We start from the raw sequence: 72,089 nt of genomic DNA on the forward strand, positions 1-72,089 counted from the left end.
TGACCATCGGCTAAAAAGCTAATGAAGAGGAACCTATTATGAAGTAGCCATTCCATCTCAGGGTTTATTATAGATAAGGAGGAGAAGGTCAGGCATCCTGTGCCATATACTCTAGGTTTAGGGAAAGCAGATTTCAAAGAGTTCAGAAAATAGATATGTAGAAAAGCATAACCCAAACTTTCCAGGGGAAGTAGATCCAGAAGAGATGGATACTGTCAAAAGTGAAATTCTGATCATAAAACATAAATAATTTCTAAGAAAATGAGGGGCAGAGGCAGCTAGGTGGCACAGTGGATAGAGCACAGGCCCTGGAGTCAGGAGTTCCTGAGTTCAAATCTGGCTTCAGACACTTAATAATTACCTAGTTGTGTGGCCTTAGGCAAGCCACTTAGCCCCATTTGCCTTGCAAAAGACCTAAAAAAAATTAAAGAAAATGGGGCAGCTAGGTAGGTGGTTGCAGTAAATAGAGCAACAGTCCTGGAATCAGGAGGTCCTGAGTTCAAATGTGACCTTAGACATTTAATAATGACTTAGCTATATGACTTTGGATAAGTCACTTAACCCGATGTTCTTGCAAAAAACAAAAATAAAAGAAAATGCGATAGTGTTATCAAGAAGCTGATATGAACTCACAGAATACTCATCAACTTGAACTTTTAAAATATGTGTACAAGATGTGAACAAACGAAGATAACGGAGAATGAATTAAAAAAAATTCTTACAGAACTAAAAACTCAATGTGCTGAGGTTGCTAATGCATGCTAAAATTAAAGAAGGGTATGTTTTTAAAATTATTTTTCCAACTTCAGACTGGTTATGGGAAACTTCTAGACTACAAAATCAAAATGCTAATTATTGAAATTTCTAAAACATTCAGTAAGCATTTAACACTATGTTCCAGGCATTATGCTTAGAACTATAGATACAAAGAAAGGCAAAAATAGTCTCTACCCATAAAGAGGGCAATTCAAATAAGAGAGAAAAAGATAACTAGATACATAGTCTGTCTCTCTCCAAGTTTCTGTGATCTGTTTCTCTATCTGTATGTGTTTCTCTGTCTCTGTCTCTGTCTCTGTCTCTGTCTCCATCACTCTCTGTCTCTCTCCCTGTCTCTCTCTCTCTTTACAAGGAAATTTTCTGGATCAACAACTGTATGGAGGAGAATAATGTATAAGAAGATGGAAAGAGTAAGAAGAGGTCAGTTTATAAAAAGCTTTAAGAGATAAACATTGCAGTTTATATTTAATCCTGAACTTAATAGGAAGCCACTGAAGTCAAATAAAGTAATATAATGAGCCCTTTTCTTTAGAAAAATCACCTTGGAAGCTGGATTGCACTGTGGACAGTGTGATTAGCAATGCCAAAAACTACTGAGAGGTCAAGAAGAATTAAAGTCGGGACAACCAGGTGGTATAGTGGATAGAGGAGGGGCCCTGGAGTCAGGAGGATCTGAGTTCAAATTTGACCTCAAACACTTAATACTTATAGTTGTGGGTTGGGCAGAAAAGATTAAAGTATAGGCAAAGGATATTAAATTTGATGACTTTGAAATCATGGTAACTTTGTAGAGACATTATAGTTCAATAACCAGAATAGAAAGGGTTTAGAGAAAATAAGGGAAGGGATGGGGAGGAAAAATACAAAACAATTGCTTTTAGGGATGGTAGAATCAAATGAGTTTGTTAGTTTGTTTATTTCCTATATTCCTTTTCTCCAGTTCCATGTTTCTTCTGTTTTTCCTGTTAAGAGTTATTTCCAAAACTTCAAAATCTGTTTCCTGGACTCAGCTGACTTACTTTTAAAGGTCACCCCTAAGCACTGGTTTGTCATTATCATATCATTAGTTTCTTTTCTGCTCCACTCAAAGGACAAATTCACATCTCATAAAAAGATCACCTAATATGACTGCATCTTTAACAGTTACTTGAACATTCCATTGTGACCCTCTTTCTGTGATAAGAACCACTCCCCACTCTTTTGCATTACATAAGTTTACCTAAACTGTAAGCTAGGACAAGATTTTTCTTTCAGCAGACACATATAAATAATGCACAGGGGGGAAATCACTGAATAACATGGAAATAAAAAACATCTTTAGTCAGAGTTTTGAGAGAAAAGTTTTATGACACAGAGACAGGTAGAATGGCAAGATTTTGTGGCTCCAGTCTCATCTCTCTCTTTTTACTTTTGGGTTAAGGAGTCTGACTTTGGGTATTCTTCTTTTAAAAAAAAACTATTCCTGAAATTTAAAAAAAAATATTCCTGGTAAGTAGAATTGCAGGCTTGAGCTTTTCATGTCTGGTGATAGCACATTGAACACCCCTTTAATCCTTCAAGAAGTACACCTTGGTAATACATATCATATAATTATAAACTGTGAGACTTGGAAGACATTTTAAACCACTTAATTTTGCTAAAGCTGAGACCACTAGAGATAAAATAGCCTATCTAAAGTCACATGTAGTAAGATATAGAGCCAGAACTTGGAGGCTTCTGTCTCCAAATAAGGTGACATATTTCTAGCTAGCTTTCTCTCTCTTTCTCCCCCCACCTTCCCCTCCTCTCTCTCTTCTCCCCTCCTCTCTCTGTGTATCTCCTTCTGTCTGTCTTTGTCCTTCTGTCTGCCTCTGTCTCTATCTTAATCTCTCTGAGTCTCTTTCTCTATGACTGTCTTTGTCTATATCACTCTGTCCCTCTCCTCCTTTCATACTTGTCTTTCTCCCCACATCTGTACCCCCAAAATTTTTTTATTTCATTTTATTGGACATGTAAATGTCCAGTAAAATGATTGCTTGGACATTGAAGTTCAAAGAAAAGTTTCTATTATTTTTTGTTTATTTCAGTCATATCCAACTCTTCATGAATCCATTTGGAATTTTCATGGCAAAGATGGAGATATTTTTTTAGGTTTTTGCAAGGCAATGGGGTTAAGTGGCTTGCCCAAGGCTACACAGCTAGGTAATTATTAAGTGTCTGAGGCCTGATTTGAACTCAGGCACTCCTGACTCCAGGGCCTGTGCTCTATCCACTGTACCACCTAACTTCCTCGATACTGGAGTTTTTTGACATTTATTTCTCCAGCTCATTTACAGATAAGAACTAAAGCAAACAAAATTAAGTGATTTGCCCAGGTCACACAGTTCCAAAGTGTCTGAGACTAGATTTGAACTCCAGAAGATGAGTCTTTTCTGACTACTGGTCTGGCATTCTAATAAATGTGCCATCTAGCTGTTAAGTTCCCACACATCTCTTTCCAGTTTTCATAACTTACTTAATAGAAAAATGTTATGTCTCATTAAAAGTCTATATACTATAGGTATATAACAGCTAATTCATAGAGAAAAATCAGGAAGCTATATTAATAAGGACTGAACCTCTCTCTGATTTGCTTCTGCCATGAAACTACAAAACAAGAAAGATATTTTTGGTGATGGATAGATAGTTTCCTAGGGATTACCTTCCTTGTACTAGTCATAGGCTAGCAAAGTATAAGAACATATCTAATATTCCAGATAAAATGACTATGTGTCATGGTTTGTACATCCTTTGTGCTTTCAGGCCTTTGCTTAAAAAATGTTCCCTTTTCTTAAAATATACCCGACAGTCCCTAAGCTCCATCTTTCTAGTTTTTAACTCATCTTTCAAGGCTAGAATGAAGTATTTTCTCTTCCATGAAATCTTCCGCATCTGCATTACCAGAAATAATCTCTCTCTTATCTGGAATATTATAGGTCTTCATATCTCTCTTTTCTTGACATGCCTTGTCTACTTTTCTGTATTCTAATTTCTATAAAGGAAGAAACTATGTCATATTCTTCTTTGTATCCCTCACAATGTCTGGCACAGTTCATTGAACTTAGTTCTATTTAGTCCTAGTTTAGGTCCTCATTACCTTTTATTCTGCTTATTCTAATAGTTTCTGACTGTTCACCCTGCTTCTACTTTCTAAGAGCTCCTGCACACCAATGCCAAAATAGCATTCCTAATACAGAAGTTCAATCTTATCCCCTCTTGTTCACTGTTCTCTCTGACTTCAAGGATTTTCTTAGACTGGCTAATGCTGATTAAGAAAATTGGCATGGTCCAAGAACTTTACTTTTTCTAGAAGTCCTAAGTGGTTTAAGAATGACTATATGAGACTCTACCCACTCCAAGTTTAGGTCCTACAACCACCCTGTAAACCATTGCTTCCTATGTCTCTTACAGATTCTGCCTTAGCTCAGAAAACTTCAGGCATTAGTTTAACAGGCTCCATAGCTGCTATCACCATTCACTATTTTCCAGAGAACTTCTCCCTACCTCCCTCCTTATTCCTGTTTTTTTTCTTTCCCAGGTTTCCTGCTTGATGCTGTTATTTCTCATTATTCCACAGTATTCTGGAAAATTTAATTACTTCCTATAATAACAATGTTTACTATGATGATAATAATGACAATATTTCTATAGCATTTTAATGTTTAAGATTTTGCCATCAGTCTAGTTACCCTATGTCCAATTTACTATTGTCTAATTGTTGACATTTTAAAAAAATTAAGAAGTTGTGAACCTCTGAATCAGCAATACCAGTAAAAGTCAGGAGGTCAATAGGAGTTGTGAAGCCAGGTTTTCCTAGACAACAATTTAAGATCAACTCCATCCAGGGCTAAGTCCTGACATTACCAACAATTTTTACTGTTCTAATCACTACACTTGTAATAGGAAACACCAAGCATCACCTGCAGTTCACAATATAGTAAAACATCAATTAACTAAATCCCTCAATTAAATGCATTTCTTTTCTGAACTCTACTTTTAGTAAAAGGAGGCGAAGCAAAATCCAACAAGCCAATACCAGGGATTAAAGAGCCCCAAATAACATCCAGGCTCTGTCTTGGAGTAAATTCAATTTAATCTCCTCTGCCTTCAATGCCTGTGGTGTTGCACAATGAGAATTCATGCTGACCTAGAGGCCCTGCAAAGTCATCAATCATCAAAGGAAAACGAAATTATTTTCAATATACTGTAGTTAGTAAGACCCTGAAGTAGACTAATACATTTTACAAAGATTTTTCAACAACACAGTTTAGGAAAAAAACTAGTTGCCTGCTTAACCTCTCTGTTATCCAGAAAATTAAATTAACTGAAAGGTAACCAATGTTCTGCTGGGATAGATACAACTATCAAAATGATTCTTGATGGAATTTTAAATCAGTCAATCAGCATTCTGTATGGCATTTTAGTAAATACTGAGACATTCTCAAAGATGAACCAACATATTGAGATGCTGATGATAATAATGATGAGAAGTGTGCTGCTCTAGTGCAAAGAATAGCATATTTGGTGTCAGGGGAACTTGGGGTCAAAGCCCAGCTCTGTCATGGGTAAGGTATTGAAACTTTCTTTTTCTTCATAAAATAAAATGAATGACTTTTGAGATCTCTTCCACTTATGTTTATGAGCTTCTGCTAATGATTTACATTTACATAGCACTTCATGGTTTCAAAGAATTTTTTCTTTAACCTTCCATTTTTATTCTGTGATCCTCAGTATTACCCTAGAAGGTAGAGAGTGTAGGTCCACCATTACTCTCCATACTTCACAGGTAAGGAAATAGTAGTTCAAGCAAAATGAACTGACTTAGTCATACAGCTTATACAGTTATCCTTTCCACATGTCTGTTTTGATATATAGCATAAGAAATTAAATGGAAATTTGGGGGGGGGGTTGCAGAAGTTGCAGATGACATGCAAAGGCCAGCAAACAACACACAAAAAGTTTAGAAATTCAGAAATGCATAAATTATATGCATAGCAATGTATAATATCAATTATATATCTGTATATATATGTATATTTTAATATCATGCTAATTCAGACTTTTCTGATATGAAGGGAAGAGCTTATTTGGGGGATTTTCCAGATGGCAAGCTAGTATGTGGTAGGACTGGATAACTGTGGAAGTGATAACTGCACATGGTAATATTGAAGGATCTTGATTCTAAAGTCTAGGCTCTTCAAACTGTTCAATTTATCTTCACTGACAATTTAGCACCAGAGTACCAAACCACTATTGTAAGGTCCAGAAGTGGCTAAAGCAGAGAGAGGGAATAAAATTATATAGAAAGGATAATTTTGATCCTCAATAGATCCATGCTAGAAGAACATAATTAATCACTACCTAATGTCCCACCCTTGGATTTATATGCCCTGATTTAGAAACACTTGCCCTCATTTGGCTCCATTTTGATCAGGAGCACAAAAAGGTCACAACTAAATTGGTTATTTACAATTTATCCTGAATATAGTTTGCTTGTATATAGATGTTTGCATGTTGTCTCCATTAGATTATGGACTTGTTGAGAGGAGACACTGTCTTTTACTTTTCTTTATATCTTTGCCAGTGCTTATCACAGAGCCTAGACCATAGTGGAAACTTAATAAAAGCTTATTGAATCAAGGAGATAACATAAACATATAATACCTTATACAAAGAATAAAAAAGTAGAATTCTATGATGAATTGCACAAGATCCTCATTCTTTCTACCATCTCTGTGTCTTCATAAAATTTGGAGACATTTTTAATCACAAATATTCAAATAGACTATTTGTACCCAATTCATGGTAGATTCTTCTGAAGACAAGTTAGACTGATTAGTCTGTTGTCAGATGCACTGTACCTTGATCCCAACATCATGATATCATTGGTACTCTTCTAGTATGAAGGATGAACAACCACTCCTACATAATTAGTACTCCTACTCTCCTTTTTGTCTTTAAAATATCTTGTTTCCTTCAAGTCTCAGTTCAAATACTACCTAAATGAAATTTTTAAGTAGTGATTGAGTTGAGTCTTGAAGGAAACAAGCTTGATTCTCTCAGTTTTTAATGACCCTCCTCCCAAAATGATCATTATTTTTTTAGATTTTTTTCAAGGCAATGGGGTTAAGTGGCTTGCCCAAGGCCACACAGCTAGGTAATTATTAAGTGTCTAAGGTCGGATTTGAACCCAGGTACTCATGACTCCAAGGCCAGTGCTCTATTCACTGTGCCACCTAGCCGCCCCAAAAATGATAATTTTTAACATTCACATGTACATATTTAATATAGATAAGCACATGTATCAATGAACACACATCTATATACATTTAGGTCAGCTAGATGGCATAGTGGAAAGAGCACTAGCCTTGGAGTCAAGAGGATGGGAGTTTGAATCCAGCCTCAGACTCTTGACTCTTACTACTGTGTGACCTTGGGTAAGTCACTTAGCCCTAATTGTCTTGCATCCAGGGCCATCTCCAGTCATCTTGATTCATATCTGGTTACTGGACCTAGATGACTCTGGAGGAGAAAATAAGGTTGGTGACTAAGTATAGTATCCTGCTCACTCAAATTCAATTCATGTGCTTGTCATGGCATCACCTTCCTGATGTTATTGTCATCTTCAAAAATAAAGTACAGACATTATCAGCATTATTATTATACACATTTATGTACATGTTATGTCTCCTAACAAAATGTGAGCCCGTGGAGGACAGGGATTACTTCAGTTTTTGTCTTTGTATTCCCAGGGTCTACTGTTGTGCCTACATTACCACTTAATAAATTTTTATCAATTGATTGTTTTCCAATCTATAAAAGCATATGCCTTTTTGTTTACCTGGGTTTTTGAGAAATCCATCTGTTTGGTTTTAGCATCTACTAACTTAATTGAATACTTGGATTAATATGAAATAAGTCATAGGAAAACTAAATTATGTATTTGAAAAAATGTGATGAGAAAGATAAAGCACATTTTAAAATATGCCAAATACTTAATTTTGAATTATTTTTAAGTGCTACAAAAATAAACAACTTTTGCCTTCCCACACCAAAGGAATTATATATGTGAACAATTTTCTCCAGAAGCTGGTTATCTCTTAGGAGGTGTATTTCTTTTTTTTACCAAAAAAAAATTACAAATTTACTGCAACTATTTTTGTAAAAAGAGGTGGCTGTCAATTGCATCTTACCTTACAGATTTTTTTTAAAGCTAACATGGGGCAATTAGGTGGCACAATAGACAGAACACTGACCCTGGCATCAGGACCGAGTTCAAATTTAGACTCAGACACTTGACAGCTGTGTGATCCTGAACAAGTCACATAACCCCAATTACCTTGCAAAAAAAACACAAAATTTTTTTTTCAAAAGGTCACACAATTTGCCTCCTCAAAAATAAAGGATATATTTTTCTTAAATATTGATATCTTTTGTTTTTTATCACCCTAATTGCCCTACATAGCACATCTGATCTCCATCAAGACATATTTGTTTTAAGAAATGGGGAAAAAAAATCAAAAAGTTCAATTTTTTTGGATATGACATATCCAACACAGGAATCAAATCTGTCTATTTATGTAGCATTTCACATCCATAGTCTCCCATCACTTTAGAGAGGGGAAGGAGACATATTCACATACCTGTTCTTCAATGCCAGGCTTGATCATTATATAACATTCAGCTTTTAATTTGGTAGTGACTTCTTTACATTTACATTGTTGTAGCCACTGTGTGTTCCACTTCCCTGGTTCTCCTTAGTACACTCTGCATCAGTCTATATGTCTTCCATTCTTCGTCACCATTTCTTACAATCTGGTAATATGGTATAAAACTTATATATTATCATATATTTAGCTATTGCTTGATATATAGATTTCTAAATTTTCCAGGATTTTGCTCTTACAAAAATGCTGTTATAAATATTTTGCTAAATATTTGGACTTTCTGTTCTCTCTTCTACTTCAGTATATTTGCTGAGGCATGGGATCTCTGGGTCAAAGGATATGAACATTTTAATTATATTCTTAATTGTGAATTGTTCAAAAATGGTTGTATTTAAGTATAATTGCATCAATAATATATTAGTACACCTGACTTTTGACAAACCTATTCAATATCAATTAATCCTATCTTTCATCATCTCTCCCAATTTACTGGGTATGGAATGAAACCTCACAATTATTATGATAGTATTAGTCATTTGGTTCATTCTTTCATTTGATTGTTAATAGTTTATAATTCTTATGCTGAAAATTGTTTTTGCATATCCTCTGTCTTCTTATCACAATAAATTCCTTATCACAAATAGGTATATATTTGTTTATGTAATATATACAAGTTGTATAGCATCTTTTCCTGATATGTATTTATACATATATGTGTGTGTATGTGTATATGTTCTAGTTTCCAAGGTTCCTTAGAGCCTTTATCAGAGGTACATAGGAAATTATAGACATAAACAGAGGAAAAATGAATGAAAATTAATTAAACGGCATTTATTATATATATGTGTGTGTGTGTGTATATATATATATATATATGTACTGTGTGTAGTTGTTTAGTTGTCATGTCTAAGTCTTTTTGACCCTTTTCTTAAAAAGGAAAACCCTAAAAAGAGAACCCTAGTTCTCTTGTCAAAGATACTAGAGTGGCGTGCCATTTCCTTCTCTAGCTTATTTTACAGATGAGGAAACTGAGTCAGAGTTCATCTATCCACTACACCACCTAACTGCTCTACTATATCTCACTTTGAATCAAGTTTTATACTGAGTCAAGAAGAAGAAAAGAGAAAAATTTAGTCCTGCTTTCAAGGAGCTACCATTCTGATTAAAGAGAGAACTCTGAGACTTATACAAGCTTACTTGTAAAGCATATTGAAAGATGCTCAGATTCAGATGTTTTATTAGCAAATCAACTGGTAGTACCAAAGCTTCAGGAGGATATAATGGTAAAGAATATGAAAATGTCCAGAGGACTAAGAGCAAAACAGAAGGTGAAGCCCAGTTCTCTTTCACAAATTGTAGTTGGTAATTCCCAGATCACCCAATAAATGTGATCTCCCCTACTGATCATTCATCCCATTCCTCTGCCCCATAAAGTCTTAGGGTGAAGAAAGGAATGGACTAAAAAAGCAATCAATTGGGATGGAGCACTGAACCTAGAATCAGAAATCTCTGAGTTCAAAGAAAGCCTCTGCTCCTTCTCCTATCACCCTGGACAAGTCACTTACTCTTTGCCTCAGTTTCCTCAACTGTAGAATGGAAATTGTAATGATTACCAACCTCACAGGGCTATTGTGAGAATCAAATGAATAATTTTTTGTAAAGTGCCTATTATAAAGTAGGAGTTTAACAAATACTGACTTCATACCTTCATTGTTGTCAAGTTTTTCCTACTCAGCAACCTTAGACAAGGATATAAGACAGACAATGAATGGGAAAATAACTACTTTTTGAGAAAAATTTGTACTATGAGAAAGTATTTTACAAACAGATGTTTGGAAGTGTTTCCCATCATTATGTGATTTTGCTACTGAAAATGATCTAAGTTATATCATCCATAAAAACTCTCACATCTATGCAAATTAAAAACTTTGAAATAAAATTTTCTAAACAGTTCTTAAATTTTTCCAAATAAAAATTTTCAGTGGGTTTTGAATATCTTTTAAAAAATACAGAAATCAACACTTTTAGATTCATTTGCAAGAGTAACTTAAGGACAAGAGAAAAGATTAATATTCACAAATGAATAATAACACATTTATTAAATATTTACCATGTTCCAGGCATAAGTTTTAGATATACAAATACAAGTAAACAAGACATGTCCTTCCCTCAAAGAGACTATATTTTAATGAATGAAGATAACACAAAAAGGTAATAGAGAAGTAAGGATTGGGGGTTTAGAAATGATTTTAAAATGACCAGGAAGTGACTCTGAAGTATGGTTCTCAACAAAGTAAAGTAATCCAAGGGGAAAGAGCAAGCAGTACTAATGGGAAAAGATTAATAAGAACACCTCAAATGACAGCTTCACAATCTGAAAGCAGAAAATTTTCTAGGAAAATTTCAGTGAAAACTATTACCTAATTGTTCAGTGGTATTGAAAATTGACTATCATGAATAGACAAATACAGTCAATCAAACACTTCCTCTGTTGGAGCTACATATTGTTATGAGGTATCTTGATTATTATGGCAACCACTGAAACCATGATAAACTGCACTTAGAATGCCTGCCTGAATATAATTTGTAATTAAGTATATTTAACTATATAGATATATATTTAGATGCTCAATTCTAATTTATTAAAAATATTTTTATTGAAAGGGTTAAAGATATTTAGGGGTGACCACTTTAAGTAATAGAAAGTCACTGAAGATTTTTGAACATAGATATAACAGAAGATAAGTGGTATCCTCAGAATAATGACTTGGTTCTTATGTAAATAAGAACCAATAGGGAAGTCTCAAAGTGGAGGAACTCATATGCAGGTTATTAAAATAGTCCAAGTGAGAATTAATGAACTAGGAAAAATAACTAGAAGGGAACATACATGAGAAGTGTTGTGTAAGTAAAATCAATGATTTGGAAATTGCCTGGAGTGAGAGGGAAAAAAATCAAGGATAACTCCAAAGATAAACTCCAAGTTTTCAAACCTAGGTATCTGAGAGGATGGTGGTATCCTCATCAGAAATCAAGTTTGGAGAAATGGGTAATTTGTAAGTAAACTCAATGAGCAATGGTTTGACTATATTGAGGTCAAGAGACTAATGAGACATCCAACTAGAGTTAGTCAATTGTGTATATAGGACCTGATTTCAGGAAACAGCTTAATAATGGAAATATAGATTTGGAAGTCATGTAATATAAAAATGATCACTGAAGTCATTAGAGTTCATAAGCTCACAAACGAGAGTAGAAAGAAGAGAAGGGGACACAGGATGAAGGGAAGAAAGTTACCCATGTTTTCCTTCAATTGGGGAAAGCTCCTAAAGTTTCTCTCCTGCAAATAACAGTAATTTTGGTTTTAGATATTTACTTTGCATCATATTTTAAAAAAGTAGCCCTTCAAAGTTATTCTTTTGAGGAGGTTTTTTTTTTAGCATAAATGAGTTTATTACTTCATCTAAGATTTTTTTTTTGGTTTAAGCAATTCTTATTAAAATATGATCATGCCCTAATGGATGACTCTATAAAATTATTATTCATGTTTTTTTTTTCAAAGACCAATGGCATCATGAGGTGATGTCTTGACTTGGTCCTGAATTAAATTTAAGTGAGGCAGAGTTGTGTAAAAGTCATCAACCTTATTCTCTCTTTCAGAGTCATCAAAGTCTAGTGGTAGGACAAAAGGGAAGACAACTGCCAATGGCCTGGGATGCGAAGGGTGTCCTTGGCATCCCTGATATCTGACAAAGCTCTAAGCATCCCACAGCATCTGCTTCAATTGCCTTCTTATATGTTAAAACAAACTGTTTTCACCCACCCACTCTCCTGGGGAAAGTCTTCACATGTTTGGGGACACATTTTCTGAAATCATTGAAGAGTTTGAGGTTCATTAGTTACCCTCAACTTAGTTTAGTCCATTTGCCAAAACTGTTTACAGGTTAGCATACTGTGAAGGCTACAGTTTCTTGGACCCACAAGTGAGATTGGGTGAAAATAGACATCAAAGGTGAATTTTCAAATTTAAGCAAGCTCTAACATCAGATGTGTTAATTCTCCCTGAAAAATTCCATACACCCCTATAGAAAATAGAATTATCATGAAGATGATATATGTACACATAAATGATACTATGAGAATACAAAAGTTTTTGAGGACAATTTTATAGCTTATCACATATTTACAGTCATTCAATTGAGTAAAAGTAGAATATAAGATCCTGTTGAATTTGTTTATTGCTAACAAAAAAGGCATAGATGAAAAAGTAGCTTTAATGTCTTTCTTCTATAGTAATGAAAGAGAATGTCTAGCACAAAAACTATAAAATACAAATAATAGAAGGATTCCCAATAGATGACTAGTTCTCTAGAAATTTTTATTTGCAGATGACCTTCTTTTGATTACAATTCCCAGAATTCAGTGTCTCCTAAATGAGAATTACAGCCACTCACAAGATTTTATCTAACAATCCACTCACACAATAAACATATTTTAAAAAGAAATCAAATTAATAAATATGTTTATTACCATGACTACAATATGTAGTTAAGCAGTTCATCAAGTTAGTTCATCAGTACATACATTTTGGACAAGATTTGTAGATGGAAAATGAATAGGTACCAGAATTAAATAGGAGAAAGATAGTGGGCTATATTGTAGTTGGAAAATGTATGGCACATTTAATGATCCCAAGCCTTTCCTTCACACAGACACACACACACACACACACACACACACACACACACACACACACACATATAAAACCATCTAAATGCCACTATTCTGATAATGTTATCTGGATGTAAACTAGAACACCACAATCTCAGAAGAATCAAATCACAGGTGATCCAAAGTACAATGGAGAAATGTTTTGTGAAAGTAAGTTACCTGCAGCTTACTATGAATGATGATTTATATTTATGCACAAGAGTAATATTAAGGATGGAAGTTTGGGATTGCCCCTCAGATTTCCTTGATGAAGGGAATTCCCAGGTAAGGAAATGCAATACAATGCAAACTAACACTTTCTCTTCCACCTAGAAAAGTTGGAGGTTAAGTGACTCATCCATAGTCACTTATCAAAAATGAATCTTGAATTCAGGTTTTCTTGACTGGTTCTCTATCTGTTATGCCACGCTGCTTCTTGACAATAAGAATATTGTCCAAGGGAATATATAATTAGATATTAGAAATCAAATGATCATGTTAAGAAGAGCAAAAGATAACTGATGGACAGATAGAAAGTCCCTGAAGAAAGCCTCCAGTATCTCAGACTTTCTAAAGAGGCTATATAGAAAGACATAGATAACAGTTGAACAGAATTAGAAGGCATGGATAAGTCGTGATTTGAACTGATGGAGGAAGGAATCACATTTATGAAATCATGGCTTTACCAAAGGATTAATGTGTGATATTCTATATTGAGTTTAGTAAAACTGCCTGAAATACCATGTCTAGAATTTCCCAAAGGAATAAGCTCAGTATCCTATTTAACAAAGTGGATATTTCTCTGCTTGATTAAATATTTAACTCTCTCTGTAGTCCCACTTTTTAAAAAAAATAGTACTCTTTGGAAAAATCAGATTCCGGTTGAGTTTAAAGAGCATGACAGCGATGGCCATTTCTTAAATCATCAAAATACAGTGCATTGATATGTAAAATGCATAGAAGATGATAAGAATAAATTTAAAACAGTTTTTAACACAAAGAAACAGCTTAACTTTGACAAGATATTTTAATTTATTTCTCTATATAACTATTATGGTCTTTTATGTCAAAGACCATGACCTCTGAAACTGGTGCATGCTAATTGTTCTCATTTACATAGTACTTTAAGTTTTACAAAGTATATCCTAAGTATTATTTAAAGGAAAGGGGTAAGGTATGTTAGAAAACTTCAAACAAGAAACTGACAGCTGAGTCCAAGAGTATTTGTGTCATCATTATCTAACTATCCTGATCTATGCTATTTCAATCCCTCCCCTGCTTGTCCCTGTAAGCCTCATTATACAATGTAAGTATTACCCCTATGAGCATTACCCAGGAGACTTATATACAATACCAGAATTATTCCCTAGATGTCCTCTTAAGCTATAGAATGCTACTGAAAGTCAGGAAGAATATGCACAAAAGGAAGAGAATACAGACTTCCAAAGACCACTATAACCTTACCAGTTCAGTTTTGTCAGAAACCCATTCTACCTGCCAGTCACACTTACATTGATTTTTATCTGCTGCCCCATTATGATCAAAACCATAAGCTTCCCCAAAACCAGACTATCTTTAAAAAGGCCATAATTAATTAAAACATTAGCAAAGTGGCTAACCCATTGAAACTTTTCAGAATCACAGCTTATATAAATCTAACCATTAGGCACAGCCAAAATTTTTGCCACCACTTTTTACCTCTTGAAAAATACTCAATATTATCCCTTTTTTTTGTTTAAATGTCCCATAAATTGAAATAAGACTGTGATTAGATGTGGCTAAATTTGATTAGCTTATTTCAGAGTCATGTAGACAAAGAGCACCTTAGACTTTATGATTTTAGGAAAATGAAACAAAAGACTTTAATTATACATAAACTATTTTGGTTACTTCTTTGTATTCTGCTCCAAATCTTAATGATCATTTAATGGCAGTACTAAATGCTAGTTTCCTGTTTTCTGTTCTTTACTGTCTTAACATTATGTTCTGTATTTCCAAAGAGAAAGTTATGAGAAAATTATATAATCCTGTTTTTTTAAGAAACAATTTTAAATAGCATTAAGTCATTTTTTTAGCTAATGTTCATTTTTTTGTATGGACCTGTCATTACATTTTTACTAGGTGCCAGTTAAAATTAGTCTATTTCTGGAGTCTGAACTTGGGTTCAAAGAACTGAAATAATAATATGAATAATAACTCACCTCAGTATTCATAGGTCATTAAAGCTGAAACAAGACATCAAAGCTCATCATTTCAAATCCCCTTATTTTAAAAATGAGCCAAAAGCAGGGGCAGAGAAATAAACTGACTTATAGTCATGCAGTTAATAATAATTATAATAATACTACTTTATGAACTCTAGTCCCAAAGTCCATTGGTATGAAATTTCCTCTTTATTGGTGGAAAATGATGTCCTGTCCTGCAGGAGGAGCAGAGTGGAGTTATTGAGATTTGGGGAGAGGAGAGTTTTTCACTTTTTGTCAGATTTTCCAGGTGCTTAGGACTCTGCAATTGTTTCAGTTGCTTCTGACTTCCACCTTTGAGAGAGAAGATAGAAGAGGCCAACTCCACTTCAGGGTGCTGAAGGAAAAAAAAACTGAAAAGATGTTAGAGATAAAGGCAGTCTTCATCATGTCCCTATCCCCAGCTTGCTATCCTAGAGACTTTCCCTTGGGTGAAATCTAGAACTGTCTTGAGTTTAATTACTCTGCCCCCCCCCCCCCGGGTACTTCTCTCCTAAAAGAAGTACAGATTCACCTACATATACTGTCTCTGACTTCTATTTTGCTACTGAGTTGGAGAAATGGGTTATCTTGTCTAAGTGCTCCATATGTTCACTTTGAAATCGGTATTGAGAGAGAAACTAATGCAAGCTTTGGAGTCTTCAATATTGAAAAGCTATCAGAAGTTAGATTGAACCTGAAACTCACATTCCCTAGACTAATAATGTTTAAGTAGACAGATAGATTGAATTCTAGTCTCACTGAGCGAAGTCTCCAGTCCCAAATTCCTGCTTCCCCTTCTGGAAGGAATTAAAGTCCCCTTTGAAGAAAGGTGGGGGATAGAAAAGGCTAGAAATATCTGTTTTTCCTCCTTTGAACACACCACCCCCATGAGACTCCCAAAAGATGACGAGGCTAGAGAAAAAAACCTGGAGACTGTGCAATAAAAAATGTAAATTTTTATTGAGCTCAGGGTTTTGTGTCCCAGGTAAGCTTGGGACACAAATAATAGTCTGTCCTATTTTCCAAGCTAAGTATGCAGTGCAGTATGGTAGAGAAAGAGTTAGTCTTCCAGTCAGAAAGAAATGGGTTCCAGTCCTGTATTTTAGAACTAATGACGATGTGATCTTGGGCAAATCACTTAACTAACCTCTCTCTCAGTGACCAGACAACTTTCTAAATCCATAAGATTCAAGAAATGTGCTGGTTTGCATTGGTAAACCATAGAAAGTTCTTCTTCAGGTCTCTCTGCAGAAGAAATCAAAGCTCCAACCCTATGCCAGTAGCCAAACTCTCAGATAGATGCTTTCACTTCTGATACTATGTTTTTTTTGTTAAATAGTAAAGTTTACAAAGTTAAAATTAATGTTTAAAACTATAGTTAAATGGGGGTAAATGAATTACTTACCTTTAGGTGATGTGGTAGAGTGGAATGTGGTATTGGATCTGAAGTCCTTGGGATCTGTGTTCAAAGTCCTATTCGGTCACTCTCTACTCACTACCAACTCTATGAGTTTCAGCAAATCCTAGATTCTCCCTTTATATGTAAAATGAAACCAGAATTCATACTTGCACTATTAACCTCACAAGGTGGCTGTGCAGGAAATAAGATATAAAGAGTTTTGTGAATGTGCTAGATAATGTGAACTATGGTTATTTACATGTATCTCAACTGTACTTTCTAGACTTAAATTCCCACAGAAAGATTAGAAATACATTCGAATTGATTGGGTGTCAAATGACTTTGTGTTCAAAGCAGAAGAATCACTGGATAAGAGGAAATAATGATCAAAGACTATAAACCCAAGGCCACTGCTACTAAAGAAAAACATTTCCCCTTGTTATTCTAGGTGATGACAATGGAAAGTGAGCCCACACAGGCATCCTAACCAGGGAGTCCTTTTATTTTGAGGTTGCCCTTGAGATACCCTACTTTGTCACAGTTGGATGTGAGCTATTTCATCTTCAGGAGAGATTCCTGTGACTTCCCCCCCCCCCCCCTTACAACTTACTTGGAAACCCCATGGGTTTCATCTTCATCAGAGATCCATTTTCATCCCTTCCATTAAGTCAAAAAAAAAAAAAAAAAGAAGAGAAGGACTGAGGCATACAGCAGCTTGATGTTGTTGAGAACATAAAAACCCCATCTAATTTTTCCAGTCAGGAGGAGGTAACTTTCTACTCACTTCTTGCAAAAGAGAGAAACCTTCATCCTCCCAGCAGGTATCTCCAGCAGAAGCTGCTAGCTAGATTTTACTTGAATTTAAATACAATGCTTCCCTTTGGCAACTCCCAGCAGCCATCCACCTATATAAATTGCCTCTGACACAAATATCTTTAGCAAGAGTTCCTCAGAACTGATTTCTGAAAGAGTCTTTATCCCCTCCAACAGAGCATTCTTCAACAACCATTTAATAAGAAAACTTAATGAAGTCTCATCTGATTTTATGGCACTAACCAGAATGTTTCTTCACAGAATTGAAAGTTCAGATAAATAATCCTTACCTTGAATTTTATCCATGTTTTAAAATTTAATCCTCATAGCAGTTTTCTTCAGAATAGACTGAATATAGATAACATAAAAAGCTAAGAGTTTAAAGGAACCTTAGGTATTCTCACTAATTTCAAAGTTGGCCCTACATTGATAGAATTTTTTTAATGAGTAAAGTTATAAGAAACTAACCTATGTATGTAGCCATGAGGACTGCTTGAGCATAAATTTAAACAACAATATAGACTGTTTTATTAAACATAGCCTCCTGATCATCAGGAATTCTCAGACATTAAACCCAATTTCTACCAAAGGCCATTCCCAGGAATTAACATCTAAACCATTTGTAAAGAATTTTAATTTCTGCTACTAAACTAATTTACTGCAGCTGGCAAATATATTTTCTAAAATTGATATTTAAGCATTAAAAATCAACTTGAGAATTTATTCAGGCATTTCTAATTTATGCTTTCTTATTTTCAAAATATATCCTAGAGCTATAACTTTTTGAAAACTGATAATTGTAAGAATTAAAGTCTCATCTACTCTATATCACCATAGCATATAGGCCGTGCCCAATCAACAACAACAACAAAAACAACAACAAAAATACAACCATTTTTCTTAATGCCAAGAAAGGACTTGGAGAAAGGGACTGGACCTGGATTATAGATTTCATTTACTTAGAGAATTTGAAGATGAAGAAACTCTTTATCAAAGCATTTTGGCACGTTCTCTACAATTTAGAGTTTATAGAATTGCCTAGAACACTAAGGGATGAAATAATATACTCAGGGTCACTCAATCAGTTTGTGGAAAAGGTGAGTTTTGAAACTAGGTCTTCCTGGCTCTGTTGCCAGTTATCTTTCCATCAAGCCACAATGATGCCAAGAAACAATATCTACTCTTTGGTGAGGTCTACAAGTCTACACACACACACACACACACACACACACACACACACACACACACACACACACACACACACACACACACACTTATCTAATCTCTCATGATTGATTCTACCCCCTGCCAAGAGTACAGCATTTCTATAGTTTTTCATATTCTATATTCAATATTCCAGTGACTTTTCTCAGTCACTATAGTCTTATAATGATTCACTTCTCTAATTTGCCTTTTTTTCTGAATTGACCTGGGTTCAAATACTACCTCTAATACTCAATATAAATTTTACCTTGAACAAATTACATAAATTTTCTGGGCTTCAATTTCCTTATCTGTGAAATAAAGAGGTTGGGTCTAGATAGCCTCTAAGGTGCTTTCTAGTTCTAGATCAGTGATCTTAAACAGAAACATTTTGAAAACATCACCTTTGCTCTATTTTATTGTTGTTTTTTTGATTAAGACTCCATCACTCCTTGCTATCCATCTCAAAGACAGAGCTGATGGTATCTGAATACAGACTGAAGCATTTTTTTTCCTTTATTTTTCTTGAGATTTCTCTTTGAAGGGGTTATGTTTACTTTTACAGTATGACCCTTGTAGTAATGTTTTTCATGGCTACTCATTTTTAACCTACACCAAATAACTTGCTTTCTCAATGATGGGGAGCGGAGTGGGAGGAAGGGAAAGAATTTGGAACTCAAGGTTTTGGAAGTAAATGTTGAAACCTGCTTTTGCATGTAGTTTGTAGGAAAAATATTTTAAATAAAATAAATAAATATAAAAGGTACAGAGAAAAATAATAAAATAAAAGGAACTGCTGACCAATATTAAAAATAAAAGCCTCCATCATTTTTTTTTTTTTGTTTTTGCAAGGCAATGGGGTTAAGTAGCTTGCCCAAGGCCACACAGCTAGGTAATTATTAAGTGCCTGAGGCTGGATTTGAACTCAGGTACTGCTGACTCCCAGGCCAGTGTACGATCCACTGCACCACCTAGCCGCACCACTGTGCCACCTAGCCACTCAGCCTCCATCATTCTTAACAGTGTTTTCTAAGTTATGTCTGGTGGTACTACTTATCAACCTATGAATCACCAAAAGTGAGTGGTAGTGCTTTTTAGGTTTAAGAAGTTAAGACTTCTTTTGGATCATTTGGGCTGACATAAGGTATTCTTCAATGCCAGTCTGATATAGAGTGGCACCAATGCATATCTCATATTTCAGTTCCTATGCATCAGTAACATGATCATTACATTTGTATTGAAGTACATATAATTGCTGTCCATGCCAGGGACCTCCCAGATGATATCTAGTTCTACTAGATATCTTAAATGATGGAATGTAACAAAAAATTTCTGATTTGTGACAATTCTATGTTCTCATCATTAAATATGATATGAAATTCTAGCATTTTGTCCTCTGTATTATGTTTATCTAAATTTGGAGTTGAATAAAGGTTTTTTTTTAGTGGTGCTATGGTTTTTAGTGTAGTAGAATGGGAATTTAGTATTTCTATATTATACATTTTTGATGAATTAGAAACATAAAATAAATTTGCAGTTGAACTAAGGTAAAAAGGAGTCTTTCTAAGTTCCCTCTTAAGTAGCAAATACAAAGAAATGGAAAGAAATTGTGAATGTCAGAATTGAAGATATCTGGGCATCCTCTCAGCAGGGAGATACTAACTACTGCTATTTACTTCTTTACCATACCTTTATTTTAGAGATTCTCTCACCCATTAATAGTGTGGGTTCATATCATTATTATTTTATTCCCTTCTCTATAGGAAATGCTTTATACCTGTAACTTAGCTCCAGATATTCAATCTTTTCCCACCATGTGTTTTGTCTTCGACACTCCAATTTCCTAACATTGGTCAGGTCTCTTTTCTACCATTCCATATTATTTTTCTTCTTTGATTTTTGTTTTAAATGCCCTCTTTCCCTATACCTTCAAACTATCTGCTAAGTAGAGCTGTTGTGGCAAACAAAATGTTGGGATGAAAGAAGTTCCTCTAATCCCTTGTAGGCAAAAAATATTTTCCTATTATTTAATGAAAGTGGCCCTGGAAGATAGCCCAGACTACTATCTTTCTTTCATTTACTCCTATTGGTTGATGGTGAGCACAGTTTTGATCACCTGATCACTACTCAAAGGTAGGCATCTTAAACCATTTTGAAGATTACCAGACAAACTAAGTTTTAGCTTCTGGTGCATTTGCAAACTTGGGGTGGGTCCCACAAGCAATATATCTGGTTTATAAAGTAATAAATACTGACGAAAATATGATCAAATATGTTATAACATATTTAAAAAAATGACCAAATAGATCATCTATGACAAGAGTGGATTTATATCAAGGATTCAGGGTTGTTTCTGTGTAAGAAAAACTGAATAAGCTAGAAAGGCTTTTGATGAAATAAAATATGTTTCTCTAAAAAGGGAGGGGGAAAAAAGAACACTAGAAAGCACAGGAAAAAAAATGGACTTTTCCTTAATGTGATAAATAACATCTATCTAAAACTTACAGTAAATATTGTACTAATGGAAAAAAGCTAGGGGCATTTCCAGTGAGATTAAGGGTAAAGAAAAGATGTCCATTATCACCATCATTATTTAATATAATTCTATTAATGCTAGTATTGCTGTTTTTGTTAAAGATACTAGAGTAATTTTACATTTTCTTCTCAACCATATAAAGGCAAAGAGAAGTTAAGCAACTTGCCTAAGGTTACACAGCTAGGATCTGGCTGAGTTGGATTAAAATTCATGTTTTCTTGACTCTAGGCCCAGTGCTCTATCCACCAATCTACCTAGCTGCCACCTATGCTAACTATAACAATAAGATGAGAAAAAGAAATTGAGCCAATAAATATAGGAAAAGACGAAACAAAATTATTTCTTTTTGCAGATTATATTTTGGTTATTTTGCTGTTCAATCATTTTTCAATCATGTCCAACTTTTTGTGACCTCTTTTGGGATATTCTCAGCAAAGAAACTAGAATATTTTTCCATTTTCTTCAGCTCATTTTACATATGAGAAAACTGAGGCTTAGTTGCTAGTAAATTGCAATATGAATTCCAGTTGGTGCACCTTTGATAAAGCCATCCTTCCAGAATCAGAGTCACAATCTAATCTATTCTTTCTTGAATATTCCTTTACCAAAGAGCAGAGAATAATAAACACAATAGAAACAGAAATAATATCAGGACCACCCATTCCTGAGGCATAGCCTAGGTAGAAAGATAAGAACTGAGACCTCTCTTTCCATTTAGAGACTGAAAATACATATTCTTTAATCTTTACCAATAAACAGAGAGATATTTGTCCTGTTACTCTGACCTTTTTGAATGTACTTTCAGTTCTGATTCCACAGTCAATGGAAAAGTCCTTTATTCAAAACTTGCAAAGTGGACAAGAAAGGGGACAGGATGCATGCTTCAAGTGGAGATACAAGTGGAACTCTTCCATTCTGATTTGTCAGGTGTTTCTAAAAGCATGTATGTTTTTAGATGCATGCATTCATGACCAAACTCTCATTCATCAGTCTCCTACTATAAAAAATTAACAATGATTTCCCAGCAGATTATTGATCAAATAATATGAACAGGTATAATATCTCATGGAAAAAATTAAAGTTATCAATCGCCATATAAAAAATTCTCCAGATCACAAATAATTAAATGATGCAAATTAATATATACCACTTTCAGTTTTATTGCAGAATTACTGCTTATGTGTGATGTCCTAATAGAGAGGAAGTAGAGAACCACAAACATGATTTCTTCTTTTAGAAATAAGCAATATAAAATTTGGGGGTAGAAATTAGTGTAGAGATTATTATCATTCTTAGAGAAAAAATTATTGCAGTGAACTTAAGCTACAATCTTTCCTTAGTCAACAATGTGTTTACTTATGAATTAGATACTACCAAGCTGCTAGGAAAGTGAATGAATGAAAGAAAATGAAGATACATCTAGAAAAGCAATATAGGACCTGACTTTTAAAAAGTCCATATTCTAGTGTAGGAGATAAATCATATAAGAGGTTCCAATTGTAAGTCAGATGAAAAAGTTTTGGGGTCCTAAGGGTACAGCAGAAAAGTTGATGGTGATGGATATTCTTTAATATAATTTCTACTTAACAAATTTCTAATGTTGAATTATTTGACAGTGTCAAGGTCTTTGTGAGAACTTTTCAGATGAAGAAACTGAGGCAAACAGGATCAAGTGACTTGCCCAGGCTCACAAAGCTAAGGGAAGCTGATCAGTCACCAAAGGTGGTTCTTTTGGTGCTATCCTTGGTTTGACTCATCTGACAAATACTTCTTTTTTCCTTCAGTGTAATTCAGGCAAACAAGCCATTAAGAAAGTAAAAAAAAAAATTCTCAGTTATTTTCTTCTAATCTTAGCATTATTGGATTTGTGTGTGTAAAAAATTTTTTACTTTTGTGTGACAAAATAAAGGTTATTCATGACTACTGATGATCATTTGGGACTTAGGTCTTGTACACCAGAGGATAGGATCTCTTATTGTCCTGATCAGAGTATACTAAAAGATTGATTAGGGCCAAGTGGATTATCAGCCTAGTCAACATCAACAAAAATAGAAGTCGGAGAGTATAACATATTTCACAGTGAATAATAGGGATTTTTTTTCACAGCAGGGTTAGGTGCCAAAAGAAAAAAGATATACATATATATGTGTATATATATATATATATATATATATATATATATATATATATATATATATACATACATACAAAGACACACAAAACACATGCATGTATTGGGATATTTCATTTTATTCAAAGAAAAAGGAAATTTTTTGTTATTTGTTCATTTTTCAGTCACATTCAACTCTTCATGATCCCATTTGGGCAAAGATATTGGCAAAAATAATGGAGTGATTTGCCATTTTCTTCTTTAGTTCATTTTATATATGATGAACAGAGGTAAACAGGATTAAGTGACTTGCGCAGAGTCACTAGTTAATACTAGAGATCAAATTTGAATTCAGAAAGATGACTTTTCCTGACACCAGGCCAAGCACTATTCACTGCACCCCCAGTTCTATATTAAAATATGTTGCACTTCTGAAAGAATTAATATATAAATATATTTGGAAGGGACTTCTCAGAAACAGTCATTTTGAATGATCAGGAAACTGAGTCTCTGGGAAGTGGAGTAAACTAATTAGTCCTAGGTCATAGAGACATGTAAGCAACAGAGGCAGAATATCAACTCAGGTCTTATGACTAGAAACAATGATGTTTCCCTTGTAAGAAATAGTTAGCATGACTTTAAATTAAATTCATGAACAAAAATCTATTTTCTGATCATAGTAGGCTCAGAAGTTTAAACAACTGGGGAGTTTCCCTGAAGAAAATAGTGTTTGAATTGGAATTCAACAGATGAAGTTTAAACAGTTTTAAGTGCTTCAACTTACTCCCAGAGCAGAGTGGGTCAAATTCTGTTTGGAAAATGGTAATTCAGTCTAGAGTGTACAACTAAGAAAAGAAAAATCATCTCTAACTTAGATTATTAGGGAGAGCTCTTCCTTCTCAGAATAATATTGGTTTATTTCCTATAAGACAAAGCTAAGGTCTAATAAATGTCTGAATAAAACATTCATTTTTTCATAAATATTAGCATATACTATATTGGAGTCAACTCAGTGAGAATGCGGTACAGATGGATATTAATATTGAACAAAATAATGGAAAATAACTCATAAAGTAGATGATAGACTTGTAAATATTTATTCACTACCTATAAAAACAAAAGTAGTGTATAAAACATTATAATTGATTTAGTTATTTCAAGACTCTGTGAGAGTGCTTTATGTTATCACATTTAGATGGGAAATGGTATATCAGTGACCATTACTGTAATAGACTAGTTTTTCTAGGACTTTTAACTCTGAAAATATCAATGCAGATGTATGGGCAAGGTTAGGGATATTGATGGGGTTTTATTTTAGTTCAAATCTTTGTTGTTGATGATAAACTTTAAAAATAGGATTTTTTTTTCCTGTAAGGATACAACGAATTACATTTTATCTCTGACTAATTGTACTAATTAATTCCATTTATATTTCATTTTAACATGGATAATTATTGGGCTCAATTCTATAATTCAGAAGTGCTTAGGAAGACTTGCAAAAACCTCTCTCATTCTCAATATCTTAGGTTTTTAATGGTGTTTCCCTAGATTCTGATTGTCAATATGAAGAAACAAGGGGAACTTTGAAAATACAATTGAAAAAAATTCTGAATTTTCCCTTAAAATATTTTGAAACATATCAAAGCAATCAATCAATTAATCAACATTTATTAAGAACTTATTCTATTCCAGACAATCTGCTAAATCCCTAGGGATGCAAAAAAAAGCGATAAAAGACAATATTTATATTTAGGGAGTTTATAATATAATGGAAGAGACAATGTACAAAAATATATGCAAAACAAACTATGTATAGAAAATAATTATAAGAGGGGAAAGTACAGGAATTAAGAGAGAGATAAGGGAAGGCTTCTTGTAGAAGGCGGTTTACTAGAATTGGATTCAGAAACACCTGCTAGAATACTAATTCACTGTATAACAATGGAAAAGTCACAACCTCTCTGAGACTTATTTTTATCTATAAAATATGGGTAGTAATAACACCTACCTCATAGAATTGTCACAAGAATCAAATGAGATGAGGTATAGAAAGTTAAAATACTAAATAAAATTAGTTGATAAAATTAGCTAGCATTAAATATAATTATCTAATAGTTTTCTAGATAATACCCAAAGGACACAAAATTTGTATAATTGGGTAATGTTATCCTATTTTACAGTTTAGGAAACATACTAAGAGAATTTATGTGACTTGTTCAGAGTCATAGAGATAATAAATGTTTCTGACAGGATTAGAACTTGAGGTTCAATACTCTATCCACTTACTAAACTACCTGGCAGGTATCATCACTGTGATCACCAAGATCACCACCATGATCACCATCATCATCAACCCTAACATCAGTAACAAGTCATTTTTTGAAAAGCACAACATTTTTAAAAATTGTGTCAGATAATTAAGAATGAATTTTTTAATGATACTACTAACTCAACATTACCAGGTTACCAAGGAAATACCTAGTTGGCAATAAAGGTATACTTTGAAAAGATATTGTCATAGTTGAATGGATGTGTAAGCTTTTAACCCACACTTTTAAAGTTCAGATGATACTAGGGAACTTTATTTCTCTTAACTTTCTGAGAAAACTATGATGAATAATGAATAATTGTTGGTTTAAATTAAACTGATTAAATAGGGAAAGGGAAAATCCCCTAAAAAATTAGTTTCTTAAATTTACTAGTCAATTCATTCAACACCAACTGACTGATACTGTGCATATATAACCACAATTTTGACGACATTCTAGATTTATATAATGAGATTGACAATGGGCAAGCGATGAAATAAGTGATGGAACATTTTTTAAAACAATCACTGAAGCAATGACTTTGGTCCAGATAAAAATTGATTTTTAAATCATGTTCAAAGTTAAATGACTAACAAAGATGCTAGAATAGAAATTATACAAAAACCTCTTCAACCCTAAACCAAAAGAAAATAAAAAACAAAACATTTATATATAGCACAGAGAATAATAATTGATTCCATAAGATAAGGACCCCCCCCTACTACTCATGATGACTATCCATCTTTTTTTATTGATTATTAAGTTTAGACTTGCAGTAGGAAAAACCCTTATGAATTGTTTCAAGAACTTTAATTCTGCTTGTCTTTCCAAGGAGAGGAGAGAGGAGGGAGACAGGGAGATAATTTGGAACTAAAATTTTTTTTTAAGTTTAAAAATTTTGTTTACATATAATTGAGAAAAAATTAAATTAAATTAAATGCTAAAAATACCCCAAACTTTAATACTTAGAGTTTTTACTCGATGCCCCTCCCCTACTAACAGCATACTAGTCTCAGGAAGCACAAACTCCCAGGTGTGGTTACAGGTGTTCTTCCTAAACTCCACAACAAATGACAAGTACCTTTCCTAGTGCATAGGAGAGGGGCAAGTCTGAAAAATAAAGTATATGTGTCTTTCTTCAGAGGCAGAACCTGAGGAAGAGGGGGACTGGAAACCAGCTAAGTAGGTAGGACCCATTAGGTGCTCTAAAAGAATTCTCAGAGCATGGATTCCTCAGAGATCATAGATAAATAAAATGGACCTAAAACAAATCAAAAGAGAAATGAAATTCAGATAATAAGAAATTAGGAATTAATTAGGTTCAAAATTTGTGCTTACCATGCAAAATTAATAAATGCAATTAGCTGAGTAGGAAAATGTGAATACATGATACAAAATCTCTCCAAAGGATTTAAAACTATATTAGAAAAAACAACAGATCTGGAACACAAATCAATGAGGTAGAGGAAATTTTGGCAGAAGATAAGCAAATGATGTCAACATTAAAAGAACTAGTGAATTAGATAAAAGCTAAAGTGAATGACCTTGAGGACAAGCAATGCAAAGATCACTTAAGGCTCATGAGTCATAATATGTCAAAATCTGTATACAAAAAATAACAACATTGGAAATAATATAGAACTTTAGAATACCAATAACCAAGCATTAATTCAGAAAATTCACACAACACTGCTAGTAGGAATAAGGGGGTGAAGGAGATGAAGACTGAAGGGGAGAATGGTATCTGCTCTAAAAACAAAGATAACTAAAGCTAAGCTAAAAACTAAACTAAACTAAAACTAAAATCTAAACTAAAGCTAAAAACAAAGCTAAACTTTACAGTTTCAGTGAAAACCAATAAATTTTGCAAGTGGCCAGGAGAATAATATTTTGTGGTTTTGAAAAATCAAAAAGAAAATTAAATGAATTCCATAAAGTAATACTACAAACCAAAATGATATCTACTGCAAATCTAAACTTAATAATCAATAACAAAAAGATGGATAGTCATCCTGAGGCATTTGAAACATCACTGTTAAAAAGGAAAAATGAGATAAATGGATTATTTAATGTGCAAACACCCCAAACAAAAGAAACACTTGACAGCTAATGAGCTTAAGCTTATAGATTATTGTTTCTAATAAGAAAAAAGGAAAGCTTGATATTTGAGGTTAGAAAAAAAGTCCATCAAGGAATAAAAAGGCTTAAGGATTTAAAGATTTTAAGAAAACTTAAAAACAGGAGAAGCAAAAAAAAAAAATAAGAAAACCTTTATCTCTAAATCAGTCAATGTATTTAAAGGGATCAAATAGTAAAGTATAATATTTTTATAAATGAGGAGAGGGAAGATGAGAGAAATAGGAAAATGGGGTTAATATTGCCCCTATTAAGTCCTTGGGTGAATTTAGAATAATTAGATAGTGATACTTATATTCTTTTCAAAAAAGTAGAAGAATGATATGAGTGAGAGTGAGGGAGTAGAACTAGAGATCCTATGGTGGGAGACAAAACCTCATTGTAGATTTCATCTAGGAATCTTTGCATGAGGAAGAGGAAATTACCTTTTCTGCCACAAGAGAAGAGATGATTTAAATTGCTGGGGGCAGCTAGCTTCTGGAGTGGTAGGGGTGACCTTTGGTAGAAACTACATATTGATTATATTGAAGAACTAAGCCTCACAAAGTGAAACACTTCCATCTTACATTACTTTTCTCTTAATTTGCTGTATTTTTTTGAGGCAATATAGAAAAAAAAGAAATTATGGAGTAAGTTCTAGAAGGTCAAAAGGACAAAGATTGTTTAGAAGAGTTATAACCTAGTAATTTAGAAGTTTTAATCTCATAAAGGATAAGAGAATAAAGGTGGTAAGGATATATAGTTCATGAATTAGGAAAAAATTCAGAAGAGTATAGAAAAAAGAAATAATAGGGAAGACAGTGTAAAGGATTTTTGGGGGGAAAGGAGTTGTAAAAGAGTTAGCAAAAACAAGAAATTGGAGAAGATGATGGGGAAGATTTTAAACTGTTCTCTTGATGGAGAAGGATCAAATTAAGAGAAAAATAGATAACTAACTAAATAAGAGAAAGAAATTAATTTAAGTCAATTCGAAGAATTTGTAATAAGGAAAGCATTTAAATAGGAATGAGGAAGTCTGGGACCAGACTAAACTCATGGTGGTGTAACTATAGCTAACTAACATAGAAAAATGTTGGTTCAAAAGGGAGTTTTTTAATGTCTTTTTTTTTAAAGCAATGCAAAAAGAAATGGAAAAAAGTAGTAATTTTAAATATAATGTATTAAACCACACAATAAAATGAAAGAGAATGGCAAAATAGATAAGAAAACAATCTGTTCTATACAAGAAACAAAGCTAAAAAATAAAGACATGTAGAGGATGAAAATGAGAGGCTGTAATGAAATTTACTATGCATCATGTGAATACTTCCCTTCACTCCCAAAAAAAGTATAGTGGTTTGAAATATATTAGCAAACAAAACAAAAACAAAAATTCATATTAAGAGAAATAAACTAGCCAAGTATATTATCTGTAAAGGAAAAAGAGACAATAATCTATTTCAGTACTAAACATATGTGCACCAAATGGCCTATCAGCTAATTTATAAAGGAAAAGTTAACTGAGCTGCAAAATGACAAAAAGTAACAAAAAAAATGTAGAAGACTTTCATGTTCTTTTCAGAGCTGGAAAAACCTAACAGAAAGACACAAATAAGAAAAAAAATCAAAGTGTTGGAGAATTTAGAATTTAAAAACTTGTGATCTTTTGGATGAAATATTGATAATATACATATATCTCAGACCTTTCCTTACAAAAAATAAATCATGGGCTATGGTAAAGAAAAATTTTAATTTTTTAAACATATATTATATATTAACTATGTAGACCATAATGTTATAAAATGGTAATTAATAGAGGAAACACTAGTGAAAGATAAAGTTTTTAAAAAGATATTAAAAGAACATCATAATTACTAATCTATTTAGAGAGTAATATAGAAACAATATCTATATAAAAGAGAATGATAATGATGAGGCAACATAATTAAATTTCTGGGGCACAGATAAAAATAATAACTTACATTTCCATAGTACTTTAAGATTTGCAAAATGTTTTACATATAGTATTTACATTCACAGCATCCCTGAGATTTAAGATACTACTATACTTTTCCCCCATTTTTCAAATGAAGGAACTGGAACCAAGGAATGTTAAATATCTTGACTAAGATAAGTTAGCCAGTAAGTGAATAAAGCAATATTAAGATTCTGGTCTTCCTGATTCTAAGTTCAGAATTCTATTCACTATCCCAAATTGACCCTTGTCAAAATAATCTTCAGAGAAAAAATTATTTTTACTTTTGCTATTGCTATTATTTCATTGTTGTTATTATTAATGGCATTTAAACAGTTTTAAGTTTTCTTATTATCATTTAAAGTGTTTTAAATTTTTTATTATTATTTGCATTTAAACAGTGTTTTAAGTTTTCAAAGTACTTTAAGAGCATTATCTTATTTCCTTACAATAACCATGGGAAATACTATTATCATCCTCATTTTACAAATGAGAGAGTGAAGCAGAGGAAGTTTTGGAGAAACAAATTTAGAAAAGATGTCAGGGAAAACTTCCTAATGATTAGAGTTGTACAAAACTAGAATGGAATGCCTAGAAAGGTGGTGGATTCTGGTCCATTTGAAGTTTTCAAGCAGATCCTTGTATATGTTTTAATGGGTATTCCTTTTATACTAGATTAGAATGCTCCCGAGCTTTCATGTTAAAAATTCTGAGATTCTGTGATCATTTGAAGGAACAAAAATTCTAGACTCTCAAGGGAGCTGATGAAAAAAAGTAGAAATGAAGGGATTGTTTGGTGTTGGCTAAATCTACAAAACTAGATAAGTAGAATTGTTGGGACAAAGAAGAAAAAGGAAATTGTTGGACTGAATGAAATTTTTTTCTTTGAATAAGAAATAATAAGAAAAACATACTTGAGATTGAGGACTCTTGAACAGTCAAAAGAATTATAGAGTTGAAAGAGACTTAGGCAGTCATTCATTTTATTTCATACCTGAAAAATATTTTTTACTAAAATACACCCAACAAGTGATCATCTAAGTTTTGCATGAAGTTCTGAAATGAGGGGGATCTGATGACCTCTAGAGGTAGTCCAAAACACTCATGTAGTTCTTTGAAATTTAGATTTTTGATTATTGATTGATTGTGACAGAAAAATTGTTAATATGACAGAAAATTGTTAATATAAATGTAATGTTACTTGCCCCTTAATGATCCTAGTAATGTCAGAATTTTAGTAATGTCTTCATATTTCTACTCAAGATATTTACTCTTGATTAGCTTAAGCTGATCCACACCCTAAGACTCCTCCAGTCCCATTACTTGTAAAGGAATGGAATTTAAGCTAGATCTGAGCTCCTAAAGTCCTTGCCCTCTTCCATTGGATTCATAGTATGAAGGGCAAAATAGCCAGAATGAAGTGGTTCTCCTTGCTTAGATTGCTAAGGACAATAGATATCATGACCAGATTTTGCTACCTCATACTATTTCCTCCCCCTTTTCTCCTAAAAGTATAAAAACATTTTTCCTGGGTGTTGGGGCTGGAAAATGTATTGTGTCCTGTACCTATAAGACATCAGAGAGAGAGAGAGAGAGAGAGAGAGAGAGAGAGAGAGAGAGAGAGAGGTTTGCTACCCTTTATATCAATTAAAACACTTTATTTCTTAGCTCATAACTTTATTTCAAAACTTGACAAATGGTTAAAGGTTTTAGTTAAGGGGTGGCTAGATGGTGCAGTGGATAGAGCACCAACCCTGGAGTCAGTAGTATCTAAGTTCAAATCCTGCCTCAGACATTTAATAATTACCTAGCTGTGTGGCCTTGGGCAAGCCATTTAACCCTGTTGACGTGCAAAAAAAAAAGTTTTAGTTAATCATTGTAATTAATACCTCTAGGTCAGATTTCAGTTTGATTCCATAGACCACAGTAGTAGAAATTGTAAGAGTTTAAGTTCCCTAATTTTAAGAGTTAGCTATCTCATTTGAGAGTTCCTGACTCATGAGGAAGATGAGTGGAAAATGAGTCAACTGGTCAGGAGATATTTTACCTATCACTGAGTCTCTCTGGTGTTAAGTGATATCTTGTACAGGACTTTCCAGAGGATGGTGTTTTGCCTATTGCTTTTGGAGATCCTCTTGCAAGTCAGCATGAATTAGTAAGATCTAAGCCCACTCTTCCCCCCAGGTTGTAAGTCAATCACAGTCTTAGTTTAGTTTGCAACACTGACCTTATAAATCTGCTCTGTCAGATGTAATTCTGGTTAGTGAAGTTCCATTGAACTCTTCTATTGGCAATTATTAACCTTGCTAATAAACTGATCATGCTCATATCTTGTGTTTCAGTTTCTCTTTATTGCAGACTTTTATCACAACAGTTCTAATTGTTACAAAGCTTTTCCTTAAGCAATCACATTAAAGTATTCAAGGTAGTAGTGAAATCAATTTGGAACTATGCCATAAAAGTCACTAAACTTTCACTGAGTGATACCTGCTAGAGCTATACTCCAAAGTGAGCAGAGAAAGAGGAAAAAGACCCATTTGTACAAAAATATTTACAATAGTTCATTTTATAGTGCCAACTGTTGGGGAATATCTAAACAAATTATAGCATACAAATGTAATGCAATATTATTGCATCACAAGAAAGATGAAAAGGACAATTTCTGAAAGACCTTAATAACTAACAAGAATTCAATTTTTACAAAAGAAAGATTTTTTTTTCTTATATCAATCCCTAATTTGCCTCTTTTTGACTTCTGCCCATTGCTCTGTCCTTTAAGGCTTAACTTTAAAAGACAAAATCTCAGAATTATAGAATTTAAGAGCTGGAGTAGAGTGACCATCTGGCCCAATCCATATACAAAGGAATCGCTACTATAACTAACTGGACAAATTAGTATCTAATTTCTGCTTAAAAACCAACTAGGAGAGGGAAATTATGCCCTTTTAAGACTAGCAATTCCATTTTTGGAGATCTTTGTTGGGTTATTTTTTCTACCATTAAATTCAAATGCCTGTGTGTCTTATGCCATTTAATTTTCTGTAATTCAAGCTTCATATAAAACAAACAAGTATCAGAGCATGGCAATGTCTGTACCATTCACACTTTTTTTCCCCAAAAACAATGCCCTTCAGGGGCAGCTAGGTGGTGCAGTGGGTAGAGCACTGGCCCTGGAGTCAGGAGTACCTGAGTTCAAATCCGGTCTCAGGCACTTAATAATTACCTAGCTGTGTGGCCTTGGGCAAGCCACTTAACCCCATTTGCCTTGCAAAAACCTAAAAATAAAAGCGTTCTCTCTCTCTCTCTCTCTCTCTCTCTATATATATATATATATATATACATATATATATATATAATATATATTTTATATATATATATCATTAATTTCTCCTTATAAACAATAGCAACCAAAAATAAACAAATAAAACATATATATTATAAATTCTTACAAAGAATAACTTTAAAATAAATAGGTGGGGACTAGACATGATTTCATTGGTATAGAAATTCCTATAGTACCCTTTTTGGTCTTAAAGTACTGTGAGGTTAAATGCTACCCAAGGTTACTCACTCAAAAAAGGAATATTTATTAAGCATCTATTGTATGACAGACACTGTCAAACACAGAGATTAAATAGAAGTAAAAGAGACAGTCGATGTCCTCAAAGAGTTTTCTATCTGATGAGGAAGACTACATAGAAACAAATGACAAAGCAAGTTATATACAAGATAAGTAGGAAATTATTAGCAGAGAAAAATGCTACTTAAGGATTAAGGGATATTGGGGAGGGCTTCCTGTAAAAAGTAGGATTTTAGTTGGGACTTCATGGAAGCCAGGGAAGTCAGAGCTCAGAACCTAACCAGTACATGTTAAAGTAGTATTTGAATCCAGCTCTTTCTGGATTCATAATTTCTCTTTATAAAAATATAGCTTTGACTTTATGTTTCTTCCCTAAGGATATGATTTCTCTCTCATTACACTCAGTTTGGATGAATGTATACCATGGAAACAATGTAGACTGACAAATTGCCTTCTGTGGGGGGTAGGGGGAGGGAAGTAAGATTGGGGAAAAATTATAAAATTCAAAATAAATAAAATCTTTAAAAATATAGCTTTGACAACTATAAAACAGTCTAGTTGAAATTAAGCTTGGATCAACACATTTCATCCTATTTAGCAAGACTTCTAAATGATTAATATTAAATTAATATTTAATCCCCAATATTAAAGACCATACTATTAAAAAAATTGTAAGAGAAACAGACCATATACCTTCTTGCAACTCTAGATAGAAGAGATAACCTAACAAGTCTCAGAGGGAATTACAAAAGAGATAATTTTGGGGCGGCTAGGTGGCACAGTGGGTAGAGCACTGGCCTTGGAGTCAGGGGTACCTGGATTCAAATCCAGTCTCAGACACTTAATAATTACCTAGCTGTGTGGCCTTGGACAAGCCACTTAACCCCATTTGCCTTGCAAAAACCTAAAAAAAAAAGATAATTTTGATTACATGAAACTGAAAAGTTGCTGCACAAACAAAAGTAATGCACCTTGGAGAAGAAAGGGAGTCATCAGAAGGAAGAGAAATCCTTGCATCAAATTTTTCTGATAAGATATAAAAATAATTAACAGATATAAATGACTAAAATCTATTCCCCAAAAGATAAGTGGTAATAGGATATGAATAAGCAGTTTTCAAAAGAATAGCAAACCATGAATAATCATATAAAAGAATGCTCCAAATTAGGAATAATAAGAAAAAAACAAATCAAAATAATCCTGAGGTTTCATCTCATACCCTACAAATTGGCAAGGATGCGAAAAGATGAGAATAGTCTAAGTTGAAGTGGTTATGGAAAGATAGACACAGGAGGAAATTATAAGTGAAATTGTGAATTAATATAATCAATCTAAAAAAACAGTTTTGAATTATTCACATAAAGTGACTAAAATCTTCATACCTTTTGATCCAGATATTCCACAACAAAGTTTTTACTCCAAGAATATCATTCATAAGAAAAAAAATCCCCACAAATACCAAAATATCTATAGGAGCACTTTTGAAATTACAAAGCATTAGAAACAAATTAGATGCCCACTGATTGGAAAATGGCCAAACAAACTGTGGTACGAAGAATATTTTGAAATATTGTTCATCATTAAGAAATTCCAAATGTGATGTCTACAGTGAAGCATGGAAATATCTATATCTATATCATCTATCTATCTATCTATCTATCTATCTATCTATCTATCTATCTATCTATCTGTTGTACACATTGTTTGTTTTACCTTCACTCTGTGAAGATAAAACAATGTGTACAACAAAATAAACAGAAAAAACTCAACCACAAATAAATCAAACTTAAATGTTGCAAAAATTTTGTAAAACAGATATGTTTCCAAAGAAAAGACACAGGAACATACCACAACCCCTTTGTAGAGATGAGAAGTCCACAGTTATTCTACAAGGAACATATTTTGAGGCTTTTGCCATCTATTGATATGTTTTGTGGATTTGTTTTGTCTTTAAACAAATACTTTAAAAATATCATTTATTCCTCTCAGAGGAAAATAGGGAGGGATACTAGGGAAAATTTCTATGATTTTAAAAAAGATATCTGATAAAACTTATCTTAAATATACTTTTGCACAATATAAAAATGATGCATTAATATTAATACCAATTGGTTACTAAAAAGTTACATAAACTAAAAGTCATTGAACAACCCTTAGCCTCTGTTACCTCATTTCTTAACTTGGAGAATTATACTAGATAATCCCCAAGATTATTTCTCACTTATCGGTATATCAAATGTAACATATACCTTTAAGCATTACTTTTCTTTCATCTCATTACTATGATTCTACATTGGATTTCCTCTAAAGAATTCAAAGTACATTTCATATTTTCTCATAAAGGTCTAATAGTTAAAACTATATATTATCTTATTAGAGACATGAAGAAACTGAGTTTGCTTTGACAAATTCACAGTGAATCACCAACAGACTAAGAACAGATATCCCTTTCTATTTTAGAGATAATCCATGTCAATTTCTTTTTTCATAAAATCTTTCTAAAGGTATGTTTCATGGTTTCAGAAGCTTTAAAATTATAAGAATGTTCTTTGTAGGGGCAGCTAGGTGGTAAGGTGAATAGAGCACCAGTCCTGAAGTCAGGAGGACTTGAGTTCAAATACAACCTCAGACATTTAATACTTATTTAGCTGTGTGACTTTGGGCAAGGCACTTAACCCCATTGCCTTGTAGAAATCAAAAAAGAAAAAAACAGTCTGAATAAGATTAAATAATGTTTAAAAAAAAGAATGTTCTTTATGGTAATAGAGGACAAATATAGGTCATCTGAAAACTATCTGGGGGGATTTTTTTTAGTCAATTGTAAGATAATGAATGATTTAGCAGGGTATGAAGGAAATAAAAAAATTAACATAATATTAAAATGCATTTAAGAAGGGACGGCTAGGTGAGGCATTGGATAGAGCACTGGCTTTGGAGTCAGGAGTACCTGAGTTCAAATCCAGCCTCAGACACTTAATATTTACATAGCCATATGGCCTTGGGCAAGCCACTTAACCCCATTGCCTTGCAAAAACTAAAAAAATATTAAAAAATAAAATAAAAATGCATTAAGAACAGCATAGCATGTAGGACCAGTCTTTTTGTGTTCTGACCTTGTCAGATTCCATGTGTTCACTTTGAGTTACCTCATTTTAGAAGAATCACAGAATTATAGAAGTAGGGCTGCAAGAAAACTTCGATGTCATTTTAATCCACTTTCCTCTTATAAATGGAGAAACTAAGGACATAGATCTGGTCATGTTGGAAAATGACCAGAAGAAAGTGACCAAGATGGTGAAGGACCTTGATATCATTCTAGTGATAATCATCTATAAGGTACTTTAAAGTTCATAAAGTACCTACAAATGTCTTATTTAATATCTACAATAGCTGTTTGTGCTAGAATAGATATTATCACCCCTATTTTGCAAGTGAAGGAGCATGGCTTAAGTAATTTTTGAGTCAGAGGAGAGATTTGGATTTAGTCTCTCCTAAGTTTGAGTTCAGTAGTTTGGTTTTTTTTTTTTAACATTTGCCTCAAGTAACCAGATGATCAATTGAAACAATAAGAGATATTTAGCCTTGAAGAAGGAAAAGATTTAAATAAGAAATTTGGGAGTCTAGTATTTGAAGAGTTGTGACATGAAAGAATAATTAGATTATTTTTACTTAACTTTGTGATACATAATGAGGAACAAAGGATGGAAGATGCAGAGAGTTTGATTCAGGTTTGATACCTGATAGAATTTCTCCAAAAGCAGCCAGAAGAAGAATGGACTTTCTCAGGGGTAAGGCTGGAGGATTTTTATACTTTTGACTTTTGTTTTTTGCAAAGCAATGGGGTTAAGTGATTTGACCAAGGTCACACACATAAGTAATTATTAAATGACTGATACTGGATTTGAACTCAGGTCCTCCTGACTCCAGGGCTAGTGCTCTATCTACTGTGCCTACCTCACTGCCCCTGGAAGGACTTGATGGAATTGCTGTGGAAGAGATTTTTGGTCAAGTAAAGGTTTTTCCAATTATGAAATTCTGAGATTCTATTTTTTGTGGTTTCATATACACATGTGAAATGTGCAATCATAATAATGATTTTGTTAAATTATTTTAGTATTATGTTATTATTTTTTATTACTTAGTATTATATTAAATTATTTACATGAGTAATCAAAAGATTTCCTATTGAGCTCTTCCAAGGCAGGAAGAAAGAGATTAATTCAAGCAAGCAATGCTCATTGGTTAATTTTAAGATCTTCAGAAAATAATATTTTATTTGTCATATTATGAATAAAGGAAACACTTTATTTCAGGTGTTAGGTTTTTCTCTATTTGCAAATTCCTTTTTATTTCTCCCTATTTCTTTTAAAGAGGTTATTCTGGTCTTTCTTTGGTTATTATTTTGTTTTGTTTTAAATGACAGAACTTACTCCTACCATTTCCCAATTTTTTTAAGCATTTCTTAGCAGATTCTATTATGAGATGCTTATACATCCACCATAATAGCATGTTTCCATTTTGGGGTACTTGCTCCATACTCTTAAAACATTTAACCCACTGAAATAAACAAAAATAAATAATTGCATATTGGTATGGTTTTTAAAAGACATATTCATATTAATTTTTATTATATCTTAGATTGAATTTGTTTATTTTGATCATTGTAGCTAAGTTAATAAGTCAAACCAAAGACTAGCATTTCCTGAGTGCCAGCTGAAATAAAGAATTAGACAGGCAAGAATGAAATAAACCAAAAAATTAAATCACCACCAGACAGAAGAGAAAAATGTTCAGAATATCACATTTTATATTTCTGACTTGCCTTCATAAAGTTATTTTGTTAAAACAAGGCAGAAGAAACAACAGTAAGAAAAGTGAGATACCTATAAAAGGGACTGATTTTTTTTTTAAAATAAGGAACCTGAACTTCCTATGGTTAACATATCTCTCATTTATAAAGGAGGACAGGGAACTAAACCAGAGGAGCATGAATGAAATACATAGATCACCAGCTCCATCATATGCTTCTAGGGTTGTTCATTTCTTCCTTGAAAGGCATGTTTCAGCTAAGGGATGCACTAGATAAGAGTACTGGGTCTGAAATCAGGAAGATACTTACCAGCTGGGTGACCGTGGGCAAGTCACTTAACCCTGATTGTTTGGTATCCAGAACTATCTCCGGTCATTCTAATTCATATCTGACCACTGGACCCAGAAAGCTCTGGAGGAGAAAGTGAGATTGGTGACCTAGTACAGCACTCCCCTCACTTGACTCCAATTCACATGCATGTCATGATGTCATAGTCATCTTCAAAACCAAAAGAGAAACATTGCTATTATGACCTCACTGATATTTGTCTGTGAAACTTAGATATCATACCTGTGCCATGCCAGGGAACTGAACTACTTCAAAAGCTTATGAAGTTTCTAATGATTATTTGGCAAGTAAGTTTTCAGACAATGAAGTTCTATCTCAAGCTGAACTCCCAAGCATTTAAATTCTACTGGTGATGTTTATGCTTGGTCAGGTTGTTCAAAAGTCAAATATATTTGCCTAAAAGACTATTTTACAGAGAACTCATGCAAGGCAAACACTCACATGAAGGTCAGAAGAAGTGGTACAAGGACCTTTTTATGGTCTCTGGAAAGAACTTTAATATCAGTTTCAGACATGGAAGATACTGGTACAGGACCATCCAACATGAACAAAACAGAATTGCAGTAGTACAAAGGAAATGTGAGATGTGAGAATCTAGAAATATCTCCAACTTTTCAAATGGACTATTTTGTCTAACCTCTGGTAAAGTCTTCTAATCTCAAATTAGATTGATGGGTTATGGTTGAACATATTGTACTTTGACCCCAACATCATGATATCTCTGGTCCTCTTTCAGTATAAAGAACAAACAAAAGGGGGCTAATGAAGTTATAGGACTTGAGGACCCAGGAAAAGTTTTGGAATAGCCACTATTTGGTAGGAGATAGATAAAAGAAGAATAAAAGAATTGATAAGCAATGCTGAGGACCCAATTTAGAGATTATCTAAAATCAGATTTATAGTGGATGAAGCCATGACCAAGAGTCTGAAAAAGTATGGATGGAACAGGAAGTAGGGAGTAGGTTTCAAAATAAACTGGTGAAAGACTTAGGTACTATGATCAATACAATTATCCAAGACTCATGATGAAAAAAATGCTTGACATCTCCAGAGAGAAAACTGATGAACTCAAAGTTCATATTGAAGTATAATTTTCTTTTTTACTTTATTTTTCATCTTTTAAAAATATGGCTAATATAGAAATATGCTTTGCATGATTTCATGTGTATAACTGATTTCATATTGATTGTATTCTCAGTGAATGGGAAGAGGGTGGAAAGCTGAGAGAGAATATAAAGCTCAAAATTTTAAAAGAAATTAAGGTTAAAATAAATAATTGAATTTTTTTAAAAATAGGATAACAGAACTGTGACACAGTATATATAATTTGGGGAAACAAAGGAATATATATATATTATAGTTTCTTCTTTATTTTAGATTATAAAACCTGATATGAAATTCAGTTGATATGACCAAGTTTAGTTTCTGGTCCTGATCAATCATTTCATTGGTATAAAGATCTCCCAATGAGAAAACTTTCTCTACAGATGCAGATTTGTAACTGATTTATAATTTTTTTCATCTTAGAGATTGCCTAGGGCATTCAAAGGTTAAGTGACTTGCCAAATATCAAACATCTAGAATGTGACAGATTGAAGCCAACTTTCCATCTGAGCTGTCATGCCCCTTCCATCTACTTTAGCTGAAGAATAAGGTCCTAAGTGAGACAGAATGTTCCTATTTTTCATCTCCCATCCCTGAAGCTGAGGGTGTGTCTACACATAACAGCCACCACATCAAATATTGACCAAAACCATTTTTTTGGTATGTATATATAGCATTTTAAAAATACTTTAGAGGATAAATGGTTTTGTGGTTTGATTCTTCACAAAGAAAAAGGGGTTGATTTTTGGTCACAGATTTCTGAGCTCTGAGAAACTTGCAGAACATTGAGAAGTAACTAGTGATATTTATTTAAATATATAATAATAGCTAGCATTAGATATAATAATAATAATACCCTTTACATGTATTAATTTATTTCATCCTCACAACAAACTTGTGAGGTAAGTACTGTTATTAACTCCATGTCACCTATTAGAGAAAGCGATTAAGTGATTACCTGAGGTCACAGAGCTTACAGAAAGTGTCTAAGGTAGGATCTGAACTCATCTTGCTGTCTCCAAGTTCTATACTTTAACCACTGCTCCTTCTAGGAGCATACATACATACATAATGCTGTTAGTATGAATCTTTTGGGGACTTTCTTTGCAAAGATACTGGAGTGGTTTGCCATTTTCTTCTCAAATTCATTTTTTTTAGGTTGTTTTTTTTTTTGCAAGGCAGTGGGGTTAAGTGGCTTGCCCAAGGCCAAACAGCTAGGTAATTATAAAGTGTCTGAGGCCAGATTTGAACTCAGGTACTCTTGACTCCAGGGCCAGTGCTCTATCCACTGCACCACCTAGTCACCCCTGCAAATACATTTTATAGATGAAGAAACTCATCTAGCTGCCCCAATGTATACACTATGTGTTCATATGCATATTTCATATTTAAACATTTAATTATTAATCATTATATTTAACATAATTAACATTAATCATATTTAATCATAGTTACCATTTAAGTAGTACTATGCTGACTAACCCATACATGATTTAAGGTATTGTATTCTACAAGGAGCTCCAAATTCATAATCATGATTGTAATATTGAGAACAGAAGTGATAAAAGAATTTTGAAATTTCAGTTTTGGAAGGGACCTGAGGGGATCTCTAGTACAACCTTTAATTGAAAAAATAATACAATATAGCTCTCTACAATATAACTGGCCTGTGGTTCCCCTTTCTTCATTTGTATACACCAGCAGTGAGAAAGATTCACTAGCTTACTTCTGCATTTGATACATTAGACAGCTCTAATGATAAAGTGGTATGGTTTTATTTGGGTGGGGGAAGGGAGTTGGTTTTTTAATTGCTATTTTTTCCTTATAAAAAGGTTGAATTTGTCTCTTTGGAATTTCTACTTATTCCTTCTTGTTCTGATTCCTGGGGTCAAGCACAAAAATATGACAGCCTTTGATGTAATTGAGGACAGCTACAATATCATGTCCCCTAAGAGTTCTTTTCTTCAGCAAAAAAAAAAACATCCCCAGCTCCTTCACATAATCATTAAATAGCACAAACTTTCTCCAGGGTAACTGGAAAGAGACAAAAAAGACAGCATCTGCCAAATGGGTCAAACCACTACTAATAACTTGACCACCAGTTTTCTCTTTCTTTAATTTTATTTAAGACAATGGGATTAAGTGACTTGCCCAATGTCACACAACTAGGCAATTATTAAGTGTGTGAGACTGGATTTGAACTCAGGTCCTCTTGACTCCAGGGATAGTGCTCTATCCACTGTGCCACCTTGCTGCCCCCAATTACCAGTTTTCAAAGCCACTGTTGGACAGTCATTGTGAAGGGTCCTACCTTCCTCTTCACTGACAATGAGTAATGACCAATAGCCAACCACAGGTAGATAAGCACAAAACCACTAGGAGTAGTAACACTTCCATCACCACTACCACACCATTCTGAGACCACCAGACTTATTCCTAGCCCAAGGACCATCATGGGAGGGGGATTCTATGGAGTTGGGGGGCTAGACTTCAACTGCCTGTCACTTACAGGAAGGATGGGCCATCTGGACTGAAACATTAAAGTATCTTGAGGAAAAGACAGGAGGCAGCATGGCCAGGGATGTTGAACTACCATCACCTCCTTGACCAACTTCTCTGGTCAGACACTGATGGAGACAGCCCAAGACTGAGCCCAAGAGGCTTTGAAATGCTGATGATTCCAGTCCAGTGCTGGAAGTCGACAGCTTATAGAGGTGAAGCTTGACAACTGTTCCTACAGAGGTTGCAAGCACAACCACTGAAAACCTGTATTTTAAAGCCACTGTATTTTAAAGACTATGGGACTTTCTGTCTGACTTGTAACTGAAATCTTCCATATGTGTGTGTTTTCATCATTAGAATGTGAGGTCCTTGAGAGTACGGACTTTCTATTCTATGTGTAGTCCCAACACTTATCACAGTGCTTTGTTTATAGTGAGAGTTTAATAAATGCTTCATTCATTTATTCATTCATTCATCTTATCAATGTCCTTCCTCAGATGTGGTTCCCAGAACTAGACCCATTGCAACAAATTGTAGTTGAACTAGAGCAGAATTCAGTTATATTATTCCTTCTTTATTCCTAGAAGCTATGTTTTTATAATGCATCCTGAAATTACCTTAAATTTCATACCATACACTATATTTTTGCAGTTGAGATCTTTTTTTCAGATAAACTGCTATCTCACTATATTTCTTCATTCCATATTTGGTAAATTTGATTACTTGAATCCAAGGGTGACTACATTTATTATTATTAAATTTCATCATATTCAATTTAACTCTGTACTGTTAACTATTTGGATTCTGATGCTGTCCCAGTGTTTGACTATTTCCCCCATTTTAGGATCATCTGAAATTTGATGAGCATTCCTTCTATTACTCCTTTATCCAAGCCACTGATAAAAATGTTAAACAGCAAAGGGTTAAGTATAGATCCCTGGAACGCTCCATTGAAGATCCCTTTCCAAGTTAACACTGGACCATTAATGATTGCTCTTTTAATCCTGTCATTCAACCAGATCCCCAACCATCTAATTGTACTATCATCTAGATCACATGTCTCCATTTTTCTTTTTAAAAAAATTCTCCATTTACCCAGTGATTTTACTAGTATAACAAGAGATATTTTAAAGGAATTATGGGCAACATGTAAAGCTTCACTACAAATGCACATTACACAGAATATGTACTTCAGATGTGCCTTCTATACTTGCAGAAGTTACATACTGAAAATTAGTTACTCAGCTTGAGGTAATTAGACAATTATTTCAAGTAGCTGTGTATGCAAAGAGAAAATGTTTAAAAGGGGGGGGGAGTGAGCAAGAGACTGACACTGGAGATAGTGCCAGCTGTTCCCTTGTCCTTTCTCTGTAATTGCACCCAAAGAACCACAGTACTGAAAAGTAGTGTGCAATAAGAAAAAAGCCGACTCTCCTCCAGATTATGTATTTTTAAGTGTAAGCATCCTTGTTATTTGTCTTAGACATGTGTCTGAAATCCACAATGCAATTTAATTTAACTAACGTTTAAGAAATCATGACCATGGGGCAGCTAGTTGGCACAGTGGATAAAGCAACGGCCCTGGAGTCAGGAATACCTGGATTCAAATCCGGTCTCAGACACTTAATAATTACCTAGCTGTGTGGCCTTGGGCAAGCCACTTAACCCCATTTGCCTTGCAAAAACCTAAAAAATAAAAATAAAAAAAAAATCATGACCATGAAGGAAGACATTTCCTTTAGTGGTTTTACTGGAGATTTGTTAGATGGGATAATAGTGCTATCTTCTCATACAGGTACCTAATTTTTCTCCTTCACAGGAACTTTGTTTGAGCCTGAATATTTTTCTTTAACCTAACCTTCCATATATTCATTAATTTCTGAATTGAAGGAGGCAGCTAAAGGATTACTAAATATGTGTATCACATCTACTTGAACAAGCTATAATCTGCAATTTCTTTTTAATTCTTGCCCTTCCTGTTCTCTACATTTTTGCCTCTATCTTCTGGTGCTCCTCCTACCAGTGTGACTGCTCCATTTCAATCTCTTGATTGATCATTGTTCATGGCCTACTCCCTTATGGTGTCTGTTCCCCCAGGACCTTTTTGTTTCTCTCCCCTCCAAGCCCTAACTCTTAGGGATTTCATCAATTACCAAGAGTTTTTCTTTAAAATTTGCATGGGAAAGGGAAAAACATTTTGCTTGAGAAGCTAGCTTGCCCCAGATACAGTTTCCACTAACTTCATAATTCAAATTAATGTCCAGGTCCAAATTCACTTGTTTTTCTCTTCTTTGGAGAATCTGTAATAATATGTATCAACAGGTCATAGTTATAGCAAAAAGGAGAGAGATTTCTCTCTCTCTCTCTCACTCACTCTCTCTCTCTCTCTCTCTCTCTCTCTCTCTCTCTCTCTCTGTCTCTCTGGCTCTCTCGCTCTTTTCTCTGTCTCTTCTTATTCTGTGTCTTTCTCTGTCTCGATCACTTCTGTCTCTGCCTCTCTCTTTCTTTCTGTGTGTCTCTGTCTCTCTCCTTCCCTAGAAAATTATACTCCCCTATAGTGGATTTATTAATCACTATTTTTTTTCTTCATTATCTTTTAGAGGTTATGTGATCCAAAAATTCTAAATAAATTTAAAGATGCAGAGATAAAATGTAGAACTGATACATTCTATCCAGTAGGAAAGTGTGCGTGAAGGGGTGTGTGTGTGTGTGTGTGTGTGTGTGTGTGTGTGTGTGTGTGTGTGTGTAATGAATGTCTTGAATTGGCTTCCTCTGTCAAGTTCAAAAAGGATCTGCCCAAATTCCCCTCTCGGCCCCAGAGTCCAGAGCCGGTCTCATTGCTACAGCTCTGCTCTTGATTCCATGGCAACTATTTTTTGTGCTCTTACTGGCCCAGTCTCTCATTCTCCTGCCCAACCTAGGAAGGTTATTAGCTAGGATAGGCCCCCTTTGTGTTTCTACCTTCACTCCTGGTGGCAGCAGCTTGGGGTTGAATTGGTGGCAGCAGTTAGGACAAGTACATAGTTGCTCACTAAAGCAGTAGCAAAACAGTGGTCCTAGAGTCTGGTCCTTTCCCTCCTTCTTGGTGTCTCTCTTATGGTCCTCCTTGATGAAATTTTCTCTTGCAAGAAATCTGCTGCTCTCCTTCTCCTTCCTAAGGAAAAAGGAGAATCTGAGCTTTAGTCACAATCTCTTAGGTGCCCAAAAAGGCAAAGCCCTGCTTAGAGAGTCCCTCCTAACCTCCACCTCTTTAAACCTTAGCTTGCTTCATGATTTCCTACCTCCTACCAGAAGCATTTATTGATTCACCTAGTCATTAAAAATTTGTCTCCATTTCTGTCTCTCTCTCTCTCTTTCTCTCTCTCTCTCTCTCTCTTTCCTTCCCTTTTTCCCTTCCTCTTCTCTTTCCTATTTCCATCTCTCCCCATGTCTTTCCCCCTTTCTCTCCCCCTCTCATTTCTCTTTCCTCTCTTTCACTCTTCCTCTGTTTCTCTTTCTCCTTTCCCACTTCTTTCCCTCTCTTCTCTCCAAACTTTCTTCCTGTTTTTCTGTCTCTGTCTCTGCTCTACCTCTTTCTGACTGTCTCTTTGTAGTCACCCCAAGAGAATCTAAGTTCTTTGAGAACAAGAGTTTTGTTTTATATTGTTTTTCTCAATTTTGTCTTTTTACCTTCCACACCTGGTAAGTTCCTTGCATATAATAGGAAATTAATAAATGCTCATTGGCATTGAAGTTAAAAAACACTTCTCTATTCCCTCTCCTATTTTTACTCTAAAATTAGTAACCACCTTTTCAGATTCAAATATCTAGATCCTGATGCTTTCAGCAACCTCCATCACTTATTACCTTTTGGGAGTCATTGGGACTCTTACTGCCTTTCTAGTCCTCCTTACTCACCCCCATCTGACTCACTAATCAGCTAAAAAGAGCTGATTGGGTGGTCTTTGCTGATCCTTCAGTCTGCCTGGACACAGCTTCCTATTTCAAGTGAACTTGTTGATTAGAACATCGCTAAGATCCCTGAATGTTTAGAAAGATTTTATAATTCCATAAATGATATTATACATGAAAATATTTTCAAACATCCAATGTGCTATTCAAATGCAAGGTACTAAACTTTCTAAACATGCTTGCTATTTTAGGGCAATCCCTTACTGCTGAGGACAATAGGTGACTAACTGCAAGGATCTATGATCTAGAGGTGGTTACGTGGTGTATTGGTTAGCACTCTGGACAAGGAGTCAGGAAGATTCTACTTGAGACCTTCCTGGTTGAGTGATCCTGGGCAAGTGACTTAACTGCTCTGCCTCACTTTCCTCCATTGTAAAATGGGAATAATAATAGCACTTACCTATCAGTGTTGTTGTGAAGATCAAATGAGATTATATTTGTAAAGCATTTTGTATGATTGTATTTGCAAAACATAAGTAGGCACTTTACAATAATCAGTGCTTATTCCCTTCCCTTTTCTCCTCCTCCACACCAATGTGGATTAAAACTCCTATATAATTTACTAGACAGTTTTTCAGAGAAGCCAATCTGTATGATGAGCCTCTTTGGACTTATTTGGGATAATAAATATACAGTAAGTTCTCCCAGTCCTACCCAAGTCCTCTCCAATCTTAGTCTATTTGCCAAAGCTTGCCGTCTATTGGCAGAGTTTTTGAGAACCCAGCCTCTTGATGGAGAATCCAAGGAGGCCTGAGTATAATATGTGATAGCTTTAATCAAGGCTATTTATATTTGGTGCGAGACCCAGCAAAAAAAATAGTTCACAATTATTAGAGACTAAAAAACATGGTGCCATTCCTTTCAAGTATTAGAGTTGAGGGGTTTAAGTGCCTTTGGATAAGAGGAAAGAAAAATAGGTAGCCTTATAGTTTCAATTCAAGGAGGGCAGGAGAAAAGCAGATTTGGAGGCTTGAGAGGGGAAAAGTCAGTGAAAAAGGAATGCCTGACTTGTTTTTATAAACAAAGAAAGATGTATTACATACCATCCCCTTTCCTCTACATGCTCTCTCCTTACCTCCATCCACAATTGCTTCTTTAATCTTCTTTCTTTAAAAAAAAGGATACAAATTGTACTTCTCTAATTTATGAGTTCTAGTTTTCACCTTATCTTACCCAGAATAAGGATACCCTGTGACTCCTAGGCCATGTTGTCTATTCTCTGGTCTTCCTCCTCCTCTCATCAGAACTCCAGCTCAGTCCTTGGGAAGTTATCAGTCCTTCTGACCCATCTCCAGCCCACATTGCCACCACACATACTCTCCTTCCCTCCACTCCTCTCTTTGCTTGTTTGTATTTGTGTCTCTAGTACTCAGCATAGTGACTCACATGAGATTATTGCTTAAAAAATACTTTCTTGATCATTCATGTATTAATAAACCACTACTAACTGATAGAATTGTCATTTTAAAGCAGCAAGAAAAATGTAACTGAAATATATGTCTTCTCAAAATGTAGAAGGGGTAATATGCAAGGAAGCAGAATGTGATTAAGTATTTTCTACCTAGCTTGAGAAAAGGCTTTGGAGTATGGGAAATTTCAAAATTTGGATTTGGATGAATTATGAGGGGCTCAAAAATAATATATTTCTGTTTCACTTTCTTTTCATGAAAAGTGAATAGAAAATATTTCATTGGTCTTGTGTTCAATCCATTGGGTCTTTCATGTTCAACATAACTATTAAAGTCTTTTCACTGACATTTGCAGAATCAACCTTTTTTTTTATTTTAGGGTTTTCTACCAATCTTCTTAATATGCACTGACACAGTGTTCCATTTGTCAGGATTTCATCCAACATGAAGACTGTGCATTGCTTAGTACGAGATTCTGACACAATTTCATTTGCTAGGATCCTGGAGCACAAGAATAGAATGTCTTCCCTAGGCTTACAATGAATTTACACAAGGTTCTCAAAATAAGGCTGTCACGCATAATAGATGTAATGCAATCTTTGGCTAAAAGCTTTGGCTAAGGATGGCATGTAAAGGTCAGGCTGGTGATTTTCATTCTGAGCTTATACTTTCCTATGTGTTTATCTCATTTCCATTTTATGCAAAGATTCTTTAAACAATAAGAGGAGAACTTGAAATACTCATTTTAAAAAATCCCCTTCATCAGATACATAGCCTACTTTTCTGTAGTTCTCTGATTTTTCTGCTTGATGACAAATAATCTTCAAGAGGTGGTCCAGGAACTATGTAATGTTTGCTCTGACACAGCATGTCATAACTGTTCTATATTAGCACCTATCAATGTACTTACTTCTGTAACGGAATTATTACAAAGCAGTGTTCCTTCATGATCATTTTGTGATTCTCTATGACTCCTTTTGAGACTCTCTCTCTTTTCTTCCCTCTCCATCTTGGCAGCTTTTCAGGTTGGAGAAAGATCCACTTGTTCAACATTACCCATATGGGGCATGCGTTGAATTAATTATAGAGAAAGAATCTCTGTTAAAATCCAATGACTCCATGATAGCCACATTCTGGTTTCCCAAAGAGCTCCATGTACCACTAAATACAAGGATTAAGTAGCACTGCCTTCTATAATAGAACTTGTGAAATACACGTTAAAATGGGCATCCAGGAGGGCAGGAAGAAATAGTCAAATTTTTAAAAATAAAAACTCCCCAAAGCAGCCTCACATTTCATATCAAAAAAGAGTTATTTTGAAACTGTATGTTTTTAAAAGCATCTATGTTCAGTAGGCTTTTAAAAAATACATGTTTCTTAAAATATGTAAAGCATCATACCCATGGAGAGGCTAATGTGTGTCAAGTTTTAACCTACAGTGATTTTTACAGTGAAATAATAGGCCTTTGAGTAACAAAACTACTATAATTAACTCAGTTGTCAATAAAGGCTATTTCTTCGGTCCAATCCATTCATAGCTTGAAATATTTCTAAGCATATTGAACTAACACAACTGAAATATTAAGGAAAAGCAAGTCTTAGCTACACCTGATTTTTTTTAATTTGCTGTTTTGATCTTTCTCTCTCTGAGATACACAAAGAAATTGCATCATGTAAATAATATTGTGACAAGAATGTTAAGTTGGTGCTTTTTATTTGAATATTTTCTCAGTCTAAAACTAAGTATTGCCATTCTATACCAACAAAAAGCATTTCATTGTCTAAGTAATCTATTGGCTATATCAATGGTGTCCTTCTGACCTTAAGGACTTTACATATTTTTAGTCTTTAGGGTCTTAGGAAAAATATTAAAGCAATAAAGGCTTATATTGCTTAAATACATTCAGTAGCAAAACTGCTGAAGGAAATCTCTTACACAATGGTGTTAATTATAAATGACACTTTATTTATTGGTTTGCTTAACATAATCATGGCCTAATAGAGCATTTAAATTATTTTCTTTCATTTATTTTTAACAGGAAATAAGCATCTCCTGTTTTCTCAGTTTTAGATATTTGTTTTCCTTACTGAGACCTCTTATCAAAAAATTAAGTTCAGGGAGTCACAACAATAAACTAAATTAGAAAAATAACACATTATTGTGGGGGGGTGACAGTGCCTATGTTATATTAAAGTCAGGTCTAGAATTATGAAATCAAGCACTCCTTATTTAGAACATATTATCATTACAGTGGTCTTAGGTGACCTTTCCATCTCTGGATAAGAAACTTCCATCATCCAACTGCTTATCTACTTTAAGTCTAGCCTAGCTAGAGCTTTGTCCTGGTTCTGTTGATGAAAAAGTTTCTATTGTCCTAAGGATCCCAGGATTGGAACTGCATCAGTTAAAAGTAGGGAAAGTAATGCTTGACAGTGGTGGTGAGAGAAGAAGAAACTCTATCGATTTATATAACACATCAGTGCCTTAATTATTTATTTGAAATTATTTTCTCATTATTTAGGATAAGAGGACATGGATGGGTTATAATCTCTGGAGGAAGTACACATCATTGAGAAGACAGTCATCAATGTAACTAAGTAATATCCATCTATATCTGTAAGTAGACTGGCTGCAAGCCCAGGTGATTGGTCTGTAAAAAGAGAACCCAGGAAAGTGGACCATAAAGTGAGCTATGGAGAGAGGGCTCATACAAAAAGATGGTGAGAAAACTAGAGGGACATTCATGAGAAAAATGAAAGTCTTGACTTCAGACAAAAAAGACAACTGCCAACAAATTAAAAGAGCACTTCTGTTATCTGAAAGCATGAAACTCAATTTAAATTAACTAACTAACTAAATAAATATATATATATATACATATAATATGTATATACATATGTTTATATATTTATATTTGTATATACATACATATTTATAACATTTTAGTTGAAATCATATTATTTCATAACTAAATTTAAGAATTATATGTTCCTATCAGTTTATATAGGACTGGCGACTTCCTTTATTTGAAAAAAGTTTTAAATACCAATTCTTGGTGGGATTGAAGGAGGTATAGGGGAGGAGGGAGGAAAGGGAGGGATGGAAAAAAATGTGAAACTCGAAATCTTGAAAAAAAGATTGTTGAAAATTTGCATGTATTTTAAAAAATCTTTTTTTAAAAAAGACTTATCCTTTGAGCAAATTTGTTTATTTGTCCAAGAAGTTTGTCTGGAAGATATGTTTCTGGAAAGTGAATCATAATTACTGTTGACTTTAATTATAAAAATAGACATACATTTAAATAGTAGGGAAAATGGTACATTATGTCAAAACCTTGACAAGGAAAGGGTTATGATGGTAGCTGCTCCCATGGCATTCTGGAACTACTACTTCAACCTGGTGTCCTGGAATTCTATACTTTGTAAACAGAGATCTTAACCTACTCCTGAGTTGTAATCCCATATTTCCAAGTTGATGGTTTTGGATTTAATGCATTATCTCATTTGATATCACAATGGTCCTTTCATCTGGGTATTATAGCTATTATGAACATTTTAGGGATGAGGAAACTGTTCCTTAATGGTGAGCTGATTTGACCATAGTCATCTAGCTAATAAACTTCAATAGTGAGATTTTTACAATTATCTTCTAACTCCAAGATGAGAACTTTTCCTCCAAGATGAGAACTTTTCCTACTAAACACATTGTTTAGTAATCCTTGTCAGGGCTATAATGACTGATAACAAGTTGTTTTCCAGATGTTTAGAATGGGAAGGCTGAGGAGAAGAGGGAAGAAGGAAAGAGTAGACAGAGCCATCCTAGATGGAAAGGAATTGAGCAGAAATGGGAATTCTAGCACATGATCTGTCTAAAAGTGTGGAGCAAAATTATAGGTGGGGCCTAGAAGACAAAAGTATTCTAAAGACATTTCTTCCCATACTTGCTTTCTTTTTTTTTAGATTAAAGAAAATAAACAAAGTATTTTGCAAACCCTAAAGCATTATATAAATATTAGCTATTTCAATTATTTCCTGTAAAACAAAGAAGTGGTATTCTTTTCTTTCTTGACCTTGCAATAGAGGTCCCATTAGGACTAGGGCAAGGTAATTTAAGGTAATTTTTTTCATCCTTTTTTTTTTTTTTGCAAGGAAACTATCTTGTTTTTTTAATGTTTAATTACTTTAATGTTACTATTAAATTAATCAGTGTATAGTGAGTTGATATGTTTGTTTCTTAACCACACGAATATACAAAAGTTTTAGTGTTTTTTTTTCACTGCAGGAGAATCTAATTGTTGGAATATCCTTCACCAGGCTGTTCACCACTTGTCTTGAACTCAATAGATTAGTTCTAAGTAAGGAGATAAGTTCCAGACCTTAATCAAAGTCATTGAATTGTAATAGGCCCTTAATAAATACTAGTTGACCTGACTTAATAGCCTAAAGCACCTAAGGGGTAAATAGCTCAATATTCCTAAAATGAAATAGGATTTAAAGCTAGTTCTTCCAGACTCTACCACTGTATATCCATATATCCATAAACAAACAAACAAATGAAGGAGCAAACAGAAGGAATGAATGAATTAATGAATATTACATTTGCAACCACAAGACAAAGAAAAATTTTCCAATATTGGAGATGAATAATTTAATGATAACCACAGAAATGCTCCTATCTTTTCAATCTGGTAGGGTGTTCTTCACCTTCATAGAGTATGCTTAACCCTGATTGCCTCACTTCCAGGGTCAATTCCAGTCATCCTGATTCATATCTGGCCATTGGACCCAGATGACTCTGGAGAAGAAAGTGAAGCTGGTGACTTAGCAGGGCCCACTCACTCAAAACCAATTCATAATATTTGTCTCTATATCACCTCCCCGATGTCATGGTCTTCTTCTAGAACAAAGGACAAATGACAGCAACAAACACGACTAAAATAGAATTGAAATCCAAAATAAGTAGAGGGTGTAAGAGAAGACTTAAAAATTTTAAATGAGTTCAAGTGTCTTGGGTTAGAGTAATGAAAGCACAACATACATAGGGAACTTATGTTTTTGATTATTGAATCATCTTAACCATTGAGTAGATTTGCATAATAGAAAGTATTGGATTTGGAGGCCAAGGGCCTAGATTCAAAACACAGTTCTACCTCTAGCCATCTGTATGATACTGGACAAAAATATTTCTCTGGGCTTTGAGATGAGGTACTCATCTCCCTTAAAAATGTGGCAGTTGATATGGTAGATATGAGGACTGTTGGGTGATACAATGGATAGAGTGCTGGGCTTGAAATCAGAAAGACCTGAGTTCAAATCCAGCCTCAGAAACTTATTAGCTGTGTGACCTTGGACAAGTCACCTAACCTGTTTATCTCAGTTTCTTCAACTATAAAATGAGAATAATAGCTTCTAACTGTTGATGTGAGAATTAATGAGAAAATACTTGTAAAACTCTTCAAGTGGAAAGCACTGGCAACAGTAAACCCTATATAAATGATAGCTATTATCATCTAAGGTCCCTTTCAGTTCTGACAATCTAGAATTCTTTTGGTTATATACATTCTACAAATTTAAAAGTAGAAAGAGGGGTGGCTAGGTTTCGCAGTGGATAGAGCACCAGCCCTGGAGTCAGGAGGACCTGAGTTCAAATACGACCTCAGACACTTAATAATTGCCTAGCTATGTGGCCTTGGGCAAGCCACTTAACCCCACTGCCTTGCAAAAAAAAAAACCACTAAAAAAAACCCCTAAAAGTAGAAAGAAGGGAATTATTGAATTTGTAGAATGGTGAGTTGGTCAACACTGAGCAAAATACTAGAATTTTTTTATTGAACTAATGGCGTGTAGGCCCTCAGAAACAGAAATATTAATACTTGGAAGCCAGCGTCAATTTGTTAAAAAATGAAAGAATTGGCCACAAGATTTCAAAAGAAACTTAGAGATACCAAAATTATTATTGTCATTCATTCCTTTTCTTTTTAAAACTCACAATAATTATTAGGAAATTACTGTGAAAGTAATTGTGTTTTTTTTTCACCAGCATCTATTGTGACACTTGAAAAAATTGATAAATTATATCAAGAACTTGATGATATTCTACAAAATAAATCAATGTTCTATATTAATTCAGTGGTTAAATTGTCACAGAGTGAACAAGAGAACAGTACTGTAAGAGTTGTGAACAAGATGGAGGGTTGTATACTGGATAGCAGTACAATTATGTAGATTGATCTTACTTAAATGAGCTAAACAGTAGAGCAGCTGATACAAACCTGTAGGGAATGTCGAAGATATCTGTCTTTGATCCTATTTTGTTCAGTACTTTTTTCAGTGATTTGGTTAAAAGACTAATTGACATGCTTATAACATTTGTGTATAAGGTGAGGCTGAGAAGCATAACTAACAGATTAAATGACAGAAATAGTATCCAAAAAGATCTTAACAAGCTATAATGACAAGTCAAATTAAACAAGAAGAAGAATTACATAGGATGTGAAAGCATAGAGGGATTATAATAAGAGTTATCAGAGGGAAAGCCAACACTATTAAATTTTATCTTATTTAATTTGACTTATCACTATAATTTGCAAAGTTAAGGCCCAGGCAGTACAAGACAATGTGAACCCTTCCTGAACCATACAAAAAACAACAGAAGATATTTCAAAAGAAAATATAAGGTATATACTATTGAAAATAATTGATCTGAAAAATGGCTAAAAGAGAGATAATCTAAAAATTATCACACTACTTGAAAAGCATGACAAAAAATATCAGATAACTTATTTCCAGACATTTTCAATAAAAATTTCCTAGCTCTTTTAGAACTAGAGAGTAAAGTGAAACTATAGAGTCTGCCAGTCTCCTCCTGAAAGAAACAACAAAATGAAATTTTCCAGGAACATGACAGTCAAAATCTAGAGCTTTCAGGTCAAAGAAAAATTACTATGGACAACCATAAAGAAAGCATTCAAGTATCAAAGATGCACATGAGGATCAAACAAAACTTGATAGCTCCTATTATAATGGAGAATAGAAGAGAATTGGAAATAAAGTATTCCATACTGCAAAATATAAAAGCTTATAATAAAGAATATGACAAAACTGAGTATAATTCTATAGAGAGGAAAGAATTTTTAATGAATAAATAACTTTCAAGCATTATTGATGAAAAGACTAGTACTGGGAATAAACCTTGAAATGCATGCACAGGAATAAAGAAAAAACATAATAAGGTAAATATATTCTATCATTTTAAAGGTGAACATTATTAATGATATGATAATGAATTGTCTATATTCTAATAGGAGAGAAAATACATGCCCTCTCCAAAAGCTATTGTCTTCAAAGGACAATGAAAAAAGTAAATGACAGGTAAGAATCTGTGTTAGTGGTGTTTCTGTTTTTCTGCTCTAATGGTATTAACAGAGAAAGGAAATGAGAGAGGAGGGAAAATAAATTGGGGAGGAAATGAGAGGAAGAGGATGGAATTCACCATCTTATGGAATAGTGGTATATAGGTTGAAGAGTATATGAAAATAGATAAAGGGATGGCAAGAGGGAAGATGGTAGAGTAGGTCTGAGAATTCTATACAAATAAGTAAAAAGAACACCCCAGGATGAAAATAGGGTGACAAAAATAAACAAGTTGGGGGCTGAACAGTAGTCTGCCTGGAATAACCAGAAAAGACTGGTGACCAGGATTAGGTTTGGCCCCAGTAAACACCTCCAGGCTAATCAATTGAAACAGCAAGAGGCATGCCCTGGATGGATTGGGAGGTAGCCTCTGCCTCAACCACAGGAATTCTCACCTCCCAGACAATGTAGGGAGTCCTACATCTGATCCAGAGAAGGAAGAGAACCTCTGTTGATAAGGGACACCAGGTTCAGCTCTGCTGCTAAGACATGGTCCTGGGCAAGAAGAAACCAACTTGGGTCTGGTGAGTGCAGAAGCAATGGCACAGGCCACTGCAGCAATGTGGATGCTTATAGAACTGGGTTCTTGGTCATTGTTTCAAGCCAGGGGGGACAACTGAAGGCCATAGTAACTGGACAAATCTCAGGCAATAAGATCATTTCCAGCAGTGTGTGGAGGGTTCTGGTTGTGGCTTGAAGGAGGAAAGGAGGGCAGAGGTTGGGCCCAGGACAAAGTTCATGAGGCCAGAGTTGTAATTCCCCAAATCCCAGAACTAAGGTGAATGTAACAAACTGCTAATTTATATATATATATATATATATATACATATATATATATGTATATATATATGTATATATATATATATATATATTTAAATAGACAGTTACCATGGGAATAGGGAAAACTGGATTTTGTCTTCACAGGAAAATTCTGAAACAAAAAAAGCTTCTCTTATCAAACAGTAACATCAAATGGCTACCTACACAAAAAGAATTCATAGAATCAAAAAAGAGATTTTAAAAATCAGAGAGACTGAGGAAAAACTTAAAAAAATGACAATAAAAAACCAAGATTAAGAAAATAAAGTCAAATAACTAGAAAAAGGATCTTAAAGAAGAAAATGACTCCTTGAAAATTAGAATTAGGAAAGGGGAAGTCAGCAAAATTATGAGACCAAGAAATAATAAACAAAATGAAAAAATAAAAGAGAATGTAAAACATAAGGAAAAAAAAACCAATCTGGAGAATAGATCAAGAAGAGAAAACATGAGAATAACCAAATTATCTGAAAGCCACAATCAAAAACAGATTCTTGATACAATAATACAAGAAATTAATTACAATTACAAGAGGGGAAAGAACTAGAAAAATTCACTGACCACCACCTGAAAGGAATCTTAGGAGGAAAACTGATGGGAATATCACAGTCAGATTCCAAAAATCCCAGGTTAAGGAGAAAATAAGAGCAACAAGAAAAAAGTCAATTAGAATTGCATAAGACCTAGAAGCATCTACATTAAAAGACTGCAGATCTTGGAATACTACATGTTCAAAGAGCAAAAGAAATGGAATTGCAGCTGAAAATATAATACCCAAAAAGTTGAGCACAATCCTGAGGGAAAAAAATGGATGTTCAATGAACTATCAGGCTTTTTTTGCAAAATGCCTGATTTTAAATAGAAAAATTGAATACAATATCCAAGAGAAATATAAGGTAAACATTAACTACAAATTAAAAGGAACTCAATAAGGACAAATTTACTATTTATCTGTGGAAATGTAAATCATATGTACAAGATTGTTGTTAGTAATTGCATAATTTGAAGAAAAGATTGAGGCATAGCTGGGGCAGTTCAAAAAAGTAAAAAAGAAAAAATAAGAGTTATGATCTTATACAAATGAGGTATAAGAGGAAGAATTGATACAGAGGAATTAGATGAGGAAGGGGAGTTGGTAGTTTTAGAAACCCACTCTCATTGGAAATGCATTAAAGAGGGAACAATACCTACATACATACATATATATTTAAAGAAGGGTATAAAAATCTTTTAAATTCATAAAGAAATAGGGGGTGATTGGGAGGGTACTGAGAGGGTAAGGGAACAGGATAAGGGGAATATAAAGATGAGTGTGTAGATCAGTGGGGAGGGGACATATAGAAGGGTATATAAGGGAAGGATGGTTTGGAAGGGTGGGAGGGTAAGAAATGGAGGGCAAGATAATGAGAAATATAGCAGAAGAGTGAAGAGAGGATGTTGCTTTCAGGAAATGTTATAAAAATGAAAGATATACACAACCAAATATATAGATTATATATATACATATGTATATGTATGTGGATATATATATATATATATATATATATATATATAAATGATTATATATGTGGGTATATATGTGTTTGAGTACATATATACATATATTTATATTTATATATATATATAAAATAAATATTCATGTGTATGTATTATAGCCTTGGAGGGGAGGGAGGAATAAATAAATAAGAAAGAGATAGAAAGAATCAGCATGCTATAAACTTTCATTTGAATCATTCAATAGAAAGTTGAGTGCAAGACAGAGGGTATTACTAAATTATAATGATTAAGTATGAACATAAAAGGAATAAACATATAAAATGGAAAAGGTTAGTAGAATGACAGAATCTCAACTCAGAAATTCAAGAGCAGCTTCACAAAGAGAAGGTATTTGTAAAAACAGAATAAAAAAAGGTAATTTAAAAAATATGTTATGTTAAAAGACAACATAGACAAATCAATATTTGACAACATATAAATAAATAAATGGATAGTAAAACTATTAAGAGTGGGGGACTCGGGGGTGGCTAGGTGGTGCAGTGGATAGAGCACTGGCCCTGGAGTCAGGAGTACCTGAGTTCAAATCCGGGTCTCAGACACTTAATAATTACCTAGCTGAGCCCCGTTGCCTTGCAAAAAACAAAAACAAAAACCTAAAAAGAGTGGGGGACTCCAATGTACCACTTTGAGGGCTAAATCTAACAAAAAAAGATTACTAAGAAATAAGTTAAAGTCTGGATAAAAACTGTTAAAAATGAGAGATGACAGATCTTTAAATTATTAAATGGGAACATTTACATAGTATTTCTACCAAAAATGAATTAGGGCATAGAAATCTGTGAACAAATGCAAGAAAGCAAAAATATTAAATACACCCTTTAGTGAGTACAATGTTATAAAAATTATATTGTGTAAAAGATCAAGGAAGAAGTGAATAAAATTAATTGACTAATTTAATCCTAAACTTGGTGGATCAAAAAATAAATATCAGAAACAATAGAAAATTTCATCAGAGGAAAAGACAATGATACTACATACCAAAAACTGATATGTTATAGCTAACAACATCTCAAGAAGAAATTTATATCACTAAATGCTTTCATCAAAGATGATAGAAAGAAGAGGTTAATAAATACTCATATAATTTTAAGAAAAAAAAGCAACAAATCAAAATTGCAATTGAACACAAAATAGAAATTCTGAATATCAAAGAAGATACTAAAAAAGTGAACATAAAAAAATAAAACTAGGATCAGTATTTTAAAAATGAGTAGAAAATATAAACAACTAAAATATTATTTAAAATTGAATCAAAGGGGGCAGCTAGGTGGCATAGTGGATTAAAGCACTGGCCTTGGAGTCAGGAGTGCTTGGGTTCAAATCCAGTCTCAGACACTTAATAATTACCTAGCTGTGTGGCCTTGGGCAAGCCACTTAACCCCCATTTGCCTTGTAAAAACCTCTAAAAAAAATTGAATCAAAAAGTGAAAAGAGATGATACATAAGAATTAAATAAAATAAATTTAACATTCTTTCTAATTCTATGCCAACAAAACTAACAACTTAGACAAAATGTATGATTCTTTGCAGGAACATAAGATAGCCAGATTAACAAAGAGAATGTATTATTTGAATAACCCAATATAAGGAAAGACTCTAAATAAGTCATAATTAAATACTGATTTAAAAAAAAATAGCCAAAACCAAAAGGATTCATAAATGAATTCCACCATCAAATACTCAAAAAATACTTCTTTTCAAGATTACAGAAACTACAAAAATAGAGAAAGAAGGTCCTCTTCCAAATTTTTCCCAAGATATAGATTTGATCTCCATGCCTAATACAGGAAGATAAAAGAGACAAAGTATTTTTATGATATGTTCATTAAATATAATGGTCTAAGAAAATTATATTTAATGAATGTCATTACAAAAAATCTTAAATATGAACAAAGAGTTTTCAACTATATATATATATATATATCTATATCTATATCTATATCTATATATATCTATATATCTATATGTATATGTTTATCCAGTCTGGCCTCATTGAATTCTGGTCTCCAGCAATGCAGGCTTGGTGCAACATAAAGAAAACCATAATAAGAAAAATCAATCATTGTAATAGCCTCATTATTATATCAAAGGATGCTAAAAAAAGATTTTGATAAAAATCAATATTCATTTCTCATTAGAATGCCCTGAATTCAGAGGTGTCATACACACCCTGAGGGTCACATGTATCACATAATACTCCCAAGCAGAACTGGATGGAACCAGATTAAAATGTATTGGGCCTAAAAAAAATGTATTGGGGAACTATTTAACAAAAAACAAAATAAGAAAACAAAAATAATATTAATTTGTAGTTTTCTAAATCAATTGGAAGTTAGTGACCCTAGTTTGTTTCTCTCTCTCTCTCTGTCCCTCCCTCCCTCCCTCCCTCCCCCTCCCCCTCCCTCCCCCTCTCTCTCTCTTTCTTTCTTTCTTTCTTGGCAATGGGTTTAAGTGGCTTGCCCAAGATCACACAGCTAAGCAATTATTAAGCATCTGAGGCTGGATTTGAACTTGGGTCTTCCTGACTCAGGGCCAGTGCTCTATTCACTGTACCCTCTAGCTGCCTGGTGACCCTAAATCTCTATTTCAGCTTGACATTACTATTTTAAAACAGAAGAAAAATGGAACTGTTGTCATTATGCTAAGTAGTTTTCATCTAAAATCTAGAACCAACCTTATTTATAACACAGAACGTTCATACTAATAATTTCCAGAGAGAAAGAAGTGATGTGTACTATTGTCAAATTAATTAATTTCATGCTAGAAATACTAATTATTAACAATAAGACAAGAAAAAGGAAATTGAGAGAATAAGCAGAGGTATAGAAGAAACAAAAACTCACTTCTTCAAATTTGATATAATTATCAATTACAATTATTAACAAAATCAGTAGAAAAAATTCCAAAACATCAAGCAAATATGCAGGTTATAAATAAATTCACACACACATCACCATCAATTCTTTATATTATTTACAGAGTCTAGAAGGAATTGATAGCAGCAGAAATTTCATTCAAAATAACTATAACATATAAAAAATATTTGAGAGTCTATCTACCAAGACACATATGGGAACTTTAGGAATACAACTAGAAAATATACTTTATAGAAAGAGATAGACCTAATCAATTGGAGAAATATTAAGACTATGCAATATGATAAAAATAACAATACTAAATTAATGTAGTCAGTATCATTTCAATCAAACTAATAAAGTATCATTTTAGAGAACCAGAAAAATAATAATTGAACTGAAGAAACAAAAGGTCAAGAATCACAAGAGAAGTAATGAGGGAAAAAAAACAGTGAATAGCAAGAGTGACTAGTATACCAGATCTCAAACTACAAGGCAATAATCAAAACTACTTGGTGTTTATTTTAAAAAAAAATGCTGTAGGTCAATTACAGTATACAAAATAAATGAGGATAGTAGCATAGTGTTCAATAAACCCAAAGAATCCTGCTTTGGGGATAAGAATATCCAAATCAACAAACGTTTCTGAGAAAACTAGATAGTAAATCTTGCAGAAATTAGGCAAAAATCAATATTTTGTACCACATGCCAAAATAAGCTCCAAATGGTTTTATAATTTAGATATAAAAGATTACATAAAAAAAATAAACAAATGAGCAAAGAAGAAAATATTTTTCACACCCATGGAAATTGCAAGCATTACAGCAGGTAAACAATTTTGAATACATAAAATTTTAAAGCTTGTTTGCATAAAAATTTATTTAACATTCAAAGGTAAATGGAATACGAAAGAATGGAATACGAACTTTCTCTAATAAAGATCTGATTACATATTCATTATATATAGAATTTATCTAAGTGATATATAAAAAAGAACAGAGGTATTCAGAACATAGAGGAGACAATGATTGAGAAGAAGAGGAAAAAGTACTACTCGTAGACTCAAGTGTCTGCCAATATATGAAGAATGAATAATAAACAGGGTGTATTAGAATTTTAAACTGAGTGTGATCTTATAAGTATTAATAAAATTTGTTCATAACTGGAATGTGGAAATAAAATATTTTAGCATGATCTAAAGGAATAGCTTATGTAGAAACTGAAGGGGGGAGTTTGTGATAAGCCTATTCAGTCACATTACTAACAAAATTTCTCATCCAGAAATTGTCCTGAGGCACTACACCACTACTGAATGAGATGTTTGGGAGTCCACTTGTAAGAGATTTGAATGGAAGATACAGGCTTCTATTTTTTCAAGTTCACAGATGATAGAATTCTGGGAGGGGATATCTAAAATATAGGATAATAGAATTTGGATACAAAAATGTCACAATAAGTTATATTGTTGAACTAAAGATTTAATGTGAAGTCATGCAAGATGAGAGTCAAAAATCATAGTAATTAAAGATCCATAAGAGTATGGTCAACTGACTTGGGAGATAATGGAGTCCTCTGAGTCTAATCAAAGGTTGAATGACTATCATTTGGGGCATCACTTATCTTGTCAGACTCAGTTCCCTTATCTATAAAATGGAGATAATAATAGCAGCTCCCTCAATGTTGTGAGGATCAAAGGAGATAAAGGGGCTTACTAGAGCTTTAGGGACTATATAAATCATGATTATTATTGTTATTCTTATTTCATGTACAAGATGAACTAGATGAGTTAAAATGCTACATATAATGAGAATTTTTTTTGACAGAGACAACATTCTATTTGATATTTAGAGAGGAAATGTTGCTAGAAACAACTTTTTAAAGAGAATTCCTATTATATTCACCTGTGTCATAGCAGAATGCTGTGGCATGAAGTTTGGGAAGTGCCAACTTATACTGGTGCTTTGTAGGGAGTGGCAGAAACTGGAGAAGAGATGATAGTTTGTCATATTATGACTATTTCTCATAAAAGCTTAGCCAGTGTAAAACATTCAACACAACATGGAAGTGAATGGATCTCAGAAACTGTTTTCAGCTAGCAAATATTTGATCTTTTTAATTAAGCAAAGAGAAAAGGAGGTCATAGTCAATACCAGCTTAAAAGTACAAATGCATTTACAAAACATTGCAAAGGAGAATGACAAAAGAGTATAACAGTGTTGCTGCACAAGACAAAAAAAAAAGAAAGAAGGGGAAAACAGATCTGCAGAAAACTTCCCATGTTTCATGTAAACAAAATCTCTCCAAAGGTATTTTTCTAAGGTGACTTGGAAAAATCAACTCTTCATAAAAGATGTACTTTACATGCAATGAAGCAAAATCGTCATATCCATGAAGAATTAAAGATTGTGTCAAAATGTTATCAGCTCAAAGCTGTAGTGTGTATAACAAGTGATTACAACAAAAAAGATATAATTGTATGGTAAAACTTTTAAGATGAAAAAGTTTTGAAGTTTCATACAGGTCAGTCCCAGTTCATTGGTACACCTCTCTGTGCTCCCTAAAGGAATTCATTGCTATTATTTAGGATTTTCTGTTTAGAGTTCATACAAAAAAAATTTCCACAAATGGTATATATGGTCCTAGAGATGTTTCTATTTGTGGATGAAGTGTGCTGGCTACATTAAGTCCTTAAATTCTACTATATCTCCTTAATAGTATGTGTAGGTATCAAAGAAAAATCACCATAATAATTCCCTCAGGAATAACCAAATGAATATAAAATGTTGATTATTCAGACTATGGCATAGTGGTTTGTTCATTGATTTGGATTATTAGTAACTATATCTTAGACAGAAACTGAAAGTGATAAACTGACACAAATTTGAAAAGGGCAAAAAGAGTGCACTATTAATCATGCAAATATTCTAAATTGTTACTTAGTGAAAACGGGTTTTTTTTGTTGATCATTCATACTTTCTGATAATGTACAAATTTTAAATCATTCTCTCTAAAAACAAAAATTAGGGATATTATAAAAGACTATGAAACTATACAGTAGTGTAAACAGACTGCAAGATATTGCCATTAATGATTTGTGCACAAGAAATGGTAAAAAAAAAATACTGTCAAAGAGATGTTTAATTGAAAAGGAATTGGAATGATCATGCAATAAGAATAATATATACACCATAAAGATGACCCATGTGCTGCAATGGTAGGTAGCTCTGCAATGTTAAAAAGTCTCTGAATAAGAGAAGAAAAATAAATTGAAGTAATCAGAATTAGCAGTGAGGAAGCAAAACTTTCACTCTTTGCAGATGATTTGATGGTATACCTAGAGAACCTGAAAAAATCATCTTAAAAACTTGAAACAATTAACAAATTCAGCAAAATAGCAGTCTATAAAATCAACCCACATAAATTGTCAGCATTTCTATATATAAACAACAAAGCCCAAGAACAAGAGATAGAAAGAGAAATTCCATTTAAAATAACTGTAGACACATTAAATAAATGGAAATCTACCTCCCAAGACAAACCCAGAAACTGTATGAACACAATTATAAAGCTCTCCTCACCCAAATAAAGTCAGCTCTAAATAATTGGAAAAATGACAAGTGCTCATGTTTAGGTCGAGCTAATATAATAAAAATGACAATTCTACCCAAATTAAATTACTTATTCAGTGCCATAGCAATCAAACTACCAAATAACTACCTTATCGAGCTAGGAAAAAAATAGTAACAAAATTCATCTGGAGCAAAAAAAGGGCAAGAATTGCAAGGGAACTGATGAAAAAAAAAAGGTAAAGGAAGGTGGCCTAGCTCTACCAGATCTCAAACTATACTATAAAGCAGCAGTCATCAAAACTGCCTGGTACTGGTTAAGAAATAAAGTAATGGATCAGTGGATTAGGATGGGTTCAAAAGAAAATGCAGTAAACAATTAGAGCAATCTACTACTTGACAAACCCAACAACATCAGCCTCTGAGATAAGAACTCACTATTTGACAAAAATTGTTGGGAAAACAGGAAAATAGTGTGGCAAGAATTAAGTATAGATTTATATCTCACACCCTATACCAAAATAAGGTCAAAACAGGTACAGGATTTAGACATAAAGAGTGATACCTTAGATAAATTAATAGACCAAAAATACTGTATCTATCTGATCTATGGAAAAGGGATAAATTTATGACCAAACAAGAATTAGAGTCTATTTTAAACTGCAAAATGAAGATTTTTACTATATTAAATTAAAAGGGTTTGCACTAATAAAATCAATGCTGCCAAAATCAGAAGAAAAGCAGAAAGCTGGGAAACAATCTTCACAACCATGCGTTCTGATAAAGATCTCATTTCTAAAATATATATAGAGAGAATTGCATCAAATTTATAGGGTCACAAGTCATTCCCAATTGATAAATGGACAAAGGATGTAAACAGACAGTTTTCAAATGAAGAAATTAAAGCTATATATAATCATATAAAAATGCTCCAAATCACTATAGATTAGAGAAATGCAAATTAAAACAACAATGAGGTATCATCTCAACCTATCAGATTAGCCCAGAAGAGAAAAAGGGAAGATGATCAATGTTGAAGAGGTTGTAGGAGGAATGGGACATTGATACATTGCTGGTGGAGGTGTAAATGGATTCAACCTTTCTGGAGAGCAATATGGACCTCTGTCCAAAGAGTAATAAAACTGTTCTTACCCTTTGACCCAGCCATTTCAAATCTAGAACTATATCCAGAAGAAATTGTAAAAAATGGGAGAAGTCCTACATGTTCCAAAATATTTATAGCAGCTCTTTTTGTAGTGGCAAAGAATTGGAAATTGAGGGGATGACCATCATTTGGGGAATGGCTAAACAAGTTGTGGTACATGGAATACTATAGAATATTATTGTTCTGTAAGAAACCATGAATGGTCAGACTCTAGAGAAGCATGGAATGACTTTGCTTGGATCTGATGTTGAGTAAAGGGAGTAGAATAAAAAGAATAACGTATACATCAACAGCATTATGAGATGAAAAACCTTGATAGACACACACTCCTCAACAATCCAGAGAGCTAAGACAACTGAATTAGACTGGTTAAGGACTATATTATCCCCAACAGGAGGAAGAAAAAACCAAACAAAACAATACATACAGAAACCCGCCCTCTCTACCAAATCTGTTGAACACTTTAGTATCTCTTATATATATCTTTTTTCCCTTAATCCTAATTCCTCAGGCCCAAAATTACTAATTTGTAAGTATATTTAACAAAATATGTATGTAAAATGCTAACCTGACTGTTCCGTACTGAGGGGAAGAGGGTGGGAAGGAAGGGTGGAGGGAAATTTTATAACTTGGAAATATGCATGTACAAATGGATGTAAATAAAAAAAATTAAGTCTTTGGTGAGTTAGGTATATCCTTCAGGGAGGATTTTTGGGAAGAAATAGACAAAAATCCCACAAGATTAAAAAAAACATGGACATTGGAGATAATCCATACACCGAGAAATCATGTATTAAAGAATGTATGCATAATTCATAAGGAATAGGCAATAATCTCACAGAATAAAAAAGCATAGATGGATTGAGACCTGCACCATTGGATATAATACATACACCAAGAAATCAAAGGTTAAAGAATGTATATAAAAAGTAATATGAAAGAAGAATTAGATTATGTCTGACTGACTCCAAAGGAAAAAAATATGAACCAGTGGGGACAGACATATTTCAGCTTAAATTAAAGGAGAAAAATATTTATAGTTGGAGTTGCCTGAAGTAGAACAAGAGACCTTAGGCAGAGTGGGAAATATCTCATCACTGGAAGTCTCCATGGAGAGACTGGATGACCACTTGTTAGAGATCTAATTAGGACTTGAACTAAATGGTCTCTTTAGTCTCTGCAATTCTATGATCCTATGAGGATATGGTCTGTGCCTTACTTAACTTTCTATCTTTATTAGTGTCTTTGCATACATTATGGACTAATGTTTGTTAAGCTCAATTGTTGAATTAGGAATTCTTAATGAGAATCCCAGGAAATGTAGTAATTTCTAGGGAGCAAAGAGATTTAAGAAGAAAGAAAATCTCTTTGATTAATTCCCAGATGTTTCCCAACCTGATTCACCTTTACAAGTTGTCAACATGCAAAACCATTGCTCATACAATGTGTTAAAGCTGAATTCTTTTTCTCTCCTAATAATTTATAAGAATGACCACTGGTGAATATGACTCTCTTTTTGAACTAGCTTTTTCCCTGCTGAATTCTTTCTCCCAAGTCTATGAAGCAAACAAGAAGTAAGAATAAGATTTTTTAACTACTCTATTACCTTATTTAAAGTCTCTATCCTGGTAGAGCACTGTGTCTGAAGTCAGTAAGGGCAGAATTCAAATCTAGCCTCAGACACTTAGTAGTTTTTTTTATCCTGGACAAGTCATTCTTTGTCTCAATTTTCTCAAACTATAAGATGAGAATAATAATAGAACCTATCTTTCAGGCTTGTTATGAGTATCAAAATGAGATAATATTTGTAAAAATATTTAGTACAGTGCCTATGCTATGTAGGGACTATATATAGATGCTTATTTCCTTTTCACTACTTATTTTACTGTAAAATGGAATTGTTGGCATTTTTTTTTTTTAGATTTTTCAAGGCAATGGGGTTAAGTGGCTTGCTCAAGGCCACATGGCTAGGTAATTATTAAATGTCTGGGGTTGGATTTGAACCCAGGTACTCCTGACTCCAAGGCCGGTGCTCTGTCCACTGCGCCACCTAGCTGCCCCATTGTTGGCATTTCTAAACCTGATAGTTTATATTGTATAGTTGTTATTTTTTTATTTTAGTGGTGATATTTTTTAAAAATGGCTTAGATCTTACATAATATGATTTTAAATTGCTTAACTGATAGTTAAAGGATGGAATCTACTATATTCCTCATATTTATCACACTCTTCCATCTCATCTAGAAACAGGAAACCTAGATGAAAATCCCCTGTATTTTAAGTTATATGGTTCTAATAACCTTTATCCAGGCATAGTTTAGAAAACAGGAGGTCTAGATTGCCAACTCCATTTTTTTCCCACCTTTAGGATTACTAACTCTAGAATACTGTCCTTTCCTCATTATTAGTCCCAGATTATCCAGAATTGGTGAGATATCTGTTTCTCTGATATATTGCAATCCCCTATAATTCATTTTGTCTGGTAACTACAAAAAATAAAGGTTGTGGGTTTATGGTATTACCCCTTCCAACATACAACAGCCAGTCAAGAGATATTTATTAAGTGCTGCTTATATGCTTATTACTCGAGGGATAAAAATGAAAAATTTTTAACTTTGACACTCAGTTTGCATAAAACAAGTCAGCTGCCTACTTTCTCAGTTCCATAAGTTAAAATTCTTATATTGATTTTCTTCAATAAATATTTGAGAAAACCATAAAAATTTGTTTTCCTATGTAATATTGTTTTCTATTAGATAGTAAACTTGGTTAAGAAAAACATAGTAATGTTAACTCAAGGTCATCCTTCAGGTAAACTGTTAATTATTGTATAACAACCGTGGTGAGTACAGTGAAATAATGTGAGGTATTCCCTTTAGATAAGGTTAGAGATTGCAACTGTGATTCACTGACATAGAGAACTCCCAGATGAAGCAACTCCCTCTACCAATGTAGATTATCTCCTCTAAATTGTACCCAGGAGTTAAATGATTTGTCTAGGATAATACAATCTACTCTCAAAGTGTGACCTAAACCAGGTTTTCTCATCTCTCAGACCAGTTTTCTATTAGCTACATTGACTCAAATCAGTTCTATCACCAAGTTTGAGGTGCAAAAGTCTGTTTTACAATGCCATTTTATAAAAACTATAGGTAACCTACTAAGGATGCCTATTGGCACATTCACTTCCTACCTTGTCCTACTTTCATTTTCTTTCTTGTTCTATATATCTATACTTTTTCCATACCTTTGCCCAGATTATCCTCTATATTTGGAATGAACTCTCATATTACTTCTGCCTCTTGGAAACCTTAATGTTTATCTACTCCTGTGCCATCTGCTAGGGACCATTCCTGATTCTCAAGCTCTTTCTCTCCTTTCTCTCCTAAACAGATAGATATGTATCTGAGTGTATGTGTATAAATATGTCTATGTGTGTATTTACATATATTGTAAGAATACATATATACTTATTTATTTATATATCACATCCCAATGTAGAATATATGTTTCTTAAGGACAGGGTTAGCATTAAATCTTGTTTCAGTATGTCCCATATCTCTCACAGTTCCTTAAACAACCTGGGCATATTTAATAATGATGGCTGGATTGGACTGGATTATATAACCTTGTGTGATCTGGATCAACTGGACTAGGCAAGAGAGAATAATAAGGAAAAATCCATAGATAATAGAAAATAACTTAAAAAAACTTTAAAGTTAATCTTAAGTAAAATTTCTGTGTGACTTTATGTAAATAATAATAATAATAACCTGAATTCAAATATGCTCACACTTCCTACTATTTCACAAACTGGATAATGCCTTCGAGATAACTATACTGAAGATCATAGCTCTAAGTCAATTACCATCAAACATAACTCTAAAGGCAGAACAGACCAGGAAAAGTTTTGCCTCTGAAATACATGTTTTTGTTTGAACCTAATGTGTTTTTCTGAGGGCCTCTTTATGCACTGTGGTGATAGGTGCCAGGGTAACATTTGTTCTAAGCACTAATTGGATGATTTCAGTTCCCAGAGCTGTCAGTTTGACAGTTTTAACAAGTGGTTAAGTTCAAGCAAAATAAAAATTTCCAAAATTAAAGAACGAAACTACAAACACATCAAAACCAAAATACAAGTAGTCTTCAGGGTTTAAAGAGTGTTTATACTATGAGCACCTCATAACGGTCAGTTCAAGGAGTGTGCAATTCTGTGGCAGTCTTTAAGGATACATAGGCATGTAAAAATGCATAAGAGAAAGTCAATTAGTTTGGGTAACTTCTTTTTACTTGTAAGATATATTGTTAGCAAACCCTAGCAGGAAGAGAGTTGCAGTTACACAATTTCATAATAAAAGGATCACTATAAATTGATATTAATCCCAGATATCAATCAAATTATTCCCACTAAGCTTTTCAAACAATCAAACAAAACAGAAGTCCTCAGATGACAAGAGAGATATAAGGAAATAAAATTCAGAGTCCAAGGGAAAGTTCAAGACTCTGTGAAATGAAACTGAGAGCAAGGTAAGCAAGAAAGCTTGATAATGTTAAAAACTACTATCCAGACTTATAACCCTCTAATAAGTCTTTACTTTTTCTTGCCAGAGGCCAGGCCCACATACCACTAGATGATCCTTAATATGATCCCATTATAGGCATCCTTTACTCCCCCTCCTTATGTTTTGAATTCTCTCATCAGAATGCGCTTTAATACAAAGATAGAAAAAATCTCTAGTGGTCAAGTGGCCTCAAGTCCACTCTGTCCCTGAGATGCCTTTCCTCCCTTAGAGGCAGAGGAGTAAAAATATCATTGCATGAACCACGAATATGCCAAAAAGAATCCTGGACTTTCCTTAATTCCCATCATGCATTTTTATCCAAATCTGGTAACCTCACCATCTGCCTAAGAAAAAAAGATGGAGGCACTTTTTCCTAGATAATCTCTTTCTGTCCTCCAGAAAATCCTTGTCTGTCTTACCTGACAAGTAACTCTCCTAACCCTCTGATCATCACATTCACTGTCTCTCATATTTGGTCTCCTTCTCTAACTTTCACGATTAGCTGAACTTGATAAAGAGCTGTAAATGCTATTGAACTATGAGTAATCTCAGAACATTTCTAGGACACTGGGACAATCTCTAAGCTACAAAAAAAATGTAAATTCCTTGAGGATAGAGTCTGTCTTGCTTATATTTGAATCTCCAATACTTAGCAAAGTATCTAACACATAGTAAACATTTAACAAATATTTTATATAATATATATCATATTCTATAGGGATAGTAGAATATATTTGGGATAGCTTATCTTCAGAAAAATAAAATATAGTGTTTAAAAATATTTTATTTTTCTCTCAAAAACTTATTATTTTGAGGTTATTGTTTTATAAGATGTTTTTATAAATAAAAAGTAGAAAAGCAATTATGTATATCTTGAATACTTTCTATTCATGCCATCATCAGTGTATTCAGTTCTATAAAAAAATTTCTATTTGTTTTATGGAAAGCCTCTAAGAAATCAATATGTGCTTCATAATTAATCTTGTACCACAAAAAATAGCAAACCTCAAAGAACCAGGCTAAAATACACAATACATACTATCATCATGTCATCACAGAGTCAAATGGTCCTGTCCTGTCCCATCTCCCTCCCACACATTCCTCCTTCCCCACCTCTCCCTCCCCCTACACACAAACATACACACACTGGCATAATTCTCTAAGAGTCAGTTATACAATGGAAGTTCTTAGTCAGGTTTCAAACACCTTTGGCTGTTTAAGGCATATTGTAAAACAGACCAATGGAATATTTTAATTTGATCAAATAAACAATGTCTCACTTTAATGAGAGATCAAAAAGTTATAGAAGAAAGACAATAAGTAGCCAATGGAACTGAAAAGAAGAACAAAATCAGTTAGCTTAAGGATAACAAAAGAGACTTTTTAAGTTATGTGGGGGACAAGAGGAAGATCAAATAAGGAACAGGATCATTGCACAGGATCTGTTAGTCAAAAAGCATTGAAGTGCTCATGTGCCAATCACAGTGCTAAGCTCTGCGGACTCTGCGGATACAAAGAAAAGCAAAAACAGTCCCTTGCCTCAAAGAATTTACATTCTAATGGAGTAAGATAATACACTACAGGAAGATAAAAGGGGAAGGGTAGAGAGAGAAAGATACCTAGTCAAGGGGCATGATCAGAAGAGTGCAGCAGATAGGAAATGAAGAGATGATTGACCTGAACAACATAAGTCATAGGAGGAGTTCTTTACCCTCCTCACAAAAGTAAAGAAGGATCTCAGGGGCAGAAGATACAGGGTATGATACAGGCTGAAGGATTCTTATAGAATGAAAAGGGTTCCAGAAGAACATTATACACCTTAACAGCAACATTAGGTTAATGATCAATCTTAATGGACTTGCTCATTTCATCAGTGCAGCAATCAAGGATAATTTGGGGATATCTGTGATGAAGAATACCAGCTGTATCCAGAGAAAAAATTGTGGAGTTTGAACAAAGACCAAAGACTATTACCTTATTAAAAAATTATCTTATTATATAATTTTCCTGTCTCTTATACTTAATTTTTTCCTTAAGGATATGATTTCTCTCTCAACACATTCAATTTAGATCAATGTATAGTAATAGAACCATTGTAAAGACTATCAGACAGCCTTCTGTGGGGGTGGGAGGGAGGAAAGTGAGATTAGGATGAAAATTGTAATATTCAAAAATAAATACATTTTAAATTTTTTTTAAAAGAAATAAAAAAAAAGAATGAAAAGGTTTCCAGACCATAATGGAAGGCTCTAGAGGAGGTTGCAACCAGGTGTGGTGATAAGAACAGTAAAGAGAAGGCAGCACCATTCACTTCTAATTTTACTTTTTATTTCTTTGTCAAAAGCTGAGAATATAAACTTAAAAAGAACAGAAGAAAAAAGTTATTTCTTTTATTATGGAGAAAAGAAGTGCTACAAGACTGAATAAGGATGAATGTCCCAATTTTTGTCAAAACTGTGGAATTGTCAAATTTTTGGTTAAAGAACTTGAATTTAATATCTTTCAAAATTCTAAAATATAGAATCAGAGAGATGGTTAATGAATGTCCATAAAGAGAAGCAAAAATCATTAAGAGTCAGCATGGTTTTGTC

General features: G+C 33.7%; 2 long non-coding RNA genes across 3 annotated transcripts; one reads left to right on the top strand and one right to left on the bottom strand.

The window, feature by feature from the left end:
- Nucleotides 1-15,079: 15,079 nt before the first annotated feature.
- On the bottom strand, nucleotides 15,080-38,629 carry LOC141502901 (uncharacterized). Its single transcript, XR_012472716.1, has 3 exons — nucleotides 38,557-38,629; nucleotides 16,803-16,931; nucleotides 15,080-15,752 (listed from the first exon to the last, which is right to left on the bottom strand). It is a non-coding gene; the product is annotated as an uncharacterized LOC141502901 (long non-coding RNA).
- A 174-nt stretch (nucleotides 38,630-38,803) lies between these two features.
- Nucleotides 38,804-56,147, top strand: LOC141502115 (uncharacterized). 2 transcript variants are annotated; one of them, XR_012472409.1, is made up of 4 exons: nucleotides 38,804-38,882; nucleotides 50,084-50,178; nucleotides 54,866-54,932; nucleotides 55,899-56,147. It is a non-coding gene; the product is annotated as an uncharacterized LOC141502115 (long non-coding RNA). The 2 variants fall into 2 exon arrangements; XR_012472410.1 differs by lacking the exons at nucleotides 54,866-54,932; nucleotides 55,899-56,147 and adding an exon at nucleotides 40,123-40,359 and having other exon boundaries at nucleotides 50,084-50,362.
- The last annotated feature ends 15,942 nt before the right edge of the window (nucleotides 56,148-72,089 follow it).

The sequence above is a fragment of the Macrotis lagotis genome, chromosome X, assembly GCF_037893015.1.
Source record: "Macrotis lagotis isolate mMagLag1 chromosome X, bilby.v1.9.chrom.fasta, whole genome shotgun sequence".
NCBI classification, from domain to species: domain Eukaryota; kingdom Metazoa; phylum Chordata; class Mammalia; order Peramelemorphia; family Peramelidae; genus Macrotis; species Macrotis lagotis.